General features: G+C 48.1%; 2 protein-coding genes and 2 long non-coding RNA genes across 4 annotated transcripts in view; 2 read left to right on the top strand and 2 right to left on the bottom strand.

Annotated features, from left to right (window-relative positions):
* The first annotated feature begins 3,589 nt into the window (after nucleotides 1–3,589).
* C11H18orf63 (chromosome 11 C18orf63 homolog) lies at nucleotides 3,590–23,309 on the top strand. The gene is made up of 12 exons (XM_066247340.1): nucleotides 3,590–3,723; nucleotides 5,482–5,560; nucleotides 7,615–7,671; nucleotides 12,174–12,285; nucleotides 12,838–12,879; nucleotides 14,373–14,449; nucleotides 16,448–16,557; nucleotides 17,314–17,410; nucleotides 17,523–17,608; nucleotides 18,749–18,932; nucleotides 22,216–23,205; nucleotides 23,301–23,309. The coding sequence occupies exons 1-12, from the start codon at nucleotides 3,590–3,592 to the stop codon at nucleotides 23,307–23,309; spliced, it is 1,977 nt and encodes a 658-aa protein (XP_066103437.1).
* A 25,466-nt stretch (nucleotides 23,310–48,775) lies between these two features.
* LOC136315643 (uncharacterized) lies at nucleotides 48,776–50,002 on the bottom strand. The gene is made up of 3 exons (XR_010727531.1): nucleotides 49,880–50,002; nucleotides 49,503–49,651; nucleotides 48,776–48,818 (listed from the first exon to the last, which is right to left on the bottom strand). It is a non-coding gene; the product is annotated as an uncharacterized lncRNA (long non-coding RNA).
* Nucleotides 48,776–50,273, top strand: LOC136315644 (uncharacterized). Its single transcript, XR_010727532.1, has 2 exons — nucleotides 48,776–48,833; nucleotides 49,843–50,273. It is a non-coding gene; the product is annotated as an uncharacterized lncRNA (long non-coding RNA).
* A 7,978-nt stretch (nucleotides 50,274–58,251) lies between these two features.
* The window catches only part of DIPK1C (divergent protein kinase domain 1C), a 14,656-nt gene continuing 10,877 nt past the window's right edge, over nucleotides 58,252–62,030 (bottom strand). The window contains exon 4 of the mRNA XM_066246764.1: nucleotides 58,252–59,401. Coding sequence (XP_066102861.1) covers nucleotides 59,195–59,401 — 207 coding nt within the window. The 3' untranslated portion in view covers nucleotides 58,252–59,194. The remainder of the gene's footprint in view (nucleotides 59,402–62,030) is intronic.

Raw genomic sequence — 62,030 nt, 5'->3', positions numbered from 1 at the left:
ATCATTATTAGATTTTAAATTTTCTTTTCTAATTCCTTCTGCCACTCAGGCACGGGACTAACCTGAGCAGGTAGGTCATCCCTGCCCATTTAGGGAAATGGCTATATTTGCTTTTATATAGTTACAACTGTAAAAGGCTGGTTCTCTCAACAAATGGGCACTTCTAGAAAGATGGACTCCAAATATCTACATAGCTAATTTGCATTCTATTCCTATCCATGTCTTTTAAAAGTCATGGTAGCATAGGTTATCTTCATCCTCCTCAAAATATCTTTATCTCTAGAATATATAGCCTAGTGAGTTGATTTCTTAACAATTCCCCATCTATTAGCAATAATTTCACATTTTTTTCTAAATCGTTAAAATTTTATTCATTTTAAAACAAATCTCGTAGAGTTCAAAGTTGCTCTTACCCACCCAAAGTTGCTCTTATCTTATAGATACCCACGTGTATCTATAACATACCAGAATGTCAGCTGAGAACCTTGATCTATTGTGTTGCAGAGGCAGAAATGAGGCACAGAGAACAGTGGGTATTATCTGATTACAAAGCTAATACAAATGTCTTAAATTCATTGCTGAAGTACAGCAGTTTACCTCAGTTACCTTCAGACACTCAATTATATGTAAGACATCTTATTGTAAATACATTCGTAGGCACTATTTTCTTCTGTTTATTAGATTTAACCTCAAAGAACCTCTACAACCCCCTGCCACCTCATCGCCTCCATGCCACCACCCTGATCCACACCGCATCACTTCCTGCTGGATAACTGTCACTGCCTCCTAACTGCTCTCCTTCCCCTCTCTGTCCTCTTCAGTCCATTTTCAGCATGGCAGCCTGGGTGCATGTTACAATGTCACGCGACTCTTGCTACTTCTTTCTCCAGCTGCACTGTGGCCAACTGGTCACCCTCCTGCGTTGGGCCTTTGTATTTGCTCTGCCCTCACTTGCAACGTTCTCCTGTGACATCCGCATGGTCGCCCCTGTCCACCTCCTTCGTCTGACATGTCATCTTCTCCACGAGGCCTCCTGACTTCTACAACAACCTCTCCCTACGTTCCCAGTCTCCCTATACTGCTTTATTTTCTCCGAAGCACCCATCACCACTTACCATACTAGTTCGCGTCTTTATCTTATTACTTGTCCCCCGACCCCAAGTAAAGTGTAAGCCCCGTGAGGGCAAGAAATGTTGTTTGCTTAACGCAGGTGAGACTACCGCAAAGCGTGGTGTCGCTCATGTACAGTACTACTTCCGGTGACACACACGTCACAGCTCCAGAAGCGTGTCATATCACTTGTTACAGCCAGCAGTGACAAATATGGAACTGGACATTGACCATCTCATTAGCCAGAAGCAGGCCCATAGTTCCCATTGAAATACTGGTCAGTTTGTTGATTTAAATTTACTTGTTCTTTATTTTAAATATTGTATTTGTTCCCGTTTTGTTTTTTTTTTACTTTAAAATATGTGCAGTGTGCATAGGGATTCGTTCAGTTTCTTTTATAGTCCGGCCCTCCGACGGTCTGAGGGACAGTGAACTGGCCCCCTGTGTAGAAAGTTCGGGGACCCCTGGCTTAACGCTTCATCACTGAAAAAGCTCCACCCTAGAAAAGCTCCCAGAAAATGGCCAGCACTTAGGAAATACTTGTCACCCAAGCGATAGGCACCTGCACGGCATTTGCCCCAGGCTTCACCGGCACACAGCGTTGCAGGGCCTTCCGGTCCTGGGCAATCTGGCCACAGCTAGTCCTTTGAGGGGGGGGGGGGGGAACGGACGCTCAGAGTGGTCCTGCGTGTCTGCAGCCGGACTGCCCTCCAGCGCGATCAGAGCAGGTCTTCCGTGGCCGCAGCTCCCCAGCGTCCATGCACGGAGGCAGCTTTCCTCTCCTTGAGGTCGGCAGGAGCCTCCTGGCTGGGCCGCACCGGTGCCAACCCCAGCTCTTCTCCTTGGGAACCGAGGGGACCACCTGGCAGGTGTCGGCGAGGTAAGCAGAGGTGCAGGGTGGCAGGATGCTCGCGGCATTCAAGGTGAGGAAGGACCACTGGGCCTTCCAGGAGCACGTGGTATGCGGGGCATGCTGGGAGCTTTCTGGGCCTGCTGGGCTTGCAGGGCATGCTGGAAGCACGTGGTGCACAGGGTTTGCTGGGAGCTTTCCGGGCCTGCTGCGTTGCAGGGCATGCCGGGAGCTGGTGGCGCGCGGGGCTTGTTGGGAGTAGCGTCGGAGGTCGGTGAGGGGCAGCACGCGTGGAGCGGGAGCGGCGGGGAGGAGGTCCCGCAGAGGTGAGGGCTAGCGGAGACGTTTGAGGGCAGCGGGGAAGGGACGGAGGAGGCTGCCGCAGGTGGAGGGACGGTGGAGCTGGAGGCACGTGCACCCGCCCCTGGAGGCGCCAGCTCCGAAGGCCGCACTGCGACGTGCGCAGGCTGGGCGGCCCGAGGGGAACGTGGGTGCGCGGGGGGGGGGGGGGGGGGGGACGGAGGAGCGAATGGCGAATGGTCACTCGGTGAGGCCCTCGGGTCCCGACCTTTGCGGCGTCTTATTTCTCAATACCTAGGGGGTCGTCCTCCAAAGCGTCCCGGTTTAGCCTTGTTGCCCGAGGCTGCACTGACGTAGGAGTGAGGAAAGGGTGGCCTCTGTGTCTGATGTCGGATAGTGGGGCCAGGCACGCCCCTTATGGACCTGGTGGTCCGCCGTTCTGAGAGTGTTTTCATTTAAAAAAAAAAAACCAGCGAGCCCTAATGGCGAAACCTTTCAACACCGAGGTTCCTGGGTCGGGAGGGGCACCGCCGAACTACCGAGAAGGGGCTGACGGCGGGTCACGCCCCAGATTCCGGGGCCAGCGTGCCATTGCTGTTCAGACAGAGAAAAATACATTGATACCAAAAAGGTTGAAGGGCTGGAATTTCACTTTTATTCCCCTGATGCACGTGTGTGCATGTTAAGAGACATAGAGCTTAAATTTTAGTTTTTGACAGAAGGAAGACTCCAGAGATATGCCTTGTGAATTCTCAACTCGGACACGTGTCCCAAATAGAAGTTTTACCGCCACATGGTTAGTGGAAAAGGAAACTAGATAACTTAGTCTTTGAACATTTCCTTTTATGTAAAAGGTTTGAAAAATAGAGTCCTTAAACCTTGGAGTATTTGGCAGAGATAATCTGAAAGCAGAAGACATGGGTATAAATTTTTATTTAAAAAAAAAATTACTATTGTCCTAGGAGAGGTCAAAATGAAACAAGAACAACCAGGAAGTTTAGAAGGAATGTATTAAATAAAGAAAATATGGTAGAAATGTATCTAGTACCTAGGGACAAAGGAGGCATTTAATAAACAGGGTTGGGTTTTTTGTTGTTTTGTTTTTGTATTATTTATACCCAAACTATTATATTTGCGCTATAAAACTGTAGGTTTAGAATTGTAAGTTAATTTTTTGGAGATGACTGTTTTTGTTATTTTGTTTCAACGTAATAATCAGGTATTCTGATGAGTCGTTATTGAAACCTTGTTGGTAAAATAGTTTTAAACCTTTTTATTGCTGTTTGTTTTTAAAGGCCCATTGCTGAGACATTAAGCCAGCAGGAAAATATGAATGACTCGAGGCAACAGTCACTGTTCTTCATCGCACTTCCAGACTTACAGAAACTCTGCGCTGTCAGGATAATATTGCACGATGGGGTGGCAGGTACTGAGATGAGAAGTACCCAACTGAAGATGTGCAGGTGAAAATATACTTGTAACTAATGCTTTCTGAAATTTTTGAGAACTATAAGAGCTGTTTTAGAAATATCTCCTTTAAAGCTCAATCACTCAAATACTCAATCTGTGAATGTAATTTTAAAAGTAAGTTTAATTTTGTTCTGACCAGGTTTGCAGGATTACATTTAAGAAAGTACTTAAAATACTTGAAATAGAATATCTCACTGTTGGGTTTTTATATTTATGACTTCTTGTGTGATCTTTGTAATGTAAAATTTTTATAGACATTGCTCAATTAAATCAGGCACCCCTAAAATGTAGAGATAGTAATTAGTAAATATTTACTGAGTACCTTCTGTTTATGGGGCACTTTAAAAGATAATGTAAATATTTTAGGTTAATGTTATTTTTTAATATTCAAGTCATTATAAGATTATTTATGAAGAGTATATCTCCAGGAACGATCTTGAAATGTCTGACCCAAGATAGTCTTTGAAAAGCAGCTTAGTTGAAGCCTCAAGTATAGCTCCATGGTTACTGAGTATCCATCATATGTTACTCTAAATTGTTTGAGGCACTCAGGGAAAGACTCAGACTGCATGGCAAGATTCTCTCTGTAACTGAATTCCTGGGAAAGGAACAAACACAAGATTGCTAGGGGCCAGAAATCAGAAAGGTACTCAGGGGGTCCTCCGTTTTGCTCTTCTTTACAAAACTTTTTCTCTCCCTTTGTATGTATTCCTGCCCAGGAACATCCAGGGGCCTGCTCCTTCTGATACCTTCTGAGCCAGTTACCTGTGGCTCCTTTGGGAACCAAGTACTTAGAAAACTGTATGCGAGATTTTCTGCTATTGACTCCCGAAAGGAATGAGCCCCTGCCCACGGACTGTGGTGTACTGACTTTTGGTCCTAGTAAGTGACAGACAGGCTTAGGCAGAGGCAGGCCTTGCAGAGGCAAGCACCTGCTGCCCCAGGGTTCTGACAGAGAGGACACCAGGAACAGGGAACAGGGGCCTCATCTTGTTTTTTGAGGTAACTGCTGTCCCACCCCATCCACCCACCCACACACACACAGACACACACTCATGGTTTTTTAAATTTGTTTTCTTGATAATTAGTGATTTGGAAAATTTTTGTATTTCCAACTCTTTCATTTTGTGTTTTCTTCACCTTCTCTTTGAACTTTGACACAGAATTATTGATCATTTTCAGTATGATGATTGTTATTGTAAGTTCATATGAATACTAAAAAACTACTAATGTCATCCTGGCTTGGGGAAAAGAAATTCAGTTTTACAGGAAGAGAATCTAGTCAGTAGTGCTAACATTGAAGTGCTTGGTAACTTCACTGAAAGTTGAATCATTACACTGTTGCCCCTGTTCCCCCCATCACCACTTAAAAAACAAAGGAAAAGGGAAAAACGGGAGCTAACAGCTGGATTCGTCAGTGTTAAGACTTCTTCAAGTGTACAGTTAGGGCAGAAACAGGGTTTTAAAAAAGGAACTCATGTCCACACATGAGAGGTTAGGAAACTCACATTCATGGATAAGTTTACATATTAATATCAATATCTAACATTTTATAACTTTATTCACATCGTGGCTGAGTGCCTGCAGTATTCAAGGTACCGTGCCTGGTGTGCGGAGAGAGAGATCTGTAACAGTCTTTGCCTAGAAGAGCAGTAAACTTTGATTGGAACTAAGTGGTTTATAAATTTCCTGATAAAGTACAAAGACAGTGGGCCAGTCCATTTTAAAATCGATGCATTTTATCTCCACAGGCAGTTACTGTTTCTGCACCAGGATATTCTTGCCTCACCTGTGCCTGGGATATTTAGCCAAATTTGGGTTGTGATGGCGGTTAGTATTTTAACATTTTATAAAGTATTATTACTGATAATTTGGGGCAATTCTGATAAACAGTAAATCAGATACTAATTTTAGCTTAAATTGAAGATGGTGTATAAGGCAAATTACACTGTTTTGTAGTTTGATTGAACCATTAACAGACTTTAACTTTGATATGCCTGATGTTTAAAATCTATTTTTATGGTTTTGTTTTATGTTTAGTTTTCTGTGTCATAAATGTTAAGATAAAGACTATGAATGAGTAAATATAGAATTTTTAAGATACAATCTTTTTATGTTTTATTCTTTAGAATTACACTTAGTATAAAGAAGACATTTCTCATTCCAACAATCTTCAATTATTTTTAAAGAATTTAGATTTACAACAGTTTATTATAATTTTTTAAAAATTTTACACTTCATAAAATTAGAACAAGAAACGTCTTTCCCATGGTTGTATATAACTGAAGTTGATAATGAAGTGCCAAAATCTTCATAAAAATCATAACATTCTTGGATGTCCCAGATTCAAGTCCTGGTCAGGACACACAGGAGAGGTGACCATCTGCTTTTCCACCCTCCCCCTCTTCCTTCTTCCTCTCTCTCTTTTATTCTCCCGCAGCCATGGCTTAGTTGGAGCAAGTTGGCCCCAGGTGCTGAGGATGGCTCCATGGCTTCACCTCAGGCACTAAAATAGCTCAGTTGCAGAGCAACAGAGCAAGGGCCCCAGATGGGCAGAGCATTATTACCCCATAGGGAGCTTGCCGGGTGGATCCTGGTTGGGGTGCATGAGGGAGTCTGTCTCAGAATATTCTTCTCACTTAAGAAAAAAAATTTTTTAAGTCATAATATTCTGAGTTTTTGTCATACATCTTTCTGAAAATCCTTTTCCTCTGAGATTTTCATTCTCCAGAATTCAGGGAAGTCAACACTTATTAACAGTGCTGATAAGCTATTATGAAATCTTCAGATTTTTTGTTTTCTTCTGGGTTTGTGGCTGCACATCCAAATTTTTCTTCCCATGCTTAATACAATTTTTAAGAAAGGCAAGCTGTTGGTGAACAAGTAGACACTTATACTTCTTAATTGTGTTATTTCCTACCTAAAAGAGTTATGGAACAGGAGGAGATTGTTTTATACCTCTAGTAAATTTAAGTATCCTAATCTTAAAATAGCCATCTAAAATTTCATTTTGCTCTTTTACAAAGTATATGTATTATATGCTGTAAAAATTTTATAAAAATATTTAAAATGGGATGATTATGCATACTATTTTAAAACTTGCCTTTCGTCTTTCCCTTGAACAGCTTCTGGATATTGTTTTGTGTCAATACATGTATCTCCATCATTTTTAAGGCTGTGAAATGTTTCATTGTATGGTTATAAAATTTTTTTTTTTTTTGGTTATAAAATAATTTATCACTTCTAATGCACATCTGAGTGTCTAGTTTTGTGCTCTTGTTAACAGTGCTTCAGGAAGCATCGTTTTCATGTCTGGTAGTTTCTGTGGGTTCAGTTCTTCGAAGTGGGATTGCAGCACATTTTCACTATAGTCTATCTAGATCAGTGTTTTTCAACAGCAGGTCTGAAGACGGGTGCCTGTCCGCCAGAAATGTGCCAGTTTACAGACTGGCGATTGAGAAGCACTGATCCAGGCATTGTGAATTTGCTCTCTGAAAAGCTGTCCTGGAATCCATATTTTAACAAATCGTGGGTGAAAAACCTATCTTTCCACATCCTCACAAACACTGGATATTCGCAGCCTTTACACAGCTGCCAATATTTTAGAAGTGTTAATTATTTATTACATGAAGTTTATTGGCCTCTTTCTTCACATGGTTTCTGGGTTCATGTCACCCCAGGAAGGCGCTCCTTGTTCCAAGGCTGTACCTACAGATTCTGTTTCAGGGAGAGGTTGCCCATCCCTTGTCTCTCCAGGGCATGAAGCGGTCAGGATGATGGCTGGTTTTGTGCTCTCTGCTGCGTCATGTTTCAAGTTGTCAGGTGTTGCTCTATTGAATGATGTATTTGTATTGTCATTTTTTAAATGTAGGTTTTTGTTGTAGATACTGTTTTATAAAGCTGGAAAACTTAATGCCTGCATTGAAAAATATGGAGCCAAGGTAAGATTTTAAAAATAATTCCAGATGTTCTTTATATTGATTATGTATTCAACTTCTTTTTGTCAGCCAACCAAAATTGGAGTCTCTTTCTCCTAAGTTAACGCCGTGCATTTTTCTCACACAATTATTTTGTGCACATTTAGTACCTGACCAAAGGAAAGATGCTTAGTAATTTTTGTTGGATACTTTCTTGCAGGCGTTTTATGTAGCATAATCTTGTTTACTACATATAGCTTCCAAGAAGTGAAGATTCCCTTTTACAGATGAAAATGAAACCCAGGGAGATAAAAGTATTGTTCATAACAATATAGCTAATGAGAGGAGGCACCAAACAGTATAAATTGTTTTCTACATAGTCATGAATTTCTAGATCTTAGCAAGGAAAATATGGATACATGGTTGAGCTCTTCTGTGTCGCAGTTGCTCTGGCCATGGAGACTTGGCTGGAGCTCACTTCCTGTCTCAGCGTGTTTCTCTGAGGCAGTGTATCCTCAGCTATTCCAGCAGGGTGATTCCAAGGGGTCGGGATAAGGAGGTTTCTGGTCACCTAGAACCAGAAACCAAGTCTTCCTACAAAACTCTGTCCTTGACTGTGGAGTGTCCTCAGGGTTTATTGGAGACCCCTATGCTGCTCTCAGAGAATTTAATCTTATTAATATGTTCACTTAAAGGTCAAAATTGTGGTGTTTCTTGACAAATTTCTAAGAGAATAGATACAATATAATTTTAGAAATTCTAATCAAAACAGTTATTTTCTGAACATAAATCATATTTCAGTATTGAGTTAGCATAAGAATACTTCTAAGTATTTATATGTATCTTCAGATTATAAGAACAAAATAAAAAATTAAGAAGCACATCTTCCACAGTCCTTATGCACCAATAAAAACACACTTTGTATTTTCTTCCGGCCTTTAGTCACACCTTTGACTTTATCACTGCAAGTTTTCCAGTGTCCAGAACACTTGGAATCATTTTGTTTATACATCCTATTCCTGTCGCACTGAGCCCAGTTCTCCTTGTTACTAAGTAAACTTGCTTTGTTCCCTTCCCCAGACTTCCAGGTCCTGAGCACCTTGGTATTCATGAGCTTTCTTCCAGCTTGACATTCCTGCCTTTTTGGGTCTTCACCATTATGCTCAGTATTTCTCTTTCTGGATAGTCACTGCATGATAGTGACTGTGGTCAGGAGATGTTTACTGAACATACTATATGTCGAGCACTCTGGTTTGTTTGGAGTTAAAGCTGTGAACCAGATAAACTCCCTGACCTCAGGAATCTTATAGTAGGGAAAAATGTCCTCCTTTTTACGTTTTTGGAGTTTGCGTAGAATTCTTATTATTTCTTCTATAAGCATTTAGTAAAATTCACCGACAAAGTTATCTGGGCCTAGAGTTTTCCTAAGGGGAGGTTCTTAACTGTAATTACAGTTTCTTCAATAGATAATAGAGCTGTACAAGTTCATCTGTTTCAAGGAACATGTCCATTACATCGAAGTGGTCACATGTCTTGGCATTCACTTACTTATAATAGTTCCTTAGTCTCCTTTGCTATAGGCTTGGTGGTGGTGTCCCCTCTCATTGCAGATGGTGGTGACGTGCGTCTTTGTTTGCTTGTTTCCCCTGACCAGCCCTGCCAGGGGCATAACCATTTCACCAGTCTCAGAGGGCAGCCTTTGGTTTCATTGACTTTTCTCTGCTGTTTCCTGTTTTGTATTTCATTGATCTTCATTTTTGTCCTGTTATTTCCTTTCATATGCTTCTTTTCAGTGTAGTTTGCTCTTCTTTTTTTTTCTGGGGAGATGCAAACACAAAACCCAATCCCATGCAGTGGTGGTGAGAGTGCCTTTGGGGATACCCAGCAATAAGGCATCCAATCTAACAGGGTAAGCTGGGTTTAAGGAAGTGGGTGCCTGGCACTACCCAGCCTGGTGGCACGAGGAAGTTGCCCCCAGCACTCGGCACAAATCATGGAAGCCCTCAGCCAAGGGCATGATACCAGTTGATTTATGCTTATTGTATTTAATTTAAGGTTTTAACTGTCCTGCCATCTTTTTTTTTTTTTTTTTTTTTTTTTCATTTTTCTGAAGCTGGAAACAGGGAGAGACAGTCAGACAGACTCCCGCATGCGCCCGACCGGGATCCACCCGGCACACCCACCATGAGGCCACGCTCTGCCCACCAGGGGGCAATGCTCTGCCCATCCTGAGCGTCACCATGTTGCGACCAGAGCCACTCTAGCGCCTGAGGCAGAGGCCACAGAGCCATCCCCAGTGCCCGGGCCATCTTTGCTCCAATGGAGCCTTGGCTGCAGGAGGGGAAGAGAGAGACAGAGAGGAAAGCGCGGCGGAGGGGTGGAGAAGCAAATGGGTGCTTCTCCTGTGTGCCCTGGCCGGGAATCGAACCTGGGTCCTCCGCACGCTAGGCCGACGCTCTACTGCTGAGCCAACCGGCCAGGGCCTGCCATCTTATCCAAGCCCTTTCCCACACATTAGACTGTGAATGTCCTCCTCGTGACAAGCTCTGGGGAGGCACAGGGTGGCTCTCTTTCTGTTTACTTAGCACAGAGGTGAGCACAGGGCGGGCAGCCATACCCAGGTGCTGACAGGAGAAATGAGGAAGTTCATTTCCTGTGAATCCTCATCATCAGAAATAAATATGATGCTAATTTTTTTTGCTTAGTTTCTTAAGGTGAATGCTGAAGTCACTGCACTGAGAACTTGTTCTTTCCATTACAGGCACTTTTAATTCAGTGCTAGAAAGTTGCTCGTAAGCATGTTTTTTTTATTTTCCTTTGTTCAAAATACTTTCTAATTTTCCTTTTATTTCATCTTTGAACTTGGGTTAGTTAAAAGTATGTTAAGTAGTTTTCACATATTTGGGGATTTTCTAGAGAGCTGCTATTGATGCTTTCTAATTTAATCGTAGCTAGAGAACATATTTTGTATATTTGAATTTTTTCGGGTTTATTGAGACTTATTTTATGGCCCAGAATATGGTCTATCATAGTAAATGATTCTTGTCCCCTTGAGATGAATGTGTATTCTGCTATTGTGTTATAGTCTGTAAATGTTGATTAGGTTACATTAGTTGATAGAGTTAAGGTACTATATTCTCACTTATTTTCTATCTACCTGCTATATTAATTATTGAGAAAACATGGTACAGAATTTGCCCCCAACTGTAGCTGGCATGACCGATGGTACCATCTTTGCCCTGGAAGGCATCCAGGTCACCAGACAAGGTATTTATGAATTGTAGCATTGCCCTGGACTTCTGCCTTGCATTCCAAGTCTGATTGGGAGCTGATGTGTCCTGCTGTTTGGGGATTAACCCCCAGGTCAAGGGGAAGTCAACACAGGATCGAGGAGAAAGCCAGTTGGCCTTTGAAGGTGGGTCCTGATAGTTCATGAGATTTGTTCAGCTGCATGGCCTGGGGCATGTGTGAAGTCAGCATGCCGGCTGCTCACCCACTGCTTGCAGTCCTGCTGATAGTGCCCTTCATTATATCCTCTGTGAGACAAAGAAAAGATTTGGTCCCGTCCGCCACCAGCAGATTATTTACTTGCATCCTGGGAAAAGTCACCAGAAGCCAAGATGGTCTGGGGCGCTGTCCCTGTTTTGCATGTCTTGCCAGTAGAGGCGGTGGCAGCATTTACCTCTGGACCGCCCGTGCACAGGTGTTTGTAGAGAAAGATGCGTGCTTCTTTCCCAGCCTGAGTAGTTTCCCCGCAAGCTTGCGCTAGTCCATACTCCGCTGAATCCTCGCTGGGGCTTTGCTGGTCTCCGTCTGCCCTCTGTGCAGCTCTGTCAAACTGTGGGGTCCCCTGGCCCTTCCAGGACTCCTGTTCCTGCACCGTAGCCTGGAAACCCTCCTCAGTCTGTATGGAGGAGTGATCATGGGCATCTGTCCTGTAGGGACTGCTTTTCTTTGTTGCTTGTCGTCCGTCTACTGTCCTGTGATCATTGTTTCATATAATACGCAGTTTTTTAGCATTGTCTCAGGAGGGAGGATGGATCTGCACTACTCTCATTGATCAGAAGTTCTAGTTTTTTAAAAACCCTCTATAAGTAGAGATGATTTGCTAGAACCCAGTACATTTTTCATTGTTTTCTGGTTTTGAAAGTAATGAAAAAATGCTACGATAGAGTTCTGGTTTGGGTTCTTTTGTGTAGAGCAGAAGGCTAAATAAGATTTAAGGCTCTAACCCAGGAGCTCTAAAAGCTTAGGTTTCTTGGGGCAGATAAGCAAGTGGGATTGGGCTGTGACAGCATGGCAGGAGTCGGGGTTTCATTGTGAAAACAGTTCTAACACTGCTTTTCCTTTAGAACCAGGTAGGATTATGGGATTGTGGTGATGTGACTAACATCAGAGTAACCTTGCGGGTTAGATGGTGATCTGCACACACACACACACACACACACACACACACTTTCTGTGAGTTTATAGGGACATACTGATGGGTGTGATTTGCTCATATTTTGACCTTTTAATCTCTTTAGGTGGAGGCACCAGAAAGAGTAATTCCTTTAATTCTTCAAAACTGCCTTTCATATTCACTCACAGCTAGGCTCGCCCCAGCCTGGAATAAAGCTGGCCATCTCCTTGTGCAAGGTGACTTCTTTTCTTCTTTCTATTATATGCTGCATCTGTTTTTAATTTTGAGATATTTTTAGGGAATAGTTTTGATAGCATAACCCCATCCAGGTATTCTCAAGCAAGCCCACAACAACATAAATGTCATCTCCTTACTTTGGGATTACATTCAGAGGCTTGCTGTTTCTTTAAAGAAAATGATTATTAAATAATATTTGATATTTAGAAAGAAATAATGATATGTGAGGAGCATTGTTATAAAATGAACAGAAATTACCAATATTGCTGGAACCAAAAGACTATTCTGAGTTTTGTGTTGTGGTCTGACCATTTTCTAAGCATTTTATACTAGAAAATAAATATTTCAGGGTATAATTAGGTATTTCTGTTCTTTAAATGAAGAGATAGTTTTCAGTGATTGTATTTTTTCCCTCTGAGCTGACACCAGCTATTTCTTTGTATAAAACTGCATTTTAAAGCATTTTTCTTTGATAAGCTCACATAAGGTTGTATTTCCTAAGCATGCTTTATGGGTTATAATAATATGGCCTGTTCTATCAATTTTTTAAGGAAGGGAGTTTCTTTCTCAGATGGGAAAGCAAAATGCTGTAGGTAAGTAAAAATGTATACATTTGTTTATCAATAGATAAAACATTAATGTAACCCACAGTTGTTAAACAGTGTTATAGATTGTTGACTTGTTATAATGTTGGTGATTAGGTTATATCAATTTAATCAGATTTATTATAACAGTTTCACCAGGAGAAATCACTCTGATTCAAAATATATAGCCTGCCTTACTGAGAAAAATTCACTTCTCTCAATAGGAGTAAAAGCTTAATTTTTATTTTTCTTCTTAAGGAAAATTATGACTATTGAAGGAGTTTAAGTTTTACAGGCATTTATAATGTGTAGTTTACAGAATCATATCACCAAAAATTCTTCAGTATTCTAAGTAAAATCGTTATTTCTTAGGAGAACATGATTTCTTCTTTAAAAGTCTACAAAGACAGACAATCTAAAATAACAGGTTATCATGTGGTGCAGTGTAGTTCTTTTCAATGCCATGCGTGACTGTTTTGCAGGTGGACAGGTTCCTAAACAGTAGTTCAGAGATACAGATAGGGGATACCTAAGCCCAGGCAGACATTGCTCGTCAGCCATGGTAGCCGTCACCACCATTTGGGCACACCTTAAATCCTAGGCAGCATCTATAGTCCACAGTCTTTGATCTCAGTGGCTCCCCCACACACACACACTAGTTTTATATTTAAACTGGACAGTAGCAGTCTACCTGTGGACGAATGGGCTCATCACTCAGTTCATTACTCAAACACTGCAGTGGTTGGAGGTGAAAGATAGCAGTGTAGGACAGCAGACTTTTTCACCTCTGTGTTCGAATTTTTTCTTTTCATTTACTGAATGCTGTATTCTACAGCAGAACTGACAAACTGAAAGCATATAGCTCACTGGGTTTTCACAGACTACACTCACCCCCAGTTCCCAGGTCTAGAGACAGAGCATCAGCATAACCCCACACGCCCCCTGCCTCCTTCTATGTGTGACCCCTTCCAGTGACAACCAGTAGCTGACGTGTGCAAGCACTTTTCATTGTGAGGAAGCAAGACACAGGCCTTGGGGCTAGAAGATCCAGAGTGTATCTGCCAGAATATTTGAGGGCATTTGTTAGGGATAAACCACTGAGTAAGAGTCATGGTGTGGTCCCCCTGATTTAAGAGGACAAAAAAGACAGTCTCCATTTCCACATACCATAGACATCAGACTTCTAAAGGATACTAGTTGCCTTTTCCTCCTAACTCTAGGCTGTCTCCTTTTCTTACTGTGGCCCTGCCCTGAGATACCCCCAGCACACACACTCCCATGTGTCCACACTGTCCCAGCCTCTGTCTTCGTTTAGATGTCTCACCTGCAACAGCCACGTGTAATACAATGATTGCCTTTTCCATGTCTGAGAAAAGCATCATTCTCAACTGAGTTTCTAACCTGAATAAATTAAGTTAAAGTAATTTCTTTTGTTACTACAATATGTAATTTGATGGGATGGAGTGATGATTCCAGAAAGTTTACATTTGTTTTCTTTTCAGTGTTAACCGTCAATGTAACAGAAACTCAAGTTTGTCTGGGTGTAGAAGCTTGTACAATCAGACTGCCACCAGCCCAGGTACCGCGTGTTTTGGTTTCTATGATTAACTTTACTACAAACTTAGTGCATTTGTTATTATTAATAACATGCCGGTAGATTTTAATTTTTAACAAGAAGAGTGATGAGTTTTTTATTTTCAAAATTCATATTAAATTCTTGAAATATTGATATTGTTCTAGTCTGCTCACCCAAAGAAAATAGTCCAACACAGATCCCATCATGCTGTCCCCTTGCTCAGGGGACTCCCACAGCCCTCTTCGCACACCTCCAGACACAAAGCTCACTGTTGCACCCCATGCTGAATGTATTGCCCCATTGGCATCCTGGGAGCATCTGATTTTTTTGTGCCTACTTTTTCACATGTAATGTGTTTTGCCTTCTTAGAAGGAGGATGTGTCTTTTATTCTGCTCTTCTCATAGCCCCAGCACAGAACCTTAGGTGTGAGTGACAGCTCAGTGAGTGGTTCTCAGCAGAGGCAGGTGGAGGGCAATGAGTGCTTCTGTTTCCCGCAGCACACTTGGCAACGTCTGGAGAGAATCCGGTTGTCACAGACGGGACGAGTATACTGCTGATGACACTCAGTGGGCAGGGACAGAGGTGCTGCTGCAGTGCCCAGTCTGTGTCTCCACCGTCATCCCCACAGAGCATGGCCTGGCCTGATGGGTCAGCAGTGTCCAGGCTGAGAAGCCCAGGCATAGGGCAGGGGACCCTTCTGAGCTTGGAGCACTCCGACTGGCCGCACCTCCTGCTCCAGCCAGCTCAGACGCTGCTCCATTCACTTTCTCTGTAACTGATGACACAATTGTGTGAGTGTGTCGTGGCAGCAGACAAGCCAGAGATGAATAGCACATTCTCTCTGGCTCCCCAGAATTACGTATGGTAGGGAAGCTGGCCTGCTTGTAAGGAGTGGGAATGTCCTGCTGGAATGAGGAGCTTGCACAGGCTCGGACCCAGTGGGACCCCCGCCCTCTTCTAAACCTGCACTGCTCTGCACCATGCTCTCATACTTACTTGTGTTTCTAAAGTTACACTCCTCACTTTTATGTCCCCAATTTACTTTGTAATAAGCCTTTTGAGGACTACTTATCACAGCTTAAGTTTCATGTACAATTTCTGGAGGCATTTACAAAAAATAAGTTAAACTTCACTTACACTGCAGAATAATCTAGATTTTATTTTATTTATGGGGCTTGACTGGTTTTGTCTGCATAAAGAAGTTTCGAGTTTGGCCTTCATTTTAGTTAACAGACATATGGTCACACTATTTATTCCTGAAAAAGGTCAGAGATAAACAGCCATTGAAGAAAGTGGCCTGCCTGGACCCAAGGATCAGGTGGATTGACTCGCCCTCGAGTGACAGTAGTGGGGACCCCAGGCTCCCTGGGAGATCAGGCCCTGTTCCCAGAATGACTTTGCCAGTAGGCCAGCTCCCGAGAGGAAGAGAAAGGGGTTGTCCCAGCTTTACCCACCAAATACGTCACTTCATCTGCCATGGAAAGGAATGAATAGAGGGCACAGTGACATTAGGGTAGTAAGAGCCTTTTTCAACAACAAGGAAGCAAACCCCAGAAGTGAGGAAGTTGCTTCTCTCTTTCCTACTCAGCATTATATACTCAGTCCATACTTGTTCAATTCATTGAAGTCTCTAAATTATCATTTGTCATCAGCTTCTCTAAACCTCACCTTACTTAGCTTTTTGACATGCCATTTTTCACATCCTGACTGCTCTAACAGTTAGTTCATAGACCTCTATAAAATAGTATAGGATAGGAGTTTTGATTTTGAAGTTAAGAGGAAAAGCATGAAATACTTGCTGTACTGTAGAGAAGAGCAATGGGGCAAGCTGAAACGACTGCATTATGGAGGGGGTTGTGCAGTGTAACTGAAGACTTCACGATTACAGCTGTGTGACTAGGCGCACATGTGTGTAACAGAAACAGTATGTGTCCTTCAATGTTTCTTGTTTTCCAAACTCTTTTGAGGACTTATGCATTATAATCTTATTTCTGTTAAAGCTGAAAGAGTTTGATATTTCTCAAAGTGTTATAAAGGAATTTGATACTCACAAGAATGCTGTCATTGAGGAACATTCAATTTTAAGCAACTGGTGCTACATTTTGCCAAGGTGAGATTTCAGTTTGTACTGTCTAAGGGAGGTTCAAGGTGTACCGGGTTTTTTTCTTCTTCTAATTTTGCTTCAAATTTGATATGTGCAAAAGTAGAAACTGTTTAGTGAATTTTTGAAACCTGAGTTATAACTTTAAAGATCTTGCAACAATATTGTCATACTTACAGAAGCCAACAATTTCCTTTATCAGATTACTGAGATTACTGAGATTTCAAATATTATAATAATCTCAATAAAACCTTTGTCAACTTTAACATATAATTAATGATTCAGTATCACTTGAAAAGAGCTAAGTTTTAAGTTTGTACTATATTCAGAAATAAAAATGGCTTGTTATTAATAGGACTATTAGGATGAAATTTTAACCTGCTTTACAAGAAAAAGAACTTGAACTAGCAAGCATGCACATAATAAGTTACTCATTCAAGAAAGAGGTGGATGGGAAACATAAATTTGACTCCAATTTCATTCAGCTCTTAAACTTTCCCCTAACGTCTAACAATACCAGGCACACTTGTGTGTGGCAACATTAGTCTTGATGTTAAGTTTATAACTGGTGTTAGTTTTCCCTAACAATTCTAGAAGTTAAGATGTAATACAGTCTGTTTGGAACTAGGAGCAAATGATTAGTTAATTACTTATGTATAGATAGCTGCTAAATCGTTTTTGAACACCTTAAAAATCACATGGTTAAACTACATCTAAGCATTGGGATTGGCTCATGATATTTTACCAAACTTTTATTTTTCGTAGTATGAAAATGGGACAGATACTGAGTATTGTTCACACCACGCCCCCTGACTGTCCTTTTCACTCTTACACGGATTTCCAGGTGCACTGGGATGACCTGGTAAGGAACAGAGACATGTATTATGTCAGAAGGTGTTTGTTTTTGCTTCTGGTGATTTAACCTAAGTTTATCTTCCTCTCAAAAGAATTTCAACTTTGTTCTTAATTTTTAGTATGGCTATAAACTTCCAGAAGATTGTGGAAATACTAAAGTATACTGCAGCATCTACTTTAGAATGCTAGAAGGAAGGGTCTTCACGTATCCTTTACTCACCAGCCATGCAAGGTGCCCTCTGCCACCTTGTGGCTGGGCTCTCCTGCCCTGATGTCAGCCTCTGTCTAAAAGAAACTGCTTTCTCTCTGCTGCTTTTAATCTGCGTGAGGTTTGTTTGTTTGTTTTTGTTTTTAAGAATTTTCCTACTTTTTATTTGAGGATGAGTTTAATACTGTTTCTTCTTTTAAACACTGCTGCAACAATTCAGACAAACTTTATAGTAGATAGAAAAGATGTTCATATGATTTTCTGTAAAAAGTAAGCAAGGAATCATAGGATTCTTCTTAGTCAAGGGCTCCCTCCAGTGGTATTTTGGATGTTACCAAAAGGGTGGAATTACAGCTCATGGTTTAACAAAGAATTTTATTTTTGGAACATTATTTTACAGGCAAAATTAAAAGGATTTGACTCACACTTAATGCACCCCATTGATAAGAAAATATCTTAACCTTGTTTTTAAAAATCTGCACATGACAGCACCAGTGGTTGGGTGTACTCTTCAGTCCTGACCCCAGCCCGCCCTCCTGTCCAGCTGTGTTCTGAGCAGCCAGAGTTTCCCAGTGGAGGAAGGATGGCCACCACCACGTTCTTTTCTGTGTTCTGTCACCCAGCCCAAATCTCAGCATGGAACTGAGGTTGACAGATAGCAGTTACTCCCTTTCATGAAATGCCAAGTTGATTCCAAATGTTCAGAGTATTTTTCATCAGAAAAGCATCTGCTATTCTCAAGGAACTGCTTTTCGAGCCTGAGCGAAGTCTGTCTGTGTGTGCCCCTGTACTGAATCTTGAGTGCTTTTCGAAGGTATAACTTGCTTACTGTTTACTCTAAACACTTTTATAACCTACAAAGGTCATGTGTCTCTTCTGTAAGTCATTTCTGGACTATCTTACGTTGCCAGTCTGTATAGAAAGCCGTGTCCTAGGATACAGTGAGTTGTCTTGTAAGTACCAGAATAGAATTAACATCCCTATAAGAAAGCATGCTTTTTGGCTTTGGATTAAAACAAAAGTATTTAGCTTAGAGTAAATAAGCAGTATATAAAATAGGAGTTAGTTGTGTGTGCCTTTTTGACAGTCGCTATTTCATGCTGCTGTTCCACAAAGTTGTTCTCTGACATTATGCAGATACCCTCTCAGTTGCATCAGAAGTCAGCCTGTGCAGTTCTTTTCGCGAGTAGATTTGGAAGGTGTGTTGAAAAGTTTTCTTTCAGATTTGAAGTCTAAACTGCCCCATATATGTGGGTTTCCCATGAAGATGACGACGAGACCGTGCTACTGTACTCAGGAGCTAACCAGCCTGCCCCTACAGGTAAGAGGTCCATGTCCTGTGGTGTCCTCGGGTCAGTGTTTGCCTGGTACTGCCTCCTGTTACTGGACTTAACCGCTGGTCACCGCCGTTGGTTATTGCTGCGTTTCACCGCAGGTACAGGAGTAGCTGTTTGCTGGTCTATTTCTTCTATTTGGTGTGAAGCCCTGGAGGCTAGAGCTCACCTTCACCTCCTTGTCCCCAGAGCATGATCTTTCTTTGGAATGAACAGTCATCTTGTGTTTTCACCAAAGGAAAGACAAAAATTGGGACAATTTGACACATACTGTGAGCTACCTGGGTATTTCCGTGTCTGTTCACTCTCCTCTCGGACTGTTGGTGACCCTGCTTCTGAGATCCCCGTGGCCCCAGGGATTATGTCTTCCACTGACTGGCTCCGGCCCCTTCATGGTGCCTCACAGGTTATTTTCAAATTGCCGAGGTGCTAAGTGTTCACTGTGTTTATAATCCTCAACTGAAATTCACCGGAGCCCAGGGGCAGACCATGGTCTCTTCAGCCCCTGCGTCTCCTGTCTCCTGTCACCAGCCAGCGTGTGGGTTTCCTCTCCTTGGGTCAGGGACGGACATATTTCCACACCACAGGACAGCCCGGATGTCAGGGCTGCAGGCACGGCCGTTTGCTTAGAAGGGGCTGAGTGGACACGTGTGAGTCACATCTTTATTATAATGACTTAGACTTTAATTGTCAGCTAGTCCAAACTTGAGGAGTTAGAGGTTTGGTCAGTACATTATGCATATGTATTGAATACTAAGTATTTCTAGCCCACATCAGTTTTAGAAATAGTGAATCCAGACAATGTACTTGTGAAAATGTACTTCTTACTTACAAAATAACAAGCTGGGGGTGGTGGCCTTTGTGTTGCTCCTGACAGTAAGGACTTCTCCTGCTCAGTTCTGCGAGCTCCTTCTGTGTGGCAGCTGCTGTTACGGGTTATCGTCTCACTCAGTTGTCCAGATACACTCTTGAATAAAGAATTGTTTTCTCAATTTTGCAGAAGGTGAAACAATCTCAGAGCATCCAGGTAATATAATGAAAGCCATGCAGTTAAATACTCTGCAGAATTAGGACTGAAACCCAAAGTTAGATTCTTAATCTTGAAATTGGGAGAAGTTGAGATACGTGGTTAAGAACCCAGGCTCTAGGGGAGGCTATCTGTTTGAACTCCTTACTACTTGTATAGTCCTGGGCGAGTCATTTGTCTCCCTGGGCCTCATTTTCTTCAGCTATAAAATGGGGCTGGTAGTGGGAGTAGTAACAGCACTGGTCACAGTGGGGCTGTCTGGGAGGCTGACTGAAGTGGAGCCCAGTGCGCGTGACGTTAATAGGTGACTGTCCTTGTAATCTACCCCTTTGGGGCAAGGAAGGCAGCGAGGCTGGGTGAGGGAGTCAGCGGAGCTGGGGCCACACAGCCTGGGCAGCCCTCTGCTGTTTCATCTATGAGAACCTGACGTCCATTTCTGTCTGACGGGAGCTTTTTAAAACCCACTGAACAGTAATGCCATGACACCTGACCGCAGTCCAGTCCAGTTCCTGGCATCTCAAATGTACTCTCCATACTCTGCGGGTCAGAAGCCAAACCAGGCCGGTTGTTCCATTTGCTGGGTGTGTCTCTTTGAGGCTCTTTTATTCTGTAACATTCCAAACCCACTCCCTTTATGGAGTTATTTGCCCTGGAAAAATATTTGATTGATTGCTTCTTTGTGTCATGTCATTTAATGTATTCTTCTAAAGTCCCTATTTCCTACAAACCATGGTTAGAGCTAAGTTGAACTGAATTCTGCTCAACTTTAATAAAAAAATTACTCAAGTTGTACAATGTAGAACCAGATTTTAACAGATAAAGCACGTTTTATTGGTCATTTTGGTCAGTCTTCAAGTTTCATTTAATCATTATCTTAATTCTAGGCCTCCATTAGAGAGCCATTCACATCTAAACAGAGGCTAAAGCTTTTGTCTTCCCTCTGTAAGTTCGTATTAATGTACAAAGGTATATAAATTATATGTAAAGTTCTAGAAATTTAATGTCAACCAAGCCAGTGACAGCTGGCAGAATAATGGTAATGTGGCAACAGATATGTTCTTTTCTTGCATTATGACTTCACAAAGCTTGGATTTATTGACCATTTAAGTACGTATATTAAGTTCTATAAATTATTTATGATCTCTTCTGCTGTATACATGGGTCCTTTTGTAGTCTTTTTATAAATTTTGACTATACATCTAGAGGCTCCCTCCTTTGGACTATTTACTGTATTTTAGAAATTAATTAGAAGAATGAATAAGTAATATATTAAGCTAGGAAGCAAAACAAGCTCTTGGAAATTATTTCTATCAGATGTGTATTTCTGAGAGACATGAAGATAAAACAGTGTGAATATAAACGTATTTCAGATACATAGTCTAGATACATTTTTTATGTGCAGACACAAGTAATCTATGCTTATATGAATCTGCCTGGAATGAGGTGATTACTTTTTTGTTTTGGTATCTCATATACTAGGCATGTTGTTTGAAAGTTACTATGGTTTATAGAACCCAGGAGTAAAAAAAAAACTGGCTGGTCTTTGATTTTCTATGATTGAGTTCAACTTAGTTCTTGAACTCCTTTTTTGTCAAGTGGAAAAAGTTCAGTCTAGACACTTCAAGATGAGTCAGTCGCTCCTGACAGTCATCTCTTTGAGGTGGCATGTTATTCAGATTTAAGGTCGGCTCCTCTCGCCAACAGTACCTATGTGCATGGGCAGCCCTCGGAAGGTAAAGGCAGGGCGTGTGGTGGAGGACAATTAGTGTGTTTGCATCTGCTGGGCCACAGCAGGAGAGTGAGTGCTCCTGCTCTATCTCCGGTCACCTACAAAGCTGGGGGGTGGACACTGGGCTTCTGCCTACCCTGCAACTGAAAAAACGAAAGGCATTCACAGTTAAACTCTTCAACAGAAACTACACAAGTGTGAGTGCGTCTATCTGCCTGATTGATCCTAGATCACGACCTGAGCCCTCGCTGCACAGGGCAGCTAACCAGAGTCGTTGTAGTGGAGTCATATGGAATTTAGGACCTGTCTTCATCTTAAAATACTATGAGAAGCTGGTGTCTAAGGAAGGGTACAAACCATAAGAAATACACACATATCCTTGAGAAGGCTTTGTTTTCTTTTTACCTATTTTATATATTTCAGTGTTACTTTATGTCTCTATTTTGATATTTTATTTCTTTTCCATTGGGGACAGTATTACATTTTAAAGATGTCTCAATCTGTACCCTTTCAGGAAAACAAAATCAAGCCACCCAACTTGACCTCTAAACAAACGTTCGGGTCCTCTTGGATGCAGGGTCCTTGTGCAGGGCCCTCCCTGGTTCAGCAGGCACCGTGCTCCATAGCTGTGGACCACAGGGTAGAGCTCTGGGCCCGCCCACAGAAGCCCTGCATGCCCGGGGCCCTGCACCTGCAGCCAGAAACCGCTCAGGGCAGACAGAAGCCCCTGACTGACAGGGCACGGGCACATTGGGAAGGACCGACGTCCACCAGAGGAAACCCTCAAGTGCCCAGCTCCCAAAGTAACATGGCCCCTAAACTCGTACCAGTGTTCAAAACTCAACCATCACAGATGAACAACAGTGTCTTAGAACCTGTCAACCTGAGAAGAAAAGGTGTTACAGAATCTAAGTTATTTTCACTTAAAGCCAGTGGGATCCAGGCTGGCAAACTGAGTTTAAGTCCAGTTATTAAAAAAAGATCTAATGGTAGCCTTCAGGTGGATGCTGGACATTTAAACCAGAAGGCTCCTAGACCCCGGCAAGAGGAGAAGACTGAGTCCTGGAAGAGTGCCACGTGGCTCCCCTCTAGCGTGCGGTCCTCGGCCATGAGCAGAGGTGGGAACAAGCGAAGGTCTGAGGGTCCAGGGCCCCGGCGGCCAGGCCACAGCCCAGCTATGAGGACAGGTGCTGCCGGCCACCACATGAGCCGGGAGGACGCTGTAACAAGCAGGTGCATAGCAGGACTTCTAGGGGAAGGGCACGAGTCACTGAAAGGGAAGAGACTGCACATTTTTGAATCCGACACAGAAATGGAAGCTGCCCGGTTGCTGCAGCCACGAGCAGGAAGTCAGACTAGAGAAGCTGACGCTGGGGTCCACAGACTGCCAGGAGGCAGAGCCGCCCACAGGGCTGAAAGGAAGTCGTGTCAGGGACCCTCCAAAACTGCAGAGCCGCCTCATTCCAGTGACGCCTGTCACGGACAGCCTAGTCCTGTGAACCAGGTAAGGAGGCACTTTTAACCTAGGGGTGCTTATCATGTGGTAGACCTTTAGAGCCCCTAAATCCAGGCCCAGAAGGCTTTCCCACGTTCACCCAGAAGCGCTGAGAAGGTGGTGCACTAGCGCACTGCAAGTCCGTTCAGTTCAGAGATGAGAAACAGCCCTGGAATCTGATTGCAGGTGCACGAGGTGGACGGAGCAAAGCCAAAGCCGTTCCCTGCCGCCCCTCGAGCTCACGCATGGATGTGAGAGCAGGGAGCACCCATCAGGTAACCTAGGCGGTAGCTTTTAACCTGTTCTTCACTACATTATCTCCGTTGGAATTGCTCTGTTAGGAGTCTCCAACCTCTTGATAAGGAGTTACTTTTAAATTCTTGAAGCCTTAAAATCAAGGAAACAGGAGATGTTGAGAACAGTATAATAGCCCTTGAATAAGGACCACACACAGCAACTGTTCCACACAGCAAAGACCCCAAACTGGGCTGAGGTGGAGAGGGCCCACTGTGAGCTCCTCCCACCCCCGCTCCATGTAGGGTCTTCACAGACAAGAGGAGGGCCCACAGCAGCACAAAGATGAGAGTCTGTACCCTCTAGAACACAGACCTTTCGAGACTCTTTCCCAAGATGACTAACCTTAAATGATGCTTCAGCCCTGGCCGGTTGGCTCAGCGGTAGAGCGTCGGCCTGGCATGCGGGGGACCCGGGTTCAATTCCCGGCCAGGGCACATAGGAGAAGCGCCCATTTGCTTCTCCACCTCCACCCCTCCTTCCTCTCTGTCTCTCACTTCCCCTTCCGCAGCCGAGGCTCCATTGGAGCAAAGATGGCCGGGGCGCTGGGGATGGCTCCTTGGCCTCTGCCCCAGGTGCTGGAGTGGCTCTGGTCGCAACAGAGCGATGCCCCAGAGGGGCAGAGCATCGCCCCCTGGTGGGCAGAGCTTTGCCCCTGGTGGGCGTGCTGGGTGGATCCCGGTCGGGCGCATGCGAAAGTCTGTCTGACTGCCTCTCCCCGTTTCCAGCTTCAGAAAAATACAAAAAAAAATGATGCTTCAAAGTGTAATAATTAAGTTCAAAATCTACTCTAGAAATGTTGCAGTGCTGGCTAAGGGTGAGCTTGAGATGTGGCAGATGACACTGAGGGCACAGCGCTGAGGGCACAGAGCCACGCCAGACATCCCAGTCCCTCTCTGCCACCCTCCCAGTCTGAGCACAGACACCGCTGCAACAGCCACACATGCCTTTCTGCATAGAGCCATTGGAGTACTTTCCATTCAGTCTTTATGAGCAAACTAGAAAACATTTTCTTCTTTTTTCTTCCAAATGCTATTCCTTCTCATAATTAGAATTTTCAGCCTGATTTGAGTTAACCAAAAGGTACTTAAGTCTATTCGGATAGGTTTTATAACACACGTTTCATGCAGTTTATGACATCTTACATTTTAATACACTCAGCAGGTGATTGAAGAAAATGTTCTGTGCTAGAATGCCTTCAAATTTTTTATTTTTAAAATAAATGAAATCTATGCCAGATTTTATAAGTTTTAGAAGTATATCATTTTCCAATTCTGAATTACTGAAGACCTAAAACTTTTTAAATACAAAATTATTTCCATTACCTAGAAAGAATAAAATGAAACTGTAGGATATCATTATAGAAACTAATTTCCCTCAAATATAAAAGTAACATAAGCCTCTGTAAAAAATTTGAGAAGTATGAAACAGTTTCAAGAAAAAAGGGGGAGAAATTGGCTGTGATTCCTGTTTGCAGAGGTGGCCACTGAACAGCAGTGGACCCTCACGCACTCCGGTGGGCAGGGCCTGGGCTGCGTGCACGGCTGTGGGGCTTCCCGTTTCACCAGACAGCTCGTTTCTCATGGCTGCATGCATGGGGCTCTTCATGCTTGGGGTGCTGCATGTGGGTGGATTTAACTGTCCCTGCTGAGGACACTTTCTCCCCATCCCTTCACTGTAACAAGCAGTCTTGTAGAGATGCTTGCAGAATAGCCATTTATATGACTAGTTTTTGTTTGTTTTTAATAAATTTTTATTAATTTTAACGGGGTGACATCAATAAATCAGGGTACATATATTCAAAGAAAACATGTCCAGGTTATCTTGTCATTCAATTCTGTTGCATACCCATCACCCAAAGTCAGATTGTCCTCCATCACCTTCTATCTAGTTTTCTTTGTGCCCCTCCCCCTCTCCCTCCTTCCCTCCCCCCGCCCCCCCGTAACCACCACACTCTTGTCCATGTATGACTAGTTTTGTTAGTTGAAAATATTTTTATTTTGTCCTTATTTATTATTGAAATTTAGTTGCATTTATTTTTGTTATTGAAATTTTCAAACCATACAAAGTACAGAGAATAGTATAAAGTATCTTTAAGTACCTATCAGCCAGCTTCAACCATTAATATATTCTAGTTTTTCCTGTTTCTCTCACACACACACACACACACACACACACACACTTTGCTATTTTATAGTACATTTGAGACAGCATATGTTACCCATAAATACTTTAGTAGATATAGATGTAGATGTAGATGTAGTATATATATACACACAACCACACACGTATGTAGCAGATAAGAGCTAGCACTTGTTAAACAAAGACTGTGTATAAATGTATTACATTTTGGGGTGTCTGCTTTGTCTTTAATGACTCACTAAATTCCACTTCAGTTTAACACAAACGTAACAAGAAGTCCTCTGTGAACATAAAACCTGTTTCACAGAAGAACTAGAACCTTCCATCACATAACCAAATGACTAGAGTAGGGACTGCTTTGTTCAGACATTTGTGAGCGCTGCCCTGCTGAGCAGCGGCGGGCAGGCTCTGGGTTGTTGAGATGATTGCGCTGCCGCTGGCCGTGTAGGCTGCGCTCTGGAAGGGACTGGGGGCAGGTGTGTGTGTGTCGGCAGACGCAGGGCTCACAGGTAGGTTGCCCAGCACGTGAGGAGGGAAGCGGGAGCTGCCGCTGCTGGTGCTCTGGCTTTCCGACAGCTCGCTGTGTGCTTTACAGAATGTGGTGTAACTGTTCTGGTAAGATACTTGAAAAAAACAAAACTTCTCAATATTCCACAGAAGTAATCTTTCATTAAATTCTTTTTAAAAATTAGCCAAGTACAAGTGGAACTTTGAACTTTTAGTGTGACTTACTGCTTTTGCTATTTCGCTAAACTGCAATTAAATGCAAAAATGCATGTGAACTCTGCTTCAAAACGAATACAACTCTTTCTCCTGGAATTGTGCCTGGCTAGCTGATTTGCTCAGTGCTGTCACCATGAGCACTTCCATTTTCCAGTTCTCACTCTTACAATGACCATTCCACAGGGGAACACGTCTAGTTCACAGCCCGTTCCTGAGCATGCCTTTCTCTTCCCAGAGCTGGTACAGGAGATCATTAGTGGACTACTGTAATGAATGGTCTTTCCGTTTGTTCTGAGGCTGTGGGGAAAACTTGCTTTCACTAAAGTGCAGTTAATAAGCACAGCTAGCGGGTCACTCTGTTGTCCACAGCACACCTGGTTCCCAAGCCCGTCCTCTGCTGCGTGTGCCCGAGGCTGCCCTCTTGCCACTGTCCCATCACCGCGCCACAGGAGTAAAGACTTATGCTGCTGGTACACCAAGTAAATAACTCACAGATGAGCCCGCTTGCTCAGGTGGTGTGTAGTATCTTACAGTTCTTTATAGGTGATCTTGACAGCTTCTCCACCCCTCCATTAGTGCCTAAAACTTCGAGTTTATTGTGTAGTATTTCATTCAGATAAATGTTAACCTACCTGGCAAAGCTTGCTTGTATTAGGGTCAGTCTGTTTTTTGGTGTAGAACTAGATTTTTTTTTTTATCTTAGAATATCCATCATAGTGAAAGTTTACCCCCCCCCTAAAATATATCTATATATGTATGTATAAGTATATATATATATATATATATATATATATATATATATATATATATATGATTTATTGTAGAGACAAAGCAACCAATTGTTTATTCACAATCCATGTTCAGAGAAGAAGCTGTAGATCCAGGTGCTGTGCTAGGATTCCCTGGAAATCAATGAAGAATTTGGTTCATTTTAAAGAGTATAATTTTGAAAGCCAGAATAAGTCCAATATAATGAAGGAAAACTGAATTGCACTTTCTTCTATAAATTTTTGGTAATTATATGCATTGTGGACAGCCCCTACTCTGACCCAAAATCATTCTTTATATTACTATTGTATGCTAGTCTTATGGCCATTATACTTTAGAAACTAAATAAATGATTTTTATGTTATCAAGAATCTTAGGTCAGCCACTGCATTTAAACCTATGGCAAAATGCTACAATTAACTGCTAAAAAGTCATCCTCACAGAAATGTGAAAGTACTTTTCATGTACTATTATATCTTAAGTGTCATAGTATCATTGCTTACTAAATTTGTCTTTGTTTTTATCTTATGTTTTATTATATACTATAATTGTACATTATTATGTTATTTTATTTGTATTTGTTGCTTACTATAACAAATAGGAAAGAAATACGGGTTTGCCAGTGATTTGTTTGTATTTGACTAACCCGTTCACTAACCAGATTTTGTTCTTTTTCAAATCATCATCTGGACGTGACAATGTGTTAGGTATTTATTGATACTTAAGAATGGTCATTATATAATGATGGTTAAATTGTTTATGTTGTATCCTAGAGTGTCTTTTTTAAAATAAAGAAATAAAGGTATTTTAGATAGAGTATTTTTCACGTGTGACCATGACTGTACAGGGGAAAGGCTCAGATGAGCCACCGTTGTTACCTCTGTGGCTCCGTCTCTTCATGAGCACATGCTGCCGGAACCGTGGGAACTGTTTGTTTCCACCACTAGACAGAACTTTTATTCTGAAATGCCCTTCATTCTTTTATGTGACAGCTGTTTGCTATCTGCCATGTGCCCAATGCTGCCACAGTGTATACTTATCGAATGTGTAATGTATAAGATGGTGACGGGCACAGGAAGGAAGGAAAGGAGAGCAGAGGGAGGTGGCTGAGGTAACTTCCTTGGGCAGAGGCGTGAAGGGCTGAGTGAGTGAGCTGCGTGGCTCTCTGAAGGACGGACTGTCCAGGCACAGGAACAGGCTGTATGGTCAAGAGACGTCAGGGAGCCCAGAGTGATGAGGAGAAACGTGATCCTTTTGGCCACGGCAAGGACATTGACCTTCACGCTGAGTGAGATGGGGGGAGACCAGGGAGTGATGGGGTCTGGCTCTGGTTTCGACAGGACTGTTCTGACCACTGCGCTGAGAAGAGACTGGGCAGAGGGGAGAGTGGGAGGAATGGGGACCAGCTGGGAGGTGTGACCGCAGTGCAGGCCACAATGCCAGTGTGGCACTCGGCGGCCGTGTGCTCTGCGAAGCAGCTGGTTCTGGCTGTACTGGAAAGGGTAGGCCCCTGGATTAGGGAACAGAAAGGGGTGTTTGGTTGGTCATGTGGGAAGATGGAGTTGTCAGAGTTAAGAGGAGCCAGCTTTGGAGCTAGAGAGGGCTGAGGACCCTGTGGGTCTCACGCTGGAGTTAGCGAGGATGGGGGACCCTGTGGGTCTCACGCTGGAGTTAGCGAGGATGGAGGACCCTGTGGGTCTCACGCTGGAGTTAGCGAGGATGGGGGACCCTGTGGGTCTCACGCTGGAGTTAGCGAGGATGGGGGACCCTGTGGGTCTCACGCTGGAGTTAGCGAGGATGGGGGACCCTTTGCGTCTCACGCTGGAGTTAGCGAGGATGGGGGGGGACCCTGTGGGTCTCACGCTGGAGTTAGCGAGGATGGGGGACCCTGTGGGTCTCACGCTGGAGTTAGCGAGGATGGGGGGGGACCCTGTGGGTCTCACGCTGGAGTTAGCGAGGATGGGGGGGGACCCTGTGGGTCTCACGCTGGAGTTAGCGAGGATGGGGGACCCTGTGGGTCTCACGCTGGAGTTAGCGAGGATGGGGGACCCTGTGGGTCTCACGCTGGAGTTAGCGAGGATGGGGGACCCTGTGGGTCTCACGCTGGAGTTAGCGAGGATGGGGGGGGACCCTGTGGGTCTCTCACACAGAGTGGTTGGTGTCTGAGGAGAAGTCTCTGGTGCAGGGAAGCCAAAGGCCGACTGAGTTTAAGGAGAAATGGAAATCATGGGGTCAGACAGCTCTTCTGAGAAGGGTCATCAGTGGACTTTTTGAAGTCTTTACTTTCATTTACCCATTAACAATGTTGTCCTCTGACCCCTTCTTGAACTATTCTCCCATGGCCTCTATAACCTGTCCTATATCTTTGGACATGATGTCTCTGTTGCCTTTCCTGGTTGAAGACACCAAAGACCTTGAGTGGTTACAGCAGACACACTGGGACCCAAGAGGGCCAGGAAGAGGGTGTCCCAGGAGCGAGGACATGACAGAGGTGTGCGGAGTGTGCCCAGGGCACACATGGGTCTCCTGAGCCCAAGCACAGCGGTCTCTAATGAAGCACGTCGCTCACACACGGGCAGAGAAGCAGAATTTCCAAGGCACACTGACGTGATCGTGTTCATGGGTACCAGTCGTCTCCGTATGCACACCACTTCTTCAGAACCTTTCTCCCGTTAGGAGCTCTGTGCTCTCACCTACCCTCACGCACTTGGGGATGTCTCCTGTTTCACTTGGGTCCCACGGTAGAGAGTGAGGGTCAGGGGCGGGGGTGCAGCCCGTACTAACTTAACAAGCCTTTCAAGAACTGAGGTGTGTGGGCGGGGAGCCCCTTCCCGCCTCTCTGAGTCTCCTGAGGGACACCGAACTGGTCTGGGCCAGTGCCAGCCTGGATGGCTTCCCTGTCTACAGCACTGAGAACTAGTGGAGGAGATAGTGCAATTCTCCCAGTTAGCAGCAGAGAGACCTGTCCTCGCAGAGACGGTGGTCCAGGCTTCCAGAGTCTATCTGGTGCCAACCTGGGTCCCCTGCTGCCTGTACCCAGGCCATTCGATTGCTTTGTAGGTGGCAGCCCCTCCGTGCCGCCTTGCAGCCATGGACGTCCTGCCCCACGGGATCCCCACGAGGTCCTGCGAGCTTGCTGCGGCACCCAGTGGAAACCACAGTTACGGCTATGACCTGGACTCGCCTGGCGTACCCATAAAACAAGGACTTCTCGTGTGATGCAGGGGAGCAGGCTCTGCGTCCCAGAGCGGTAAACCCAGCCTCCTTCCCCCGACACCCCGGCTGCAGTGCCATGTGAACCCCAGTGAGCTAGGCTATATTTGCGGCTGCGGGGATGAAACAGCAAAGTATTTTTAGTCATATTTCTCTTTAACCAGATTTACCACATTTCATTACATGGCCACAGCCGATTGCACTGTGGTCCCCGAGGACATAACTAGATGAAACCGAATAAAAACAACCTGAAGTGGGCTATTCAGTACCCCAGGTCACCTAGACCCAGTCGGATCACACGGTGATTAGACTTAGCTCTAGTTAGCCCGATTTCATGTGTAGCACGGCTCTGGCTAAGCCTTGCTCTACGGCGTCAGAGAGTACTTACACTGAGACATGTGGTTCTGAGTGTCCCTGCCACGCCAGGCCATCACACCTGGCAGGCAGGTCCTCAGGTGGCTCAGGGCGTGTTGCATGTGAACCACCCACCTGACAGACTCAGCCTGCCTGGCTCGCCATGCCCTCCGCGTGGCGCTACCTGTAGCACCTCTGCTCTTGTGCTGGTGGAAAGGGAACCTGGTTCCATCTGGACGTTGGGAACCAGCATGTCCCTGACAGGCGGCTCCATGTAGACTCATCTCCCCAGACCTCAGCCTGGAAAGCATCGCCTCTGGAAAGGGGCCCCCAAGCCGAGAGTGTCTGTGCACATCAGAAGAAAGACTTCTCAGACATTTAAAGTTGATTATGTAGCAAGGCTGTGCAGTTCCTTCCTGAGGAAAGGGAGAGTAGAATTTCCAAAGCAAGTTGGTCCATTCTGCCTGCGCTGGTTTCAATTAGCCAGTCATGCCACGGGCAAGCGCACAGAGATAGACCAGACATCCTATGGAGGTCCCCTCCGACCTGCCTGCTATCTGCTGAGTGACAGAAAGATATCTTGGCCATAGAGCCCCGTTACTCCACTTACCGGGGAGGAAGCCAAGATACGGCGGTAAATGCAGTTCGCACTCGTGTTATTGTAAATAAATAGTAATTAGGTTGCTTTATTGCTCATTTGCTGTTAAAAAACAACCCTTTTTGTGAAAAATATGAATTCAAGAGTTTATCAAGTATATACGTCCACTGATAAAAATGAAGCAAATACCCTCTGATTTTCCCTATAGTTTTATCCCTTTTGTGCACATACCCCTGTGCAGTAGGTCTGGACATTGTGTCAAGTGACTCGATACCATATGCACTCCTCTGACTTCTTCCTTTCAGCCAATGTCATGTTTTGAGGTTCACCCACATTGATGCCCTCGTTGTAGCTGACTTGTTCTCCTTCGCCAACACAGTCCCACTGTATGAACGGACCATAATGTATTTATTCACTCTGCTGCGGGTGGGTTCTGGATTGCTTCCAGGTGGCATTCTTGCTCCTTAGCTGTGATTTGTGTGCATGTGACTTGCACGCATGCAGGTTTCTCAAGACTCCGGGGCTGACACGTGAAGAGGGAGACAACTTGAGACTGGAAGAATAATATCAGAGCTGAGCCTGGACTGCTGAGCAGGAGGGTCACGTGAACATGGGAGCAGATGTTCCACGGAGAAGGAACGATGGATGCAGAGCTCTGGGTGAGGAAACTGGGAACCCCAAATAGAGGCAGGGAGGCCCCGGGGCCGAGCATCAGGGGCCTGGGGAGTGGGGGGAGAAATGAGATTTGAAGCAGGAGTCCGGTCACTCAGACATCGTGTCGAGGCTGGATGCCGCGCCAAGTCTGGACAGGGGCCGCTCTGGGTGACGAGTGGGTGAGAGTCCTACAGGGACAGGATGTGATGCCTGGAGAGCTGGGAGGAGGCTGCTGAGATCGTCAGGCGAGGCCGGCGAGGCTTCGATGAGAAAGGAGGGATTGGAGATAGAGAGGCACAGCTGGTCTCAAAAATAGTTTGGAGAAGAGAAATGAACTTTGTGGTGGGTCCAAAGAGGTCATGGAGCTAACGGAGAGGCAGGAGGCTGGCTGGAGGATGCAGGTGTCCAGGGAGATGGGGAAAACAAATGTCTTAGCACTGTCTGCTTCGAGATGCCTCAGACAGGACCCATGTCTGGTGTGCAGGCAGGTCTGTGAATTTGCAGGAAGGCGTGGCCTGGGCAGGTAAGTTTGGAGGAGTGAGCTTAACATGGGTCTTAAAGTCCTGGGAGAGAATAAAATTCTCTTCTCACAGGAAAGGAGCCCCAGGTCTAACTAACCCTGAGGCAGCCCCACGTTTTCTGGCCAGGCCTAGGGGGAATGGCCAGCCAAGGGTGTGGAGCTAGGACAGCGGAAACGGAAGGTTGCTGATGGGTCAGGTAGGGTAAGGATGGACGGGCAGAGACAGGGCAACCTCGCAAGAAGCCACACATATTGGGGACACAGACTACGGGGTAAGGAAGCAGAGACTGTTGCAAAGATCAAACAAGGGGACTAGATGGATGGAGGGATCAGAGGGTGGAGGCCAGAGGCATGGAGGGCGAGAAGAAGACATCTGTTTAATACCGGAGAGATTACGAATAGTGCCGACCAGAAGGATTCTCCAGAGAAGGGAACTCAGAGGTTGCAGGGTGACGATGGCAGGCGTGTCCTCAAGAAACAGGAGAGCATGAACACGAGAGACCAACCTGTGGTTCGAGCAGAGGGGCTCACAATTTGTACCGAGGGCTCATCACAGCAATATACATATAACAGATAAAGCGTTGACCTGGAAATGCTGAGGTTGCCGGTTCGAAACCCTGGGCTTGCCTGGTCAAGGCACATATGGGAGTTGATGCTTCCAGCTCCTCCCCGCTTCTCTCTCTGTGTCTCTCTCTCCTCTCTCTCCCTCTCGGTCTCTCTCCTCTCTAAAAATGAATAAAAATATATATATATATACACATATAACAGGAAAACTGGGATACCACCTAGTGTTCAACAGTAGGAAAATTGTTTCTTACAAGTCATGGCATGTCCGCAAAACAGAAGGCTATAAAAGTTGTTTTTTATTGGAGGGGGTCATGTTGTTTGTAGATGAAAGTAATATACAAAACATGCATTTGAATTTTGAAACAGTAAACATCTGTATTCGTGTACAAAAACTCCTGGAAGGAGATCCATCAGAACATTACCGATGGTTATTTTCTGTATCATCTTGGGCAATTCTTATATATATTCCTTTTAAACGTCCAGATTGCCCACAATGAACATGAATTATTTGTATTATTAGGAAAAAGGTAACTCATGTTTTTTAAAAAAAGATCAATGGAACAAGATACAGCGTCATCTTTTCTCTAGACAGCCATTTCCTTTTGCCCGATGGAGGCGAAATCATCACAGAGGGTACTGTTTAGAAAACCACTTTGTGTTTCCTTTTTTACTCTTCTCTGTTCATCTTCTATGTGATGTTAGGCATGTTTCACGTGGATATGTGTCACGTGGTTGCTGATGCTTTCTAGGGTCCTGGGAAATCTCCCAGATGTCATTAAAGAGCCCTACCAGGAAAGCATGATGGGAACACTGCCAGCGAGCTGTTCCCAGCACCTTTCCACCTTTCCTGACAGGAGGGTGACAGAATGGGAGGCCCCGGAGCCATAGGGGGAATCCCAGTAACTCATTTAAGTGAGAAAGTGCCATTGCAAGCCATGGAAGCCACAGAGAAGGTCAGCTTTCTCAATGCTGAGTGTTCATGTAACTACTGGAGCTAGGGTAAATATATGCTTTGCAAGGAACCACATGGATCCCCAAATAGAATGCAGGGCTGTTGTTAGTTTGGGGGAGCAAGTGACTGCCAGGAGATGACCAGTGCTGACTGCAAGCTGTAATCCAAAAACCCTGACCTCATCGACCTGTAACAACAAACTGAGTGATCATATTTCCACTGAAACAGGCTTTTGTTCATTTGTGAAATGTTTATTTAGCCCCTGCTACATGCCAGGAACTGGGCGAGGGCCCAGATATGCAACATCAGATACAGAGGACCCAATCACTGCTCCCCCAGTCCAGCGGGGAAGAGAGACTGTAACGCAAGTTGTGAAAGATGTTAAACGCTACCATGAAGAAAGTACAGTCAGCTACTATGAAAGCTCTAGCAGGAACAGAGCTCTCAGAAAGCAGAGACATGTAAACAGGGATTTCTAGGAGTGGGAACTGGCAGTGTAGACTGGAAGTAAAAGTGGTCAAGGCAGAGACTACATGAGAAGATCCAGGAGAAGGCATGATAAGTAAGGAACAAGAGGAGGTCAGTAGGACTGGAATGCAAGGAGAAGGTGTAGTGAGCCATGCAGCTGGACAGAAGGAATGGGAGATTTGGGGGAGGAAGGCAAGACTGGAGATGGGGACTGGCTTGGAGGCTGCGGTAGCATGATGGAGAGAAGTAAAGTGATTAAGAAATATTTAGGAAGGGAAACCAACAGGACTCAGTGATGAATTGATGTGGTGGAAGTTCAGATCACTGATGCTAAATCTATTCTATATTATAAGCGTTTTAGTGCTATACATGTCCCTCAAAGCACTGCTTTAGCTGTGTCCCACAACTTTGACATGTTGCATTTTCACCTTCAGTTTAAAATAGTTTCAGATTTCTACTTAGAAATTTGTTTAATTTCCAAATTGTTGTGATGTTTCCAGATGTCTTTCCGTTATTGCTCTCTAGTTGAAGTCTACTTGGTCATTCATTTTAAATTTATTGAGACTTTTTTGATAACCCAGGACACATTCTAGTTGTGGGCCATTCCTGGCTCAGTTGAGTCATTTCCCATTTTTTGTCCTCATCTTGCCTTACCTGACTTTTCCTTGTCCTTTCTCATTTTGTCAGTGGTCTCTGGTCCAATGCAGAGAGGTGAAGAGGTCAAGTTAGTGTGGATTTCCTGCAGTCTGGGGATATTTTCTCGACACTGCCTGTGAGGAATTATACACTCGCTCACAAAACAAGCAATAATGCATTGGCACATTGGAATCTAAGTCCATATTTGGGAAAGAAAATCTCTAAAGAATCATGACTGCAGAATGTGACTCCAACCACGATAATCACAACCTTTACATTATTATGAAGAGGAGTTTAGCTTCTTGGAGCCAGAGACAAATGATTTCAGATCTCTTTTTCCCAAAAGAGGGTCTTTCTCCATTGGGGTGGCTTTCTGAGAGAAACAGATATTTGGCCTCAAACACAAGTTCAACCTCATCTCTTAAGAGGCAGGAAATTGCAGGAACTTTAAAATTATAACTTTTTTTATCCTCTTTTTCAAGGGTCTATAATATATATATTTATATTTTCATAGTGTCTATCTGAATAATTTGTATATAATTATATGTCACTTTTACATGTAACTTTTAGCCATATATATGTGAAATTTTGGCATCTGGCCTTACCCAGGGTCATAGTGAATGATTACTGTGGTTTCTGAAGGAAGAGAAGCCCGTAATAAGCTGGGAATTATGGGTTCTGCTTTGCTTTCCATAAGTAGTTGGAGCATAAAAATAGCCTCAGAATCCCCGTGGGTGCCTGTCGCCATCCCAGGCCAGCTCCTAACCCCTTCACCTCCTGCCCTTTTTCTAATTATAAGGTCTCTGCAATGTGGTTGTTCAACTTAGTGCTTACATGGCTGGGATTCTAGTAAGTCCTTTCTTGTTACCGAGAGTCAGAGTTCTCTGGAATCAGGGCAGAGGTGCCTCAGGAAACCACCCAGGTCACTGCCAGAGAGCCAGCGATCAAATTAGCAGAGAAAAACGTGAGGATGTTGTGTAAGTCCGTAAAGCCACAGATTTCTGGGAGAGTCGGTGCCATTGAAAGGGAAGAAAACCAGTGATGTCTTCCCACTGTTCAGAACTTTGCGCTTGGAAAGAGGAAGTGGGAGGGGGACAGGAAGTGCAATGGGGTAAGAAGTCCTGTGGTCACCTGCACCTTGAATATAAGACAGCTGGAGGGCACTTTCTGGTCTCTTGAAGGCTGTTTCTCCTTTGGGCACGTACCACGATGTCCGCCCGCCCTCCTGCACCAGATGTCTCAGCCACAGCTGTCCCACATCTGTGCCTCTGTCAATGTCTTGAGAAGTTCCAGCCACCTCCCTCACATTCTGTTCCCTTTCCCTGTCACCCAGTTCCGAGTCCCACACGTCCAGATGTGACACGGCCTACTGAGTGACGAGGGCCCACAGGAGTCTCTCTGATGAGCACCAGAGGCTCCCACATACCATGTGGCTGCCAGGCTGGGGCCACAACTCAGCATCTTTCCCAAACGACTGCCTGCCAGTCTCCTCAGACTTATTCAGCGGTCCCCAGCTGCCAGAGGTCGCCACGGCCTGGCCACAGTCACAGAGAACCAGTATTCCCAAGTTTTCCAACGGAAGATCCTTGTCTAAAGGTCACCATCCACCATGCTCACGATCTTTTCTGCTTTCCCCGACCCACCAAACGTCCACCTGGTCTCAGGTCTCTGGGCGTCGTCTAGGGACACTGCTGAATCCACTGTGAGAGGTCCCAGGAGCTGCAGGGGCCACTCTGGGTTCCAGTTCGTGTACCTGGTCTCCTGCTTCTCACCGGAACCACCCTGTTCACGTGTGCTCATGACCGGCCCGGCACACAGGTATTTATTAAAGTTCCGTTCACCTAGCAAACAGGAGCCCGGGAAAGTTGTGATTAGCAAGCAGGTGTGCTTCAGAGGCCCTGCCAGCTGGACAAGCACTGCTAAAATACTTTGTTGATTTAGAGAGAGAGAGAGAGAAACGTCGGTTTGTTCACTTACCTGTGCGTTCATCAGTTGATCTTGTATGAGCCCTGACCCAGGGTTGAGACCTGCAGCCTTGGTGTATCAGGATGACGCTCTCACCACCAGGCTACCCAGTTGGGGCTTGGACAAGCACTTTTAGATGCTTTTAAAGCTATTTTACTTCTCAGCATCCCTCCTGTGAGAAGGTGGCTCTGCCCAGGAGGCCTGCCGGGTGATGCCCACCAAGTCAGCTGGTGCGTAAGGGAGCTCAGGACCCCCACGGTCTCCAGCCCGGGTTCCTCAGCACCCATCATGCGAAACATGGAGGGGCACTCACTTGGCACACAGCTGGGTGTGAACCAAACCGGTACCCAGGGCTCACACTCTGCAGCTCCCCAGCGCTCGTAACAGAGGGGCCTCTCGTCTTGGAAGCCGGCAGGGCGTAGATGTGTGGTCACTCATGTTTTTCTCTGACATGATGAGTCCGGCTTCCTCGTACTTTTCCATGCCGTTCCACAGCGTTAGGACAACATGGCTTAGAGGGCCGTGTCCCGCGTGACAAAGTGTGTTCTGAGCAATGAGCACATTGTAGGGGAGGCTGCCCCGGCAGACCCGGAGGACACTCACTCTCAGTGCCAGGTCCCTCAGTTTCCGGCCCTTAGAAGGTGGGTAATGCTCACCCTGAATGGAGCGTGTTGCCAGTGGTGGGATTTCTTACATCTGCAGGGGTGGGGGAGGGTGGGGAGAGGGGTCCTGTTCCTAGCATCTCAGCCCTGGAAGCAGACCTGCCGATGACCAGGCTCCCACTGACCCGCTCCCCGACAACCCCTGCAGGAGGGTGGGCCTCAGACCTTGTCACGGCCACCATGTCGTTGGGCACCGGGTTTGAGCCGAGGTGTGTAATGCAGCTCCCACCCCTGCCCTGCATGTCTGTTGACTGGATTGAAAGTTATTAAGCAAAATTATGGGGGGGGGGGGGCTTTCAGGTAAAAAGAGATGATGACCTGCTTTCGGTTTTGTTTTCAAAGAAAATCCCTGGGCTTTGAAACTGTCCCCTACAAAATGGAACGGGGCCGGGGCCTGAACGTCCCCACTGAGACTCTTTTTCTGTTTCCTAATCTTAGAACTCACACTCCCTCAGCAACCATGGGGCTTATCTCAACTTTGCAGCCGCAGAATTGCATAAGGGCTGTTACTTTTTAGGGGACGAGCAAAGGAGTATTAAAGGGCCCGGTCTGAAAGGGAAAGAACCCACAGGTGCAGAGCGATCAGACGACCTCGGTCTGTGCTCAGGTCGGCTCCAGATGGCCCCACTTGTCCCCAGACCACCTCCCAACTCTCCCCACTGCTGCCTCTGGGGAGTAGACCCGGAGAAATGTCTCCTTCCCGGGCGTGGTCCTTCCCTTTTCTTTCCTCTGGAAAGCTCTAGGACAGCGGTTCTCAACCTGTGGGTCGTGACCCCGGCGGGGGTTGAACGACCAAAACATGGGGGTCACCTAAAGCCATCAGAAAATACATATAAAATACGTATTTCTGATGGCTTTAGGCGACCCCCGCCGGGGTCGCGACCCACAGGTTGAGAACCGCTGCTCTAGGAGGTGTCTCATACAACCAAAAAAAAAAAGATCAAAATGAGGTGGACCATGGAAGTTGATAATAAAGAAGTCAAATGTGAAAACCAAAGAAGGTGAAGGGGATGTGGGCTCCGTGGTGACAATGGAGCCATCGTTGAGTCGGGGAAGTCGATAGTGAAGAGAAGCTTTTTATCCAACGTGGTCATTCCTGCTTGACCAGCCATGCAGTCACTGGCGTGGTAGATTCCGGGGTGGGAGGGTCACACAGGCTCTCACCATGAGGGTCTTCCAGTGCACGGGGAAGGTGGCGTGCAGAACCGTGGCCCCAGAAAGACGCCACCCTCCTCGTTCCCAGGCACTCTGAATGTGCTGCCTCATAGGGCCCCAGGGACTTTGTAGGGGAGATTGGGTTAAGGATCTCAAAATGGAGACAGGACCTTGGAGTCGGGTCCGATGCCACCACAGGGGTTGGTCCTTCCAAGGGGGAGAGGGAGGCAGGGGACTCAGAAGGAGCTGGGTGGACGGAGCAGAGGGGAGATCTGAGATTGTGTGCTCTGGCTTTGAAGACGGGAGAGCCACCAGCCAAGACACGTGGGTGGCGCCCAGATGCTGGAGAACGCTGGGGAACGGTTGTCCCCTGGAGGCTGCAGGAGGAACACGCCCTCCCAGCACCCTCCTGTGAGCCTGGAGCACCCACTTCACGTGCCCAGAGCTGTGAGATAACCCATCTGTAATGTCTCAAGCTGCCAGGTCTGCGGCCATTTGCTGCAGCACAGTGGGAACCCACACTGAGGAAGAAGGAGAACACAAGACAGGCTGAGCCCCACGCCTGGGCCTGGGCACAGTCACCTGTCCCCACCTGCTGCAGGGCACGCGACCTGGGTGTCTGCACTGTGGGCAGCACCGCCCAAGGTTTCCTTCAAAGTATATAGTTGGTGCCTTCACTTCCATTGCTGACCACCAGTCTTTAGGGAGTCACAGGGCCTCGTGCTAATCTGCATAGATTAAAGAGTGTGGGAACTCTGGTGCAGAGTTCAGGGCCTTCCCTCCCTACAGAAGGGGGATTAGAGATAGCTCCCATGTCAGAGAAATGCTGGCACCTCTCCGTGAGGTTTGGCCGGCAGACTGTCCAGCACCCATGAGCAGGGAACCGGGTGGGGAAAGGAGAGATTTATGAGCAGAGGACAGTCTCCACTAATCCTGGAAGTCCTACACGCGGACAAGCCCTGTATTAAGCATTCAGAAGAGAAGAAATTGATTTAAAGCCATTCACTGAATGAGCCAAAAATAATTGCCCCAGAGACTTGCGATAAAGCCAACAAAAGCCCAGAGCAAAACCCACAAGAAGTGCCTGCAGCCTAGGCGGGCATTTGCCCAAGATCTGTAGCTGACTGACCTGCTTAAGCTGGTCCTCCCTGCCCTGCACCCTATTTAGAAGGAAGCCACAAAGGAGGTGACATATAGCCTGCCCCCCCACACCCACAGACACACACAAGTGCAGGTCAAGAGGAGTGAGCTCCCAGAGGCTCAGAACAGGACCTGAGTTCCGCCAGATTCCTTATGTGGCAAAGAGATGCCACAGGGCACTGACTCTGGAGGCTGTGGAGGGCAATGTGGCAATAGGAAGGAGGGCCAGGAGTTGTGAACTTGAACGCTTCCTGCCACCCATTCTACACGTGCTCCAGGTGCTATGTGGGGCGGTGGGGGTGCCCTCCGGAAGCCCATCCTGTGAGGGCAAAGGAGGACAAGTGGCCGGAAAGATGTAAACAGTCATCAACTAAGACAGAGGGACACGTGCCTGGTGAGCAGCTGGCGGATCCCTCTGTTCAGGGGACAGCCAGGCTGCAGGCTGACCCCCTGGAGGGCGGGTTGGGGAAGACCATGGTTGGTAAAGTCCAGAGGAGGTGTGGAGAGGGCTGGAGGAGGAGGAGCAAGGAGGAAACAGCTGCTGTAGGGACAAGAGCCTTGGAGAAATGGCCTAGAAGGGGGCTTTAAGTATTCGTATGCTTTGTGATAGAACATCCCTCTCCACTGGGCTTCCTGACTAACCCACCAAGTCTGTGCACGTGCACCGGTGGTTTTTATGCCAGAGTTCAGGCTGTTCTTTTTTTGTATTTTGGTTTTTGTTTTTCCATTTTTTTTTTATACAAAGCCATGGCAACTATGAAAGAAAATTGACATGTCTGGTCTTCAAATGCATGAGCCTGTAGGTTAAAGACCCACTTGAGCTTAAGTGTTCTTTAGGTCCTTTCTTAAAGTTACACAATCTTTGTCCAGGGTGTTACTTTTCTTTCTAAATACTTTGTTGTTGTTTTTACAGTTATCAATAGCCTCTTTATTGATGACATTGTCTAACCACTTGTTGCTCTCAGCAACACGGGTAAACTTCTCCTTAATTATAGTTAATGCGTAATTGATTGATCCCCCTTAGTCTTGAATTCTTTCTGCGTTTTCTAGTTAAAGTCATCCCAGTTTTCTGCACAGGCAACAGTGTGATCTGAAAGGTCACGACAGAGCGGTCCACGCATCCGGCAGGCCTGCGCCAGACGCCTGCATCCCATCTCCCCTGTGGCCAAGGGTCTTTCGTGTGTCCCTTCTCTGCAGCTCTCTGTGCTGTGGGGTGACTTCCTCAGGCCCATCTTCTGGCTCCATAGTGACCTCTTCTGTGGCATCTGGGCCTCTGTGCAGCTTTCCTTGTAACAACCCTACTTCCTATCCCTAGACTTCCTACTAGTTTCTGTCTAAGTCTTCCTCTGCTCGCATCACGGCCCCTCCTCTCTTTTGAGACTTGGAGTGTGTTTGCTGATGTCCCTGCCAGAGCACACTAGCCCTGGTGCATCCTGGGAGGTCCTTCATCGCGGCTGGTGCACCGGCCTGCTTGCGGGAGCCCTTGGTTTCTTCGCAGGATGTGTGCTGTTTGCTGTGAAAACAAAGCTGTCTCCACAGGCAGTCCTGCCCTGTCCTGGGATGTGGGGGCATCCCTCAGGGCTCCCTGGGGTCCACTGTTTCTGGACCAGGATCACATGTCACTCTCCCAGCTCAGGGTTTCTGCCCCTCACAGGGAATGTGGTTCAGACCCTACACCTGCCTGTGGCCCAGAACTCGGCTCTTTTCCACCCTGACCTAGAGGGAGGGGCAGGCTTCTGGCCATGTCTCCCTGTCAGATGGGCAGAATTTGCTTCCCTCTGCTCACAGGGGCCCCGCCCCCGCCCCTCTCCACACTCCTTAGAAAATGTCAAGTCCCTGTGCTGAGCTGAGTATTAGGGATAGGGCCGAGGAGAGAGGTCACCTGTGGGCTCAACTCCTTCCCTGTTGCAGGTGGAGGTGGAGTTCTGAGTCCCGAAGGGCAGCACGGTTCCATCCTGGGTCTCCGTGGCAACCGTGAGCTCCCTTCACTCTGGCACTGGTAGATTCTCAGCCTGGATCTCAATTTCCAAATGCATTGTCACATAATCAACTTTTCTACGTATTTGAAGTGGGGCAGCATGTTAATGGATGGTCTCCCATATCCGCTCCATCCACTGTGTCCTGCTTTCCAGCGGTCTGAGGTCATGGGGCAGAATTGGAATTTTCAGTGAATACAGCAACCAAGCCCAGCTGGTCATGGAAACCCAAGGAGGCTGTCAAATCCCAGCACTTCACCTGTCCAGCCTGGACACTGCAGCCTCTCCCCTCTTTGGGGTGCTCCTGCGTCTGGCACCTGCCAGACACAGCCTGAGCATGCAGACAGCAGGCGGCTGCCCTCAGCTTGTGCCTTACAGAAATCTCCAGTCCTCCTGACTTTCCCAAGTAGGGACATTCTCCCCCCTACCCCACTTAAAAACATAGCCAGACTAAGTCATTGCCAAGGGCACTCGGCTAGCAAGCAACGCAGCTGAGAGTTCTTCCTGAGGTCTGTCCGAGTCCAGAGCCCCGTCTTTAACCACGATGCCCTCCGGAGCCTCCGAGTGTTTGCTGAGAGGGGGAGTGTGGAAGAAGGAGGACTTCCTGTGCGTGGCCTCCGTGATAACAGGGGTACACAGGAAGACGCTAACTGGAAACTGGCGTTGACTCATGTGAGGACTTTTTTTTTTTTTTTTTGTATTTTTCTGAAGCTGGAAACGGGGAGAGACAGTCAGACTCCCGCATGCGCCCGACGGGGATCCACCCGGCACGCCCACCAGGGGCGATGCTCTGCCCACCAGGGGGCGATGCTCTGCCCCACCGGGGCGTCGCTCTGCCACGACCAGAGCCACTCTAGCGCCTGGGGCAGAGGCCAAGGAGCCATCCCCAGCGCCCGGGCCATCTTTGCTCCAATGGAGCCTTGGCTGCGGGAGGGGAAGAGAGAGACAGAGAGGAAGGGGGGGTGGGGTGGAGAAGCAAATGGGCGCTTCTCCTATGTGCCCTGGCCGGGAATCGAACCCCGGGTCCCCCGCACACCAGGCCGACGCTCTACCGCTGAGCCAACCGGCCAGGGCATGTGAGGACTTTTTATACCAATCAAACCAGCCCAGCGGGTCTCCTGGCTGGCCTCACATTCCTGGGCATCAGAAGAGCTCAGGCCTTGATCTGATAACCTGCAGGAGCGCTGCCCCAGGGACAGAATTAAAGTGATCAGCTCAGCTAGCCCTGGGTGAGGTGGCCCTGGGTCCTTTCTGCTCTGGGTTCTGGGACTCTGGCGAGAGCTGTTTTCACATCTATTCTGCGCCTGCCGGTTGCTGGACTACAATGCCTCCTTTGATCTCATTGATGACCCAAATAGCTTTAAGTGGCTCTCAGCGGGTGGCCCAAGCATTGTGCAGGGAATCCAGGTCTGGAGCTGTAGGAACGCGGTGGGTTTTCTCTCCGCAGGGGGCGCCTCCTGGTGCCCCGCCAGGGTCAGGACAAAGGGGCTCTTTGGCTGGTAGTGTCCCCACCTGTCCCCAGGTGATAATCTCAGGACCCTGCCAGGGAGCAGAGGGGCAGAGAACTGAGAAGGCGAGAAAGAAATGGGAGAATGGGTGGGGGAGGGTGGGAAGGAGAGAGAGAGAGGGAGCCTTCTGCAAGTGTTTTCCAGCCAATGATTCTGGTCCTCTTCCATGGGCTGCTCTGCAGAGGAAGCTCATTATGAGTGTGCTGACTCAGGGGCTCGGCCACAGTGCAGATGCACTCCCACTCGAGAGGGAGCCGCTGACAGGGCCTCCATCACGCCCTCGCCTGTCCTGGTTCAGTCTCCACAGGGCCTCCGCCTGGCAGCCCTGCCTTCCCTGGGCTCCAGTCTCCACTCCTCCCCTGCCCCTCAGAGGCCTGGCCGTGGGGAAGACTCTCCTCCTGCCTCTCAGGAAACCCTTCTCAGTGCCTGCGCCACATGGGCGCCCCGAACCCCCGAAGAGAGCGGTGGGTGAAGCACAGGAAGAAGCAGCAACAACTAACAGGTAACAGCACCAAAGAGGCCGTGCGTGCTGGTTACGCATAAAAGACTTTTTTTTTTTTTTTTTTCTGAAACTGGAAACAGGGAGAGACAGTCAGACAGATTCCCGCATGCGCCCGACCGGGATCCACCCGGCACGCCCACCAGAGGGCGATGCTCTGCCCACCAGGGGGCGATGCTCTGCCCATCCTGGGCGTTGCCATGTTGCGACCAGAGCCACTCTAGCGCCTGAGGCAGAGGCCACAGAGCCATCCCCAGCGCCCGGGCCATCTTTGCTCCAATGGAGCCTTGGCTGCGGGAGGGGAAGAGAGAGACAGAGAGGAAAGCACAGTGGAAGGGTGGAGAAGCAAATGGGCGCTTCTCCTGTGTGCCCTGGCTGGGAATCGAACCCGGGTCCTCCGCATGCTAGGCCGACGCTCTACTGCTGAGCCAACCGGCCAGGGCCATAAAAGACTTTGAAGGGAAAAAAACCCACAATTGTTAAGAAGTAGCTGTTGCTGCTGCATCTCGACCCTAATACCCCAAGAAGCCGTTTTTCCTAGGAACCCAGACACAGCCTGGCTCCACGTCTGCCCGCCCTGCACAGACATGCACCGGCAGGAAGGCGCCCGGCTGCAGGCAGGAGGGAGGGGGAAGGTGTCGCGGATCCGTCTTTGAGGCTCTCTGTTGGGCAAATGAGTTTGTAAAATCTGTATTTTTTGAGTTGGCTCGCTTTGATTGTTAAAAAATGGCGCTGGGCAGCCACGTGTGTGCTTGCCCTCAGAGCAGGGCAGTTGATTGCAAATTGTGGATTGCGTTCCTGCTTGGGAAGGGTTACTGTTCTGCTAATGATAGCTGGAGGAGAGTTTTGTGGACCCAGCCAGTTTTGCAGGGAGAGCAGAAAGAATGCAGAGTGCTGAGGAAGAAGCCAGTTTTGCAGAGAGAGAAAAGGTGTGCAGATGGGGAACCAGAAGTGAGGGGCTTTGTGAGCTCCGCTGAGACTGGTGGGACCTTTGATTCTAGGAGGAACCAGAGAAGATTCTCCTGGTTGTGAAACTGGAGAATGTATCAGTGGCTTTGGAGCCCTGAGTGACAGGGAAGTGTTTTCCTTCTGTGTGTTTGCTCTTCGGCCGGTGCGAGACTTTAATAAAGGAATGGCCCACCATTTTTTGGCTCCACTGTTTCTTTACCATCTGCCCAAATCCAGTGTGACCCCTCATAGCCATAATGGCAGTGGCCACTGGCCATACACTCCTTTCTCAGTCGGCATGGGGACGGGAGCTTCAAGGAGGATCAGAAAGTTAGTGTCCCCCCCAAATTCCTCCATCCATTGAAACTTAACCCCCAAGGTGATGGTATGAGAAAGGCATGAGGTTGTGAGGGTGAAGCCCTCATGAATGGGATCAGTGTCCTCCTAGAAAGGAGCTCCAAAGAGTTCCCCTGTCCCTCCCACCATGTGGGGACGCAGCAAGAAGACAGCGCCTATGAACCAGGCGGTGGCCCACCCCAGACGCCGAGTCACCCAGACTGTGGCCTCCCAGCCCTGAGACTGCAATGCCAGGTTCCCTATCTGTGCGCTCTGGTCCCATAGCCAGAACACACACAACGGGTGACGGGGTCCCTGTGTCCTGATCATCACTCCCCCTCGGGTGTGGGGGCCACCCTGGAGGCCTCTCTGCAACCACGGACACACCAGACAGGTCTCTCTGCTCACGGAGCCCAGAGGTCTGCACCAGTCAGCTGGTCCAGGTCGTCCTGACCCTGCGTCGGCACAGACCGTTCCCTATAATGGGGCGGCTGGCATGAATGGGCGTTTCTGGGAAAGGAGGGGAAAGGGCAGTCTCGTTTTAGAACCCTAGAGCCCATCCGACTGGGGCGGGGGGAGGGTTGTCATCTTGACAGAAACCTGTAACCTGTCTCAGCCACCTGTTCTCTTGAAGAAAGCAAGCACAGGTTGCCCTGGGTGCACTGGGCGGCCCCGGGGATCAGGGTCAGGGTCCTCTTGGCCTTTGCTGTCACAGGGCTGGTGCGGCTTCTGGAAGGAAGGGCATCACAGAGCAGGGACAGCGTGAGGTCCTGGGTGGCCCAGTCCCCATGCAGCATTTGGCCCGTCCCCGTGTGGACATGGAGGGAAGTTACACCCTCTGGGAGTGCTGGTGTTCCATGTGACATTCAGGGTGTGTCAAATGGCACAGGGCACATCACTCTGGGGACCACAGGGCGGCTCGTGGATATCACAGGTTCCCCCAAGTACACACGTGTTTTAGGTAGACACGATGTTGTGACCTACTCACAAAGTGTGGCAGGGAGGAGCCCCGCATTTTCTTAGGTGATGCTCACGGTGACTGTGAGGTGCTCACGAGGGTTCTCCGCACGGAGCCGCCGGTGTGGACTGTGGACAGGACGTCCTGGTTAACCACGCAAATGGCCATCGTCTGAGTCCTCAAGCCCGTTCCCATCGACCCCTGGGGCCTGGACGGCATCTTTACCCCTTGGCCTCTGTTTTCTTGACTTCTGCTGGAGTCGGATGAGATCCAGACCTGGAGCCGTGCTCTGATGTTGTCATTGGTGTCCAGCCAGGGGCCACTTTCTAGATCAGACCTCCGGAGCTCACAGCCAGGATGTGGAAGCAGCTCCCCGTTGCTTCAAGCCTGGAGCCCAGCAGCTGGTCCTTGGCCAGGGGCAGTGGGGACAACGAGAGGAAGGGCTCGGCATCTGGCTCCCCGGTCCCAGAGCCCAGGGAGTCGGGGTGTCCCCCACAGTGTCTGTGTTGCCTAGTGAGGGGTGAAGTAACGGGCTTCACGTTACCATGCGGTGTGCAGATAATAACCACAGATGTAGCCCTGAAACAAGTGAGAGTGGCCCTTCCTCAGTAGGGAAATCAGTGCCTTGGGATGTTCGCAGCAGTCATGTGACCACCATCACCCTCTCCCTGGTCACCAAGAGCTCCGATGGGGAAACGGTTTTACTCAATCACTCAGCTAACCTTCGTTTGAGCATGAGCTCCATGCCGGGTGCTCTGCGTGGCACTGGGGTGCAGTCAGCAACAGGCACTGGGGGCCCTGGCCTCGTGACTGGCTCTGTGCCGAGTGCCACTCAGGGAAACCGAGGCACGTGTGCACGAGAGGTGACGTGGCCTGAATCCGCCCGTGCTCCAGCACTCAGCTTTTATTGCCTTAAGGCTTCAAGGAAGCGCGGGGGATGGGACACGAACCCCACCAGCGCGGGGGATGGGACACGAACCCCACCAGCGCGGGGGATGGGACACGAACCCCACCAGCGCGGGGGATGGGACACGAACCCCACCAGCAGAGACGGAGCTCAGAGAGTCAGTGTCTTCCTCAAGGCTGACCATGCAGCCAGCCGTGGGTGTGGCTCCACCGGCCCTGGGCACTGCGCCCCCCCTCCCCCCGTGAGGAAGTGATGCTCCCTGTTCCATGGGAGGGACCAGGCTTGTGCCAGCGAGGGCTGGAGGCTGCTGTCCAGGCCACAAACGTGTGTCACCAACCCTGCACATTCTTCCCAGCACAAACATTGGGGTTTCCTGCGATTCTGCCCCCCCTCCTCTCCGGAGGCCCCTAGGCGATAACCTCGGGGGGGGGGGGCTGGCCCTGCCCCCCTAGTGGTCCTGCAAGAGAAAGAACACATTTCCACACACTCAGCAGGGGCCGGACGCTCTTTTTTTCAGCCAGTGCCAAGCATTAGCAGCACAGAGCACCTTTTCATCTTCAGTGACTTTATTTGGTGTCGGAGACAAAAACATTATTATTCACCGACTGCTTTAAGGAAAAGAATCTCAAAAAATACGGTTAGGTCGAGTGACTTTCTATTCATATTCCTGAGGGGCTTTAGAAAAAAAAATACCCCCTTCCTCACAACCCCACCAGAAAGGGCTTGTCGAAAGGCTGTGGGTGATTTGTCATCTGCGGGTCTCCAGGTTAATATCCGCAGCTGCTCCACTTAGAAATGCTCCCGGGTTCATGCCGGTGAAGCCTCGCTTCTCAGAAGAGAGAAGTTGCTCAGGGCAGAGTGGCTCATCGATGAACAGGATAAAATAAAGTGGAAACGGAGGATGCCCTTTGGGGACGCGACAGCTCAATGCAGAAACTGTCTTTGTGTGCAGGTTGAAGCGATGATGGTAACAGCTCACCTGTGGCGAAAGGTCTCTGTTCCCTGATATGTTCACAGCCTGTCCCGTCCTGGGAGCAGAGATGAACCTTCCGCCTCAGACCAGTCCCTGCTGGAGCCATGACCGTGACCCAGGGGCTTGCCTGCCGCCTCCTCCCACCACTACACCCCAGGTTTGCTTTCTCAGACCTGGGAGTCCCCCCCAAACCCTGGTGGACGCAGCAGCCTGGGGCTCGGCGTGCTGAGCCCAGTCCCCTCCCAAGCTCCACAAGTCTCCTTCTCATCCCAGGTGCCCGCCACGCCATGCAGCCGGAGGTCGGTGAGCGGGCTCAGTGCCTGCTGGGCCGTGCGTTCCCACGGCCCAAATGGCGGGCTATCCACGTCCTGGTCCCAGGAAGCTGGAGGCGCAGCCTCATAGGACAAAGAGGACTCAGCAGGTGTGAACAAACTAAGGGACCTTGCAATGGAGAGATTATCCCGGATTATCTGAAAGAGGCCCTACATGCAGTCACAAGTGTCCTCATGAGGGGGGGCAGAGGGACAGCAGACTACGGAAGGGGGGGTGACGTGAGCAGGCAGACAGATGGAAACGGCAAGGCCACAAGCCAGGGAATCCAGCAGTGCAGTCCCCACAGCTGGAGGAGGTGAGGAGAGGGGTGCTCCCAGAGCCCTGCCCACACCTTGACTCCTGCTGGGTTAGAGGGGTCTTGGACGTCCAGCCTCTGGAACGGGACGGGGTAAGTTGGTGTTTTCAGCCCCTGGGTTTGTGGGTTCACTACAGCAGCCCCAGGAAACCAGCGCAGGTGTATTGCATGACATGTCAACCTCCTAAAATGCAGTCTTTGCTTCCTGGGCACGGAGATTTTCGTCTGCAGAGTATGGGGCCTCCAGCAGAGGGAAGGGCAGACCCTGCCTCAGCTTATTAGCATGCACTGACCCCACCCCCACCCCCACCCCCTGGTCTCCACAAAGAACTAAACCAAAGTCACTTTCAATAGCTGAGCACCAGCCGGTTTTTAAGGATGGCTGCTTTGGTCATTTTTCTCTCCCGACATTTGGCAGACCAGCCTGGCTTGGTGTCAGGGTCACATGGGAAGCTCTACAAGTGCAGTTCCAGTGTCACCCCGCAGACCCGACCTGGGAGGTCAGGGACGGAGCCTGTGCGTGTCTCTGTCAGAAAGTCTCAGGCTCAGGCAGCTGGGGGGACCCCGCCTGGGCACAGGCCGGTCTTCACTGCTGTCGGAGCCGTGCTGCCCTCTGTTCTCACAGCGGCCTCGCCTCTCTGGCTCTGCTCCTCTGGGTCAGGTCATGCAGAGGAGAGACTGTCATTCACTCTGAACGCGCGCACGCACACACACACACACACACACTTTCAGCTCTCAAGAAATGTATGACTTGGGCCCAACCTTTGGAGACGTGACTTCCCCAGAGGTAGGGTTTCACAATCTGTTCCAGAGGTTGGCAACGACAGTGGTTGACAATGGTCACCTTACATTCCTTACTCTGTAGGTCAGTCAGGTCTGGCTCCTTCATCCAACGTGAATTTGTTGAGCACCTGTTATGTGCCAGGCACCAGGAATTTGAAAGTGAACTGAACAAAGAAAAAGCCCTGCCCTTCCAGGATCTAAAGCTGATCATCTCCCCCATCACCCAGCAGTCTGAAATGCTCCCTAATGGTGTCGGCCACTGGGTCTCAGGGGCCCCTACTCAAGGATGAGGACATTGAACCCACTCTTTTCTTCTCAGGCATTCCGCAGGCCTTCCCAGACCTCAGCCCCCTTACCGGGCTACGGCTGCTGTCTGCGAACCTCCTCCAAGTTCCCCTTCTTCCTGCGCAAACGGACGGGGCACAGAGGACTTCGGGGCTGCGAAGTGACTCGTTATGGTCCTATAATCATGGGTGTCGGCCATCTGACGCTTGTCAGAACCCACAGAGTAAATGTTAATATGAACTGTGGACTTTGACCAGAGGGAAAGGGGGCGTGGAGGCGTGGGGTAGGTGGAGATGGGCAAAGAGGGGGGAGATGGGGACAGAAGGAGACTTTGCTTGGGGCAGAGGGTGCACCATAGGGTGGGCAGGTGGTCTTATACTGAGTTACACACTTGACACCTGCGTGGTTTGGGGAACCAATGCCATCCCAATACATTCCATTAAAACAAAACAAAACAAAACAAAACACCTATGGACTTTGATGATAATGATGTGTCGATGATAACAAAGGCACTACTCTGGTGGGAATGTTGACAAAGGGGGAGGCTGTTGGGGGAAAGACAGAGGGCAAGGACAGCTCTACTTCCTGCTCAGTGTTTGCTGTAGACTTCAAACTGCTCTAAAAAACGAAGTCTGTCTTCTTGGAAAAATGGCGTTATTTGGTGCAGAGCTAGGATGATTTAACACAGAGTGTGAGCTCTGAAAGTTCCCGCACCCCATGGCATTTGCACTTTCTCTGTAGGCAATAAGGCAGAAAAATGGCGAGGTCATTAGTGCGTTTCTGGAAGATGGTCGAGTGGGAATTCACTTACTGAGCTGGCATGGCATCAGGGAGGCCCATCAGGACTGAGTAGAGACAGTCTCCACACTCTCTGTTCCCAAATCATCCACCTTAGAAACAGGTAGGACAGACAGAAGTCCTTCAAAGACCCAAGCCAAAGCCGCCATCACCTTCTCTGAGCACTAGATTTTGCCACAACCGATTCTAGACACCTTCCTTTGAGAGTGGGGTTATTACAAACGGCGAGCTCCACCCACGTGTTAGGGAACTGCGACTAGAAGCCTTCAGGCCTGGAGCTGGTGTGCGTGACAACAGCACCCACTTATGATGGGGACACTTTGCCACCTTTCTACAAAGGAGCCATAAGCCCCAGTCACATGACGGTAGGGTTCCAAAAGGCTCTCACACGACCCTTCCCCATCCCTGAGCAAGGGTCTGCTCCACGATATTTTTTCATTTACTGTTTTAGTTTTTCTTTCCCAACCAGTTTCTTGGTTTGGGCCCCAAATGAGTCTTCTTTTATTAATTCCATTATGTCTTCCAAGGAATCAGGAGTCTAAATGTCAATTTCCGTTTCCAAAGCAATTGAGAAAAGTGCTTTCTTCACATCAATACTCCCTCCTGACTTGACACTGAGCTATCGGTAATCACATGGCATCTATGATCTCGCTGGGAAAATGGGCCTACAGAACAGCAGGACGTGTGGATGTAACACCAGCCGGTTTTCTCCGTGATGGTTTTATAGAGAGGCCGCGAGTGTCCAAAGAGGCAGGAAGCTGCTCTCAGCCACCGCGCCCCTTCCCGCTAGACCAGCTCACATCCCCAGGAATGAGGCCCACTTGGCAAGAACCCCTCTGACGACTTGTCCTGCCGAGTATTTCGAAGGCCTCCCTTTCCCTCGCCGTGATTTCCGATGGACGGCTTGGCTGGCCAATTCAGCAATTCACTCAGTATTAGAAGTTATTTGCAGTCAGTAAAAAAGGTTTCGGGTGATTCTACTGTTCAATGAAAACTTCCATTCTTCCTCTAGGGCTGCCCCTCCCCCCTCAGCTTTCCTGCCCAGAACCCCAGCTCGCAGCCTTGGGGACACACGGTGCTCCTCTCCAGGCTCAGCAGAGGGGGACCCTGGCCCGCCCCCGCCTTCCCCATTGAGCCCTTCCTTCTCCACGTCACCGGCACTGAGGCTGAAAAATAGTCTGCAGGAGGGTCTGGACCACCAGCTCAGGGGGGCTGCAAGGTAGCCGAGGAGGGAGAGCTTTTTCAGCTTACTAGACAGCACAGCACAGCCCCCCTGGTCCAGGGGCGGGGCGCCAGGAGAGCCTGCCCCCTCCTCACCCGCAAAGCTGCGACTCTGTTCTTACCCCCTCTGGGAGCTCCCCCCACCAAAGTTCACCTGCAGAATGTGCTCGACAGCATTGGGATCTGGCGTGGCGCCTTCGCTGGCTGTCGGGAGCCGATCCACTAATGCTGGCTAACTAGGTCACAGCAGGAGAAGATCCACAACTGCTGGTTGACAAAGTCACAGCAAAAGAAGATAGAGTCACTGCAGTAAAGACCAACAGCTGCGGGTTGACAAAGTCACCGCAAGGAAAGGCACAACGACACTTCCCCCTTTAATCTTTTGAATTAATCTGGCCTTATAGTCCCCCCTTTTCTAGGTGTGTGCTATTATTTATGGCACAGGGATAATAGTACCGTGCTTTCCCTGTAGATTCGTAGTAATTTCTTTGGAAATGAGACAGAAGGTGTAAGTTCCACAGAAAAGCCTGTAAGCCCCTTGAACTGGGCTCATAAACATAAGAGGCTGGCCATGATATCCCTCATAAAGGGTTAAGTTTGTAGGAGAACTTCTTCTTATTAATCATGTTAGAAAGAATAAAGTTAGAACTTAACTAGTGTATGAATATAGTAAATGAATAAAGTTTAACTAGACATTAGAATCTTAGGTAAAGTGTAGAGGAGTGGCCTGTTGCGTGGCCTTGGATAGGAGTGCAGCTGGCTAGTAAAGAATGTTTTGTTAAAAGACTTGTTTTGTCACTGAAGGCAGTTGCTGGGCTTTTCTCAGTAAAACATTCTCATGAGATTTTTGTATTTTCCAAGAATAGGAGAGGTATGTGGTGGGATTCATAGCAGCAATAGCAACTAATGCCTTCTGATATTATGTTGCTACTAGCTATCTTGCAGGTGCACTCTATGTATCTTTAAGTAAAAATTACTCTTTATACTATGTCAGTTTCTTAATAGTAAGCCTTTTGTAGAAGGCTTGTGAGAAAAGAATTAGGACACTACATGAACTCAAGGCTATTTGCCTGAGCAAGCGGTGGTCCTCTGCTAGTCCTTGATGATTTCGTCTGCTATCTCTTTCTGTGCCCTTGACTCACAACAAGAGTAAAATAGAGTTATTAATTAGTACTAATCTTTTAGAAGTTTGTACCAATATTATTACTATTCAAGTTATTGTATAACTGTACTTTGAATAACTTACCACCTGACTTGTAGCTTATAGATATGAATTAACTGTTATCTAAAAATATGTAACCATAGTGAAACTAAAACAATGATGTATTCAAAATACCATGTGATTGTAACTTAGTGTGTGTGCATAAAAAGTAATGTTAGACCAGCCATTGAGAGAGATGTCTGGCAGTAAATGCTAACCAGAGAATAAAGAATTCGGCTCTCTCACTCGATTTTCGCCGACGCCGTCTCCTCCTGTGGGACCCCTGGATCCTCCCCCCGGGGCTGGACCCCGGCAGGTGGCCCCATGAGGACTCTTGTCTTTTTCTTCCAAACATCGAGCTGGTGCACCGCACACAAGGACACGCACAGACACGCCTGTGTGCACACACACGTGCTCACACATGCTCCCAAGTTCAGCCTCAATGAGGAGCTTTATAGAGGAGCGCAAACACTCCCCTCAGAACCCCACACCTGGCACGGTCACGGCGCCTGGGCGTCACTGAGTGCGTGAGGGGTCACAAAGACCCAGGTAGCGCTCTGTAACACCTGGGCGCCAGGGCTTGGGAGGCTGGACCATCTTCTTCAGCTGGGGGTGGCGGGAGGGGCGTGGGAGTGGGGAGCCATGTGATTTATTCTCTCACTTGTACATGGAGGGCTTGTGTTTCAAAGGAAACTTCCCGGGTGGGAAGAGGGTCAGGGAGGTGTCCCTCCTGTCCCCTGAGTCTGCGGCCTCAGCTCCCCAGATCAGCGGGAGCTCTGCAAGCTCCGGGTCGATCGGCTTCACCAGTGCGCTCAGTAAGGCTTGGTTCACCAGTGCGCTCAGTAAGGCTTGGCAGGTCCGCTGTGAACCGTGTCCAGCTTCCACGCTAATACACATCACCCGTGCATTAGTACAGCGACCCTCTCTGTGGGTGTCATCGCCCCCGAATAGTGCCCTCTCACTTCTTAACTTTTTCTCTGCAACTTCTGCGCAAGCTGTTTCTTTTTTTAAGGAAACGCTACCATTCATAGAGAGACAGACATTCAGGGATGGGTCTGTGGGCTCAGGAGTTGATGAACAGCTGAGAGCACAGCGTTTCTGTCCAAAGCAAGCACATTACAGCTATTTATTCTCTGAGACCAGGCGCCGAAACCTCCTGGCTGCGTCTTCGTTGAAAGTGGGCCTCTTGTTCTAATCTTCGGACTGGAGCTAGAGAAAAGATGGCCGCACTGACCATTTCCCAGAGGATCTCAGGCCTGCCTATTCCAGGGACAGCCCATGTTAGAACTGATTATGACCCACCCCCACCCCACCCCCGGGACCCAGGGAAGCCGCCAGAACAGCTTGTCTTCTGAGCCCCTCACCGACGACCTGAAACATTAGTTGCACCGTTGACCTCAAGCAGCAAGGTCTTCACCCACACTGCTGTGAACTTTCCAAGTCACCCGACGGTGTTTCCTGTCCTCCCATTCTGTCCCCTCCCCACCCCTGTGGGTTGTTATAGTCCCAGGAAGCTTTGGCGGAGCAGTCACAAAGACGGATGGGAGAACAAAGGCACGGCCCAGAGCGGAGGTGTTTGCACAGTGTTTGCACACCCACACACCTGCGGAGTCCTGCCTCCCCCCCTCCGGAAGGCTCTCGGGTGGAGCCCCGGGGTACACGGCGTGCTCTTCTTGCTTTGGGCTAAATACCTTTTCTCAAGTAACCTCCAGCAGGAAAGTCACACACCTGAACCAAAGCAAAACAAAGGAGCAAGCACCCCAAAGTGATTTAGGTGCATGGCCGTCCCAAGTTTTACAGAGCTGCTCTCAACAACCACCATGTCTGTTTTTTCCTCCCAGGCAGGGCCTTGAAGTCTGAAGTAAACACTTCAATATCTAGGGCCCCGGATGGATCAAGGGCGTGTCATTTGTCTCTATTTGTGTTTGGTAGGTAGATGGCTTACTTGCTAAAAAATAAAACAGATTTCTTCAAAAAAACTGCAAAACATAAAAAAAAGGCAATATTGGAAGTGAAGTCAAACTCCATCTACTCAGCAGACGGGGTGGGGGGCAGGGGGGCGGGGTGAACGAGGTGTCCCGCAGTGAGCACGGGAAACAGAGTTTATCCCAGTGTTATGATTCGTTAATTATCACATTATTTTCCACACAGACGACGGTAAACTGACTTTAGCCCCACCCTGCAATAATAAACCATGCAACAATTAATAAAAATAAATCATAATACAGGGTTAAACTCGGTGTTTCGTGTGCTCAGAACTGAAGACCTACTACTTTTGCTCCATCCTGGAATCTGAGTAAACAGTAAAGTGCTTCACGAGTGAGCAGTGGGTTCCAAGTAATGCTTTTTCCCCTCAATGCGAGCGTCGCTGGCCATAGAGGCTGTGTTCATGTGGGGCTCTAGTCACCAGGGTAAATTCTAGGTTTCAGAGGACGTGACACTGGGCCCCCGACTTGAGGACGAGTGTCAGGGTGTCTCCAGTGCTGCTCCCAGACGGGCAGCCCGCACGCTGAGCGTGAGAGCAGGACCACTGTGCTCACGGAACAGCTCTCTACTGAGGACTGGAGCAAAAAATAACCTTGGCTTTTATAGACTTGTATTCTCTTCCAAGGGCTTGGCCTGTAATCTTATTAAATTGAACAATTCAAGATGAGTTTCCCTGGGAAACTTTGCTAACGGATTCTTGGAGAACTTTGAAAACATTGACTTATAAAATATATACCATATTAATGTTCAATGGCCAAGATGATTATTACCAAAAAAAATCATAAATATACAACACAGAAGAATACAGTTTATGCAGTAAGTATCTGTATCTCAGAGAGACTCTCCATTGGTAGTTTTGTGTGTGTGGTTTCAGAGATTGACATACAGATATTTTCGTATGTGTGTACCCACACACACAGACAGGTGTGCTTTCTCTTTAACAAAAGGTGAATTTTATGTTGAAAGACTAGATCTTAATTGTTCCTGCCCCAGAAAAGACACAGTTACATAACGTGATAGAGGTGTCAGCTAGTGTTCTCATCTCGTAATATATAAATGTATGAATAGTGTCACCGTGTTGGATACCATCAACTTACACAATGTGACACGCCAATTATATTTCCGTTGCTTTTAACGTGAAAAAGATGGAATTGTAATACACTACCCATCCTGCGGGCTGCTGTTTCCCATTCATGACTTACCTAACATCCTTCCTGGGGGTGGGGTACAGGGAGGCTGAGGCCCTGGGTTCCGAACCCGAAGGGAACAAAGCAGGTGGGGACACCAGGGACACTTGCTGCCCATGCTGGCCAGAGGACACACATGACTGAGATGTCTCTGGAACTGATTATGCCCGAGTCCAGGGACCTGCCCAGTTTCTATGCCAATAGCCCTCAGGTGGAATTGGACCTGAACACAGGTCTTTGGTCCCAATCCCAGGGAAGTGAGCTGTGACTCGACAAGAAGTTCACAGGGCGGTGGTGTGTCCCACCACGGGAGCCTGTTCTGCACAGAGGAGAAGGACACACTGGTACGCGCTGCCCCGCGGAGGAGCCTTGGGGACACGAAGCTCCGTGAACTGAGCTGGACGCTGAGGACGAACACTGTAGGGTTTCACTTTGATGAGGACACGGAGGGGTGAAATGCATAGACGCAGGACGTAGAGGAGTGGACGCCAGGCACCAGGGGAGTTCATGTTTGGTGGGGACAAAGCTCTGGGGCAGGGAGAGATAAAATATCAGGAGGTGGATGGTGGTGAGGGCTGCCCGCCGTGGGAATGTGCTCAGGGCCGCTGAGCTGTTCCCTTAAAACAGGCACGTTCGTGTTGTATATATTTGACCTCAAGAACAAAAACAGCGTGTTGACTTCACTCTTCAAGAACAAGCTACAACATGTCTTTATGTGGTTTTTGGTCTTTTCTTTTTCTTTCCTCATCTGTTGCGGCAGAAATCGGCCCCTTGAGGAGAGAGCCATGTGGGTGTGAGCCTAGCCCCACAGACAAAAATCTCCACAAAATGACTGCTAAAGAAACATAATAAATCTGAATTGCTCTTAAAAGCTTCAGTGCTCACTTTCCCCGCATTCAAAGTCTGTGACGTTAGCACACTTGAACAGGACGCTCCAAGGGCGGAGGAGGCCCTGGGGACCGTCACACCCTCAGTGGCTGCCCTCGGCATAGATCCGGTTCCGGGGGTGGTCCTGTGATAATGCTGAGCTGGAGGGAGTCCCTCTCCACCCCGGCCACCATTGTAGACACAGAATGCAATAGGACTTGCCCAAACCTAGGAAGCAATGTTCTCCAACTTTGGGGTACATCCAAGACCCTCAGGGTAAGGGGCAGCCTCAGCCCCAAAGACCCTGACTCTAGACCTGGGAATCCACTTTTTGAAGCAGATTCCAAGTGGTTCTGGAGCAGGGGTCCGGCCACCGGGGGAGAAACTGCCCGTGGGTTTCTGCCTCAACCCATTTCATTCAGGAGCCGCTGCCCGCTATTCACGCCCTGTGGAGAGGTGAGAGTGTGAAGAAGAAGGCTGAAAAACGTCTGTAGGCGTGTGGCGGACGTGGTCAGGACAGCCGACTGCCCCAGGATGTTGGGCAGTTCAGGCAAGACGAGGTCAGCTGCTCGTGGCCCAGGCTGCTTACAGTTTCTGTGCGGTTCATGCTTGCCAACGAACACACCCAATGGGGTGCGCGTGCTGGGTGGTTTCATCACAAGGGAATTGTGTCTATAACTTACCGAGATAAAATACGAGAATGGGCCCTGGGTGAGGAACCAGAGGTGAATGAAAGCACTACTTGCTTTAGTTTGGAAGCAACTGAAAAGCAGCTCGTGCTCACTGAGCCCGCTTTGCTGTCTCTGCCCGCGTTCCTGTCCACGCATCTCGGAGGGTGGCGTCTGCACGGGAATCACAACCAAACGTGAACATCCCGAAGGCTGACATTTTCCCAACTGGCAAGGAGGCTGCTCCATCAGATAAGCAAGGGACACGCTCACTTGTCAGTCACCATAACAATCTTAAATACTGACAGGACCGTGTTTGTTTATTGTATTCTATAAAAATACCATTTTGTAAGGATTTGAAATAATAATTTAAAAAAAGCGCTGAAATTCACCACAGATGGTTTAAGAAACACCACTGAAAATGCAATTCTCTGGGTGGAATGGGAAAGGGGTGTGTGTGTGTGTGTGTGTGTGTGTGAGAGAGAGAGAGAGAGAGAGAGAGAGGTGTCAAACACAAAGGGAAAAGGATCAAACTGTCCCTTTTCCGCAATAGAAACATGATTGTGCTGGGTAATTACATATTGCATAGTTTCCATGATAAACAGAAACATTTGTTTCCATTTTGGTGGAAATGAGCAGAAACCTCTTCCCTTCCGGGAGCCAGTGTGTCACCTGGCAGGTTAGCTCCAAGCCCAGGTGCAGGCAGGGCTGTCATTTAGGGTCAGCCCGCCCGACACCCGTCTGCCCTCACAGTGCCCTCTGCCACACAAAGCACACTTCCTGATAGTGCAGCCTGTGTTTTTATTGTGTCTCGTGCCAAGGGGCAGGTCACTGTTCTTGGCCCACTGGGCCAGCTGTCCCAGAAGACACCCTGGAGAAAACACCTTGCCCTGCCCCACAACACACACACTTCATACACGCAACCACTCACACTCACCAGCTCACACGCACACCTGCTCACACCTGCTCACATTACCCACTCACACTCACCTGCTCACACCCGCTCACGTAGGCATGTGTGCTCACATGTGTGTGCATGCACACACTGTCATACTTCCATGTACATGTGCAACACACCTATGTGCACACTAATGTGCACTTAACAGCTGAAAGCATCGTTCTGGGAACAAGCACCTTCTTGAGAGCAATTGCACGCCGGGATTTGTGCTGTTTCGGACAGAGGGCCCTCCAACAGCCCGAGGCTCTGTGCCCACCTCCCTCCCGCAGGTCATGTTCAAAGGGATGACAGTGAGAGGCCAGATGGTCTCCCCAAACATGGAAGCAGGCTGGGATGGACAGGAGGCACAGTCACAGCAGTGGAAGCAGCATTGGGCCCCTGCACACTTTGGAAGGCCTGAGTGTCTCCGAGACCACTCATTTGCACAGTGACAATGTTACCTCTCTAAAAGCACGCAGAGGTCACGCCTCCAGAACGAGCATTGGAAAGGCCAGCAGTGGCTACTTCTCTGCCTCCTGCAGTTCCCTCAGCGCAGCTTGGAGGAGTTGCCGAAGCTTCCAGAACACCAAGGGGTCTGCCCCCTGGGGGCTGCCCGGGTCTGCACATTCCCGCACAGCCTCTCGCAGTTGCCGCTGAAGCAGGACAGATACGGCGGAGCCTCTGAGGGTGGAGGGGAACCAGTGTCGGAATATTTTGTCACAGACGACCTGAGGGGAGGGACAGTGAGACATTTATTCGGGACAGCGAATCCACCCGAGAGCCCTTGAGCCTGCCAGGTGGCCCTGACGCAGACCTTAGCTTTGCTCCCTACCCCCGAAGCGCCTTCAGGGAGGGTCCTCTGGTAGGTGCCTTCCCTTCTGGAACTCAAATTACTCAGCCCCACAAAGAAACTTCACATCGGGTAGGAAATTCCACTCCTGGCCTTCGAGGTGGTGAAGTTCTGGGTGACACTTCACACAGGGCTGAGTACCTTTCCAAAGGCAGAGCAGGAAGTCACAGGCAACACCTGCTACGTAAGGAGCAGCCCCTCAGCAGATCTGAGGACAGCGACCTGGCTCTGTCACCACATCCCTGTGGCTAGGCCTTCTTAGCCATCAATCGGTCACAATAATAGTGATACCCAGGACAGGGTGTCCTGCGGGTCCAATTACATGCTGGTGGGAAGTAGTATGCAAATGTGACAGCATCTGGAGGCTCATGGGAAAATGGTATATTGGAAGCGAGCGTGGGAGAGATGCAGTTCTTTGCTGGGGCCTTGGCGATGGTTTGTTTCCAGGGCAGAAGTGCAAATGAAACCGTTACCTCACAGCCTTTCCTTGGAAGAGGGCACGGAAGACACCAATGCTGGAGATCTGTGTAAATACTCAGTCTCCACCGGCTGTTTGCTGTGCAGCTTCCCCTTCTCTCTCTGTTGGGAGACTGGGACTGGGAGGGCGATGCTCACACTGCCCCATTGTTCTATAGCACGCTTTATATTAGCCTCACTGAACAAGCGCCTCTCCATCTTGTAAGCTGCTGCTTCACCAGAAACAACGCTCACGTCTGTCTCCTGGTGCCTGTAAGGGTGAGGGTTCTTTCTCAGAACTAGTTATCTTCTTCCTTTTTGGGGGGATTGATAATGAATTTTCATGTGCAAAGATGTAAAATATCCCAAAAGACAGACTGTAGTCTTAGTCTCCATCCCAGTCCTGACTGCCAGACCCTGAGCTCAGGCTCTGAGAGCCAGCCACCTCCTTGAACATCCTTCCAGAGACAGTCTGTGCACACATAAGGCTGTGCACGCAATTCTGTAAACGGCGGTATTTTCCACACACTGTTCTACGGCTCCCATCCCCACTGGTCCAAGTTTCAGGGAGAGCCTTCCAAACTGAGTCTTATCAGGATATCCCCTTAGTCTTAATGGCTGCATCTCAGATGTGTGGACGTGTCATAAGTAATTAAACTAGTTCCTTATCAAGGGAAATGTAGGTTGTTTACTAAGTTTTGCTGTTCTAAACAATGCTGCAATAAATAGCTTGCATATACATCATTTTTATGTGTGACTAAATTTCTAGAAATGGCATTTCTGGGCCAAGGGGTAGATGTACTTTTTGTTTTGATAGATCTTGCTAGATTGGCCCCATAAAAATGGCACCGGCTTACACACGCACAGCAACATATGATGAGAATGCTCGTACCCCCCACGCACGCACCAACATGCGGGTTGTCTTTTGTTCTTGTCAACAGATGTGTGAAAAGGTTTAATTTGCACTGTACTTATCAGGCAGGTTGGAATCATTTCTGCTTCCTTTCCAGTGAATGGTCAAGTTGATATCCTTTACCCACATGTCTATCAGAATGTTGGCCTCTTTCATGTTCAATTGTAGAAGCTCCGTATATCTTGAGGATCTTCATCTCTTGCTGAGATTGGGTTTCCTGGGGAGCCGACTCTAAGAGAGAGGTCTGTGTGCAGAGATTTATTGAGGGGCATTCTCAGGAACGACACGTCCATCGAACTGAGAAAGTAAATGTCTGAGGCTGGAATCCTTCCTCTGGCCCTGCCAAGTCATCCTGAAGCCAGGAGGGCTGGGCGTGGCGGGTGCCCCACATTCACGGGTGCAGGGAAACCACGGCAAAGAAGCTCTGCGGGGCCAGAGACACTGTCAGAGCCTCAGAGGTAAGGGATAAGGGCCCCACTTGCCTCCTAATGAATCTGTAAGAGTCCTTTCCAAGAAGGGTGAAACAAAAGTGGGTTGACGGTTGTGAGCACATGAAACAGAGTTTGTTCTGGTATGATGATTTGTTTGTGGTTGCCTTATTTTCCATACGAACAACTGCCAACCTTTTACCCCAGCCTGGATCAAGGATGGGGACCCCCCTCTCTCATTAGGTGGCCAAGGGCAGGTGGTCATGTTTCCACTTTGTGGGAGGAGGTCGCAGGTGGCTGATGCTCTCGTGAAAATCATCTTGTTCCCACAGCTGCGGTGAAATGATTGACCACAGACCCAGCAAAGATGTGAGTCCACAGGAAGGGAAAAAGCTGGGGCAGAGGGGCCTCTGAAGGCCACCTGCCTGCCGGGCTGCCCAGCTAGAGGAGACCACTTCTGCCCATGGAAGAGAGCTCCCACTCACGGGGCGTAGAGCTCTGCATTTGGGACCTCCCCGACTCTGGACCCGACCCAGAAGCCCAGACCCAGCATTGATTCCTATTTACCACTGATTCTGGGACTCGAGACCCATGTTCTCCTGCTCTGTGCCGCCCCGCCTGCTGGCCCTGACCCCCTCGCCTGTGCGGGCTGCGGTGTGTGTCCATCCTCTCTAGTATGACCAGCTTTTCAGGGGCTGCTTTGCAGTCTT

This window comes from Saccopteryx bilineata, chromosome 11, assembly GCF_036850765.1.
Source record: "Saccopteryx bilineata isolate mSacBil1 chromosome 11, mSacBil1_pri_phased_curated, whole genome shotgun sequence".
Lineage (NCBI taxonomy): Eukaryota > Metazoa > Chordata > Mammalia > Chiroptera > Emballonuridae > Saccopteryx > Saccopteryx bilineata.
Note: the sequence above shows the minus strand (reverse complement) of the source record. Positions and strands in the feature narration are given on the sequence as shown.

Excerpts from the sequence above, each read along its gene's own strand:
- C11H18orf63 (XM_066247340.1), top strand. The coding sequence starts at position 3,590 with ATGAATGACTCGAGGCAACAGTCACTGTTCTTCATCGCACTTCCAGAC. Across the intron at positions 14,450-16,447 it reads TCAGACTGCCACCAGCCCAG|CTGAAAGAGTTTGATATTTC; the intron begins GTACCGCGTGTT and ends TTTCTGTTAAAG. Across the intron at positions 17,609-18,748 it reads CTAGAAGGAAGGGTCTTCAC|ATACCCTCTCAGTTGCATCA; the intron begins GTATCCTTTACT and ends GACATTATGCAG.